Source organism: Passer domesticus, chromosome 2, assembly GCF_036417665.1.
Source record: "Passer domesticus isolate bPasDom1 chromosome 2, bPasDom1.hap1, whole genome shotgun sequence".
NCBI lineage: Eukaryota > Metazoa > Chordata > Aves > Passeriformes > Passeridae > Passer > Passer domesticus.
In genome coordinates this window covers 46,594,171-46,666,259 of record NC_087475.1, presented here as the reverse complement: position 1 = coordinate 46,666,259, position 72,089 = coordinate 46,594,171, and the positions used below count along the sequence as shown (strand labels likewise).

At 33.9% G+C, this 72,089-nt stretch overlaps 1 long non-coding RNA gene across 1 annotated transcript; it reads right to left on the bottom strand.

The window, feature by feature from the left end:
• Window positions 1-30,529: 30,529 nt before the first annotated feature.
• Window positions 30,530-43,179, bottom strand: LOC135295379 (uncharacterized). The gene is made up of 4 exons (XR_010357448.1): window positions 43,045-43,179; window positions 39,383-39,575; window positions 31,258-31,316; window positions 30,530-30,665 (listed from the first exon to the last, which is right to left on the bottom strand). It is a non-coding gene; the product is annotated as an uncharacterized LOC135295379 (long non-coding RNA).
• Window positions 43,180-72,089: the final 28,910 nt, after the last annotated feature.

Here is a 72,089-nt window from a genome sequence, read left to right as displayed (position 1 = left end):
CTAAAATAAAGAAAAGAGAAAAAGAAAAATAAATGTTTCTTTATTTGGATAGACTAACCAAAGGGATGGTACTTTACACTATGGTAAAGCTGAGGATAGGTGAAGTTTATTGGCTAAAAATATAAGCAAATTAAATACTTAATCCAGAAACAAGACTCAGAAACATCAAAAAAGGAAGGACACATGCAGCAGATCTAGTTAAGCAGCAAGAGATCTGAATCATATAACCTCTATCTCAAGCAAATATTTAAATTTTGCATAAAGGGAGTAAGCACAAAAGAGAGGACACCAGTTCATTTTTGAACAGTACTTCTTTGGTGAACGCAGGTGCTCTTCAAGTTTTCTTTTGGATCAGAACCCACAGACAAGTTTGGTAGTGAAATACCAAGAAACAGTGCATGATCCAGTCACAGTCACGTTAGCATTCTAACAAGCAACAATTAAGACTGCAATGGGCTTTACTGTAAATATGTAAGCTGCTGGATAATTTATGAACTATCATTATTAGAATAATAATCTTAGATAACAATACAAATACGTTTTAGCTTTAGGTAAGCTTTACAAATACGTGCTTATGCTGTACTCTCTGAGCTCATAAATCAAGCCCCATATTACAGCCTCTATAAATCTACTCTGTTGGGAGTGATGATAAAACTTGACACTTACAATAAATACCTTAACAAGTATCTAAGTGAGGTAGAGGCACAGACCTTCCTAGAGCTCCTCGTTCAGCACATACTGATTTTTTTTAACATATATGAAGACATATGTTATGAAATGACTAATCTAATATCCTTATTTTTTACCATATCTGCTTTCATATTGAAACATCTGAGTTTACTGGTTTTCTTGTCCTCCTGGAAATATGAAAATAGAAAACTATATGTGGAATCTAAAACTCTTTATCGTAAACCAGAGATATCAAATATATTCATTCATGCTCATGTGTTGGTGCACATATAATTGATACTGATTTTATTTATTTGAAAAGGTTAGGAGTAAAACAGAAAAAAATCTGATATGACAAATGAGAATTGAGGAAGATTAATTAGAAAAAAGGAAAAGTGTAAGGACATAAGGGAAGTACATGCCTAGACTAAAAATGAGTTAAAAAGAGAAGGAAAAGCATTCAAACAAAAGAAATAAAGGAACAAACAACTGTGAATTTTGTCTAACTAGCTGGCATGGAATTTTGCATTATTTTCTTCGCAACAATTTTTTTGGTCTGCAGTTCATTCCTCATTTACTGTGGTTTCCCATAATAATAATGGATAACATGCATAAAGTGGAGTGTCAGCAACTTACTTATTAGAGAAAAAGAACTTTAAGTGTCTGATTCAATATCACATGCAAGAAAAAAAACAAAGTACAAATATATCCAGGAAAAATAGTTTATATGAATGTAGGAGAAGTTTCTGTAACAATAAAGAATATCTGGTTTGCACTGGAGAGTTTGCAGGTTTCATCCCAGATGGAAATAAAAAGGCACAAAAGCATACTAACTTTCTTTTAATAATAAGATAAAAAGAGAAAAGGAAATATGGATAATGAGTAACCCTTACCTTCCTTCAGTTATTGGGAACCTCAATTTCATGCAGCTTTCAAGAGATGATGGACAGACAAAGTACACTATACAGAATTGTCATCCATGGAGTGGTTCAGACTCCATTTCAAATCATGATGATTCTTTATTTAGTGCAAAAATAAAGCCCAACTTCTTGTCTTGCCACACAGGAGTGTTGTGTCTGTCCACCAGAAGCACGGCTCACCTGAAGAAAGTGTGGAGTTAGCAATGATGGCACCCGGCTGTGAGTATTAGTATGAAACAAAGATCAGCATATCACACCTAAACAGAATTTCAATAGTTTTATGTGGATAATTGCTTCCCTGATGAAAGGTTGTCAAGCATGTTGACATCTCAAGCATGCTTACAATTATATACATACACATCTACATGTACAAATTCAACTTCTAGTCTGCTTAGCTGGAGAAAAATTTTAGCTCACAGATATTCCCATGATACACTGAAAATTGTCAGAATTCAATTTTCAGCCATATGCTTGAGACAGACTATTTTTGTAATCACTTTGCCTGTGTGTTTTTGTACAGATATGTAACTTTGCTCTCAATGAAGCTGACATCTTTTCTTATTTCCTTTTTTTTATTAACAATTTTCAGGAAAATGCTTCTTCTGTGCATCAGGAATCTCAGTTAAATCTTAAAATTGGTATACAGATTTATAGTGGTAATCATACTTTTGAAATACTGAGTCGGTTGCTTGCCCTTGAAGACAATCACAGTGTGTAATTATTTTCATGATATATCAAACATTTGCTTGAATATAGCAACATTTTTTGCTCACAGTTCACTGAGAGTGAAGGTACTATACAATATCATTGCATAATAGATGGAAAATGTCCTTTCCAGACCAAATGTATTCATACACAGTTTATATCAATTTACTCATGTGCCAAGATTGCTTTTAGTTTGGATAGCTATCTTCCATCATTTGTAGATGTATAGATTGTAGTTATATCTCATAAACAGTCAAAGATCTATTAGCCTCTCATCTCATTTTTCTAGCAATCCTTGCATCCATTTATTCCAATATAAGTTCATAAATCTTAGAGTGAGCTACCAGAAACATCTGCTGTATTTTAGACAATGTCATGTGAGTGACTTTTACAATGCCATTGTAGCTATGATTTTTTCTACATTACCTATAGTTATTAATGTTGTTAATAAGTAACTTAATTTTGCTCTGGGGACAATAATTCTAATTCTCATTTTGCTATAAGACGTGGCAATTTTAAGCATCTCTATTCCAGTCAATAGCACAGTGCTGGTATAAAAGAAGACTTGGCACCAATGACTTCAACGTACTCCTGTCTGTGTTAGTTTAATATTTAACTTCCAGGAAGAGAAATACCACAAAGACCAAGAGAAATTAGAAACTCAGATTAATAAAATAACAAAGAACTGGTGAAGAATTGTCAAATTTGCTCATTTTGCAAGGAAAAAAGGATGGATTTGTATTTCAAATGATGAAGACATCAAACAGATAAAGTAAGAAACATTTTTCTCTTGCTATAGGCTTCCTTGAAACTTCTCTAATCTCATAGAATACATGTGGAGGGACCTTCAAGAAAATTCTTCTGTCATTTTAAAAAGAAAGATGGAGAGAGAAGAGGATTTCCTAGTCACTTGCAGCTTTATGTCCAATACAGAATGGAGGCAATGACAAAGAGGATTACATTCTGTCAACTCCATCAATAAACTCAAGAATGCTGTTCACACCATGATCCCACAATATTTATGCCATATGTGTCCATGACATGACTATTCAACTGAACCAGTTAACTTGATTTTGCATGTCCAGAAATGGGCTTCTGTTAAGATATCTGGGCCAAACCTGTAAATCTACTCATGCTGACTCTATGGTTATACCAGATTTATCCTGTCTCTAGAGGATGGGTGATGCATTATTCTTTAGAAAATGCCATCTGGCAAAAAGTTCACCTGCTAAAAGAAACCAGTTTCAACAGTCATGGATTTTTAATTTTATTTTTTATGAGACCAATATTTTTCAGCTGTGTTTTATTTTCTTGTGGAAACAGGAGTCCTAAAATTGTAGTTTCTCTTTTACTAAAACATGGACTAAAACATCTGTTGTTATTGACAGGTGTTCCATGCATAATATTCCCATGAAAGCAAAGATGCAGTTTCCGAGTCTCTCACCTAGCAACAAACACCACCATCCTGCAGGACTTCTGTTTCTCTGAAATTTGTATGTTAGTGGGAGGGTAGCAAAGGTAGTGGCTTTTGCCCACACCTGCCAATCTGCCACGTGTTTTTCCTATTTCATCATTTTTATTAAAAACCACTTTTTTTCTGCCCCTCATGAACCTATGAAGCAAACCATCCTTGAGGGGAAAATGTCCTCCGAACCCAGGTGCCTTAAAATTGTAATGCCATGAAGCAACAACGTGAAATGCATATAACTGTAAGAAATTTTCTATTGCTTTCCTTCTCACATACACAAAAGATTTTCTTGCTTTTGTATCATGATTTAACACATTTTCCAAGTCCATTTTCTTGTGTATCTTTGAGATTGATATGGTTTCTAAAAGGTGTCTTGTCCCTTTGTCTCAGGAGGTGTGTCCCCCGATGGCTGCAGTTAGCTGAAGTTTGCTCAAGTAGAGACACATTCTGATTGTAGGAACTATGTCCTACAACCCATAATATTCTTTGCTAATGCCCTGGGCTTCCCTGTTCTCTGGGGACTAGTAGTTCACTGCTATGTTATGGTAATTACTGAAATGTTAACATATATAAGAAAATATGAAACAAGCATAATTTAAAGTCAAGGGAAGTTTAACAACAAGGGCTCCAGGCTTATAATAATTGACAAAGGATTTTACCTGAGATTAAAATGACAATAACAAAAAATTCCATCTTAAGGCATGCAGAACAACTAAAAGCATTTACAGCAGTATATGTATAAGCTTCAGTTGATTTTAGTGATATGTAGGAGGAACAGGAAGAATCTTTGACTGTCTGTCAACATGTAATAAATCACTTTTTAATATTACATTATTATATTGCATAGATTATTATGATGATATTACATTATATTATATAATTATACTGGAATTATAATAAAATAATGTTACAATTACATATAGTGAAAAATACCATATTATAATATGATATACAGTATAATCAGCATGTAACTAAAGCATTTGAAAATAAGTGTTTCTATATTAAATTCCTAATGATTTTTCTAAAACTATTGTTTATAATATATAGTATTAATATATGTAATATAATTAGCTAATAAAAAACATAAACATACTGGCTTATACTATATTGTACCACATAGCATCTTATTTATTTATCCTTTGAGATTTAATAATTTAATGTTTTATTTCTTAAAGGAATGCGTGTTATTACCCTATTTATAGCAATACACTTTGTATTTATGGCTATCAGACACACAGTACATAATACTTTTTCAGCTATCTGAAATAAACTTCTGATTTAAATTTCTCTTTTGAGAAGAACTTCCAGAACTGCAGTGGTCTTCAGAAGGTATTTCAAAAAATAGGAAAAAGAAACCATAATGTTTAATGCTTAACAGGCAAAATATAGTGAGCATTTCTGTGCAATAAAATGCTTTTGTGATAGAATGTCGAACATACACAACACAATATAGATATATTTATTTTGAAACGCTTTCTTGTGAATATACTTTAAAGTGGATAAATACTACTGTAATGTGAACAATTCTGCTCCTTTCTCTTTCTTTAATCTGGAGAATATGAACATCAGTCACTCACTGAGAGTCTCTAAAAGGCTTCCAAGATTTCCAACCATGTTGAATGGCTCCTAAAATACTAGGAGAATATTTTATTTACAGGTATGGTCTAAGTTAAAGGATAAGCGGAAAATATTTGGGTGGCTACATTTAAAGATGTGTTAAAAGGATGTTTCATGCTTGTAGACCTCCATGTCAAGAGTCTTTTAACGTCAGCAGGAAATATAAACTGCTCTATGGATTCATAAGAATGTGGCCATACTCAGCCTAAATGGGAAAGGAAAACAGCTGTGAGCACACATAATGTTCCAGATCTCATGCCTTAACACTTCCTTCATGGTAGTGATGAACTACAGACCTAACTGTTAAATCCATAGCTAGCTATCCTCCTCATGTTTATGAGAATAAAGCAGAAGTTTCAAATATTATATTATAATGGTCACTCTTGAGTGATAATACATGTAAAGTCATTCCCCTAGAAGCACTTATTTAATATTCCTCTTTACCTAAGGAGGATAAGTTTCTCTGTCACTTCTAATCCATCTTATACATTATTATGAATCAATAATAAAAAAACACTGATAAAGTTATCTTTTTTTTAATTCTGTTCATTTTGGCATTGAGACGTCAGAGAACAATATCTACAGTCCTTTGGTTGGTTGTAGATATTACTACATAAGCTTATAAATTGCTTAAGATGAATTTGAAATATAGTATAAAAAAATCAGGTGTATCCTCATTTGAATTCTATACTGGTTTCTCTGATAACTCTGTACAATGAAATAATAGTACTGATAAGTGTTTCCACACTTCCCAAACCTATTTTTGAAATTTAATAACCAATATGCTGCTTGCTGTTCCTCAAATATTTTATTTGATTACATTTGAGATAATGAGACTCTTTCTCTAAGAGGTTGTACCCATTAAGCTTTAAGTATTTTTTTGGTTGTTATCTTCCTGATGCCTGGCAAAAAAAAGGAAAATAATTGGAATAAGTAATGTCTTACATCAACTTGTGTTTTAATGGCTCTCATTTAGAAAAGATAAAACAACAAAAACAACCAACCAACAACAACAAACATTTAAGATTCCAGTGAACACTCTATTTTCCACTTGGTTTCCCAACAATTTACTTTATAGACCTTGCTTCTATGGTGTTTAAGTGAACAGCACATTTTTACTAATCTAAATTAAAAACAGTAACTGCATGAAATGAAATTGGACTACATGTTGCATTATTAGCATAGTTCATTATATGAATGCAAGTGAAATGTTATGTATGAGATTAAGAACAAATATAAATTTAAAACATGAATGCAAGCATAGGAATAAGTTGCTATTTAATGAAATCTGCATAAAGAGAGCACAGCTTCACTATCCACAGAATAACATACAAAAGTCACGTAATATCATTAAGGACAAAATATTTGACTGTAAAATGTTTAATTCCATGTTGGTGAGAATCCTGCATCACATATTAGTGTGATGAATGACTTAAGAAAAAAAATAAATCCAAACTGGTACTTCATTTTTCAATTTAATTCTTACCTCTTCTGCATGTGTTGCAAATTCTTTGTTTCTGAAACTACAAACAGTTTCTGTGTAATTAATAGTGCTTTCAAGTATTCAAACTCTAAACTATATATAATAATTTAATACAACTTGATATTAAGAATAATTGTTAATTATTAATTGTTAATTTCTAAATTTAATCAGAATGGTAAACTGATAAAAACATATAAAAAGAAGGCTGAGGTACTCAAGGACTTTCCCATTTCAAGCCACTGGTTATCTCTGTCTTCTCAGCTCTCAAGTGGGTGGACTGCAAGGCAGGGAGTGGGGGAGCAAAGTCTGTCCCAGTGTAACAGAAGATCAGGCTTGAGACCAGCTGTGGAACCTGACCTTTCACAAGTCTGTGGAACTTGATGAGATGCATCCAAGCAGGAATTGGCTGATCTAGTTGCTGCTCATGAGATTTCAAAAGTCATGGCACTGATATGCCACTTCACTCTTTATTGCACATAATTTTCTATATTAGTTTTACTGCCTTAAGTAATTGGGCTTTTATTTGGAAGATTTCTGACAACAACACAGTCACTCTAATATTTTAAAAAGCCAGATCACAGCATATGAGAAACAGCTGATAATCACAAACAGATGACATTTATTGAGCTACTTTGATAATCTAGCAGTAAAAAACCTGCCTTTCTAAACAAAAAATACAAAGTTTTATTTATGGGAACAAAATGTACACTAGAATAAATCTAATTTTACTATTACTTAAAACAATAAGTAGTTAAATAGTGTATGAAGTGGTAATTACAAATATCTCTCTTTTGCAAAGGTATCACTTACAGCTGGTATGTTTCTTTAACTGTTCTTAAAGTTACACCAACAATTTTATTTTTCATTGACTGCCAAAATGAATGACATATGGCAATGAAATGCAGGATGATGCTGTAATTTTAAATCTACTATAGCCAAGGTTCTGTCAGTGCTTATATCAGACCTATCTTTAATTACTTAAACCGGTCAATTTTAGGCTTATAGGGTTAACTAGTTATACAAATAAAAATATATAATTATTCTAATTTTGCAAATTTTTGTAAATTCTACCCAACTCCAACTGAAGAAAAACCCAACAAACAAAACAAACCTACAACCAACCAACCAAAACAAAACATAAATGTAATATTTATGTCTATACAATTAAGAATTTGTCTTCAGTGTTATTACATATGCATAGCTTAAGGAAACAATGCAATATGCATTTGGGACTGGAGAGGAAGCATGGGAGCATAACTAAGGAAATGTTTTACATGATGAAAGAGACTGAAAATACATGCAATGTTTCCTTATCTGGCAGAAGCAGACTGAAGTTGCTGTTGAAAATTATTCAATCCGTCAGGGAACATGTGGTGTGTGGGTATAAAAGTACTCTAAAACTGATCTTCCTTTTGTCATTTCCTTGGATTTAAGTTATTGCAAAATGAATGGCACTTCTACACACTGCAACACCCTTCAAATAAGGATTTTGCTTGCATATTTTCTGTAAAGGCCTAATTTAATGCCCACACAATTCAGTAAATAATTACCTCTATATGGAATACACGTCCTTTCAGCACATTTTCTTTTTAAAACTGATTAAATAACACATAGGCAGTTTATCACTAGTAATTTTTCTACTATCAGTGTTACATTCTTCTGTAGCAGAACACAATAGGTGTTATTCTGTGGAGGAAGCGGAAAGTCTGAAACATTCCATGATATTTCAGGAGTGCACTGAAAGAGAATATCACTCTTTTAGGCCTGGTGGTTCTCTTGTATCCCCATGACCAAAAAAGTAAAATATTCTTTTCCTAATTGCAGTTACGGTGTCAACCTGACATAGACTTGGTTTTGGCAACAACCTCATTGCCCTCATACCACTGTCATAATATTGCACTGCCAATGCAAGATTTCCTTTACTGAAGCTCTTTAGCTGATCTCTTTTTCCTGTGCCAGTTACAACTCAAAAGGTTGTGAAATTAAGAATATAGAATTACTAATAAATAGGATCTGTAATTGGCCCTATTTTGTGCAAGTATATTCAGTATATTTGGTGCTGTTATTAATGTTGAAAAATGAGCCTGAAATGGGGCATGTGAGCTTCAGTATATAAAGAAATAGTTGTTTTTTGTTTTTTTTTTTCCCCCTGAGAAATTAAAACTCATTTAAAGAATAAGACCAGAAAAATCACTATGAAAAGTGTAATCCTTTGTGCTGGGTTTGACCTTGACTGGCTGCCAAGCCCTCTATCTTGCCACTCTCTCACTTCCCCTCCTCAACAGGATAGGAAGAGAAGAGAAGATCAGCTGAAAAAGCTTGTGAGTTGAGATGAAGACAAGATCAGTCATCAGCTACATTCATATTAAAATAAAAAGGCTACACTTGGTTTAAATTAATTTAAATTTTTTGCCCATGAAAAATGGAGTAAGATGATGAGAAACAATAAGACCTTAAACAAATAACATCCCCCCATCACTCTGTTCTTCCCATTATGAAAATCGCTCCTGATTTCTCTGCCTGCTCTTCCTGACAGCACACAGGGATGGGGAGTGGGGGTTGTGCTCAGCCAGTTGTTTAAGATGTTTTTTCCCCCTCATGCTCTTCAGCTCCAGCATGGAGTGCCACCTGTGAAGACAGTTCTCCATACTTCACCAGTGAGAGTCCTTCCTATGGGCAGCAGCTCTTCACAAACTGACCCAGCATGGGCCCTTTCCATGGAAGGTAGGGGTTTAGGAACAGACTGATTCAGTCTGTGCTCCCCACAGGTTCACAGGACCTGATGGAAAACAGGCTCTCTGCAACACAGCTCCAGCCAGCTCCAGCATGGCATCTCCATGGGTTGCAGCTTCCTGAAGGACATCTTCAGCTACTGAAGCATGGAATACTTCCCAGGCTGCAGTCTGTGTGTTGACTATTAACCACAGCAAAAATCTTCCTAACCTAAATACATATAAATGTATATGAAAGGATTTTCCACACTCCTCCAATATTCCCACGATATTAGAATACATTAAACAACATGAAAATTAGTAACATCAGAGATTCTTTTATTTCAACCTGTAGTGCAAACTTTGTTGAATAAGCATAAGAAAATAATTTCTTGTGAAGTTTACTTAAACAGTATAGCTTACCAATGGGAATTTCTAAGTGCATTTATTGCTTACATTTTGTAATTAGTTCATCAAATACTTCAATGTTTTTTTGAATCTGTAAGAAGATATGTTTAATCATTCTTGATTATATTATACACTTCCAGACATCAGCTGTCTGTTGAAATGAATGCACTGAATACATCAATAGAGACAATGAAAAGGTTCCCTGGAACATCTGGCATCTAGCTCCATGCACAAGAAAGCCTAAGAAATGTGATATGCCATATGTGAAGCAAAGATATGAAGAGATAAGAATGACTTGGTATAAACATACCTTTAAAAGTAAAACGCACATGACCAGAAGATATGAAGAAAATCAGTGAAGTGAGGAGGTTGTAATATTCAAGTCCTTGTATCTATAAAATTATGTACTAGTGTAACATCTTTAATAGAATCAAGGAAAAATTCCAAAAGAAGTAGTTTATATATTCATATAGTCATACATTTATTGTACATATCAAAGCTCTTTATTTGTGAAGTTATTTTCTTTTTCTTCCCAAGAAGGAAAGCTTTATCCACAGTGTGCTTCACACTGAAATACAGTAAAATTCTTTCCTTGGATTTTCAGATCTCTAAGCATTCAAACATAGTTCATTTCTTTCAATTTTTTTTTGTTCTCAGCTTTCTAAAATCTTCTTTTTCTTGTTCTATTGGGTTCCCCCTAATTTCCTATCCCTATTCTTTTTAACTCCACAACAGTGTCTAATAGAAAGAAATTACAGGAAGCACTATGCAAATCTTGATTTTATTTGAAATGCCTCCATCAGTTTAACACTGTTGTAGCTCAAAACACGATGTTTTAACCTGATGAGCTTTTCAATCTCTCAGTTGGGATCTTTCCATAAGTTTGCAAAATTCATGTCAGCACCTCAAAATCTTGCCTATTTAAACTGACGCTGACAAAACTGTAAAAGTAAAAACTATAAGTTTTTTCCAGAGTTTGTTTCTTAGACTTTCCTCTGACTTAGAAATTTCCCTGAATCTGAAACAGCTCATCTTGGCTGTCAAACAGAGTGAAGCAGAATTAATAACATGTAATGGAGAAAGAAATAGAGGTCTCATGAATAAAATATACAAAACTTACATATCAATGTTGACAGTGAAGCATGTACACAGTAATTCAATATTGTTTTGGATTGCCCTACCTTTTTCTATAATATGCCATCATTTTTTCCATAAGAGAACATCTAAAAATACATTTTCAAAGAAGATTGAAAATTTCTTATTTAATATGAGCAGAATTGGTAACTGAAATAAGAAAACAAGTATTGTGTATGTATTTCAGAGAGGAGTTTGGTAATCATTTTGATCTCAATACAAATAATTTTATTAATATATAAAAAAGTGTAGCTGACAGGAAATGTTAGACTCATTAAAGAAAGAAAAATCAAATAACTCCAAATAAATCAAATAACCATTCATACATTCGTTTATTTTCAAAGTTATTATACTTTTTAAAAAAATGCAAAATTCATACCTTTATTTAGAATATATAAGTCCTTACATTGTTAATTATTGTGCACATGAAACTAAGTGAAATAAAGAGCTATTTTCCAAGACATTAAGAATAACAGATACAGGTTTTGTCTCTTTTTTGCAATATAAGAAACTCCTCTTTCTGGAGCTCTGAAACTGTATAATCTTTAATTCTAATTAAGTGAAGGGGAAAGAAAAGAACATTACTTATAAATTAACAAAAATTGCTTGTCAGATGGACAATTACTGTACTATCCTGTTCTTCCTAAGAAATGAGAAACAGTTCCAGCAGTAGGAATATTTCTTCTCTTCTCTAATTTTAGACCTCCTCTAAAATTAAGAAACTAGAAATTTTGTGAAAGAACTCTTGGCTGGATGATTACACTGAGACTTATAGTATTGGTTCACTGAAAATGCTGTATCTCAGATCACCTTCTTATCATCCTGTGTGAAAGCATGGTTTTGCTGACACAAATAGCTCATGAGATTTTCTGGACATCTGCCTTTGCTAGTGAATGGTGTTACTTCTTGTTCTTAAATCACAATTTTCTGTGCTGACAGTTTGGTATAGACTGAGTAGCTATTTCAAGAACTAGTCCTTAATCCAAGAGAATCCTGGGGCTTTGCACAGGATAACAAAACTATTTTATGCAATTCTTTCAACAATCAAAGTTAACAAGGAAAAAACTGCTACCTGCTTGTAATCTGACATGTAATTAGGAACTTTGTAAAATGAAAAAAGAAATGGAAATTAAACATCCCACCTGCCATGTCATGCTAATCTTTAAGCAAGGTTTCAGGAGACTGCAGCTCCTTACAGTACTGATAAAATTAAAATTACTTACTTATGCTATTTCCCAAGCCAAAATTAGGAGTTTTCTTTTTTACTTTTTGAGGGGAAAGAGATGTCTGCCTATTTGTAAGCAGCTGTCTAGTATAGCACTAAAATGTCATAAAAAGAAAAATTGGAATTATAATATTTATAAACCTACATTTCAAGCTTCATTGTTACTGTCACTGACCTATCTGAATTTGTTCATTAAAAGGACCAGAACGAAATGCGAAGAGATTTTGTAGAAAAACAGCATTTTCTAGTAAATACTTCTTTTAGCATATGCATCTGGCTATTATATATCTATCACTGATTTATGTAAAGTTGCTAACTATTAAAATATCGATGAGGAAGTGAGGGGTAAAATAAAATAAAAAAGTAAAACTTGAAACAATTATGAGTAATTTTTCTATTACTTTAGTCTCTACTTGAAGATACTTTATATTCTCTTATTACAGAGCTTTCAACAGAGCATCTTGTCTTTTTGCTGGAAGTATTAATTTCTTTATTGTAATCATAAATTAAAATGTATTAAATGAGATGCATTTTATTTTACTCATCCAGAATTTACCTTATAAAAAATTGCTGTAGGTTCAGATGTCCTTCTCTGCTTATGCTAATAATCTGAAGAAAAGAAATAAAGGAGGAATTAACTGAAACTGAATAACAGGGTCCCTCCTTGGAGTTTTGTTTGTTTGTTTGTCTTGCTAGCTTCATTATCAGAGGATATTGGATACTGTTCAATGCACAAGTTACTTATAAGAAGAGAAATAGCTTGGTATCTTAACAAGTTTATCATCCCCCCACACAAAAGAAATGCAAAAAATTATACAAAATTAAATTGAAAGTGAATCTTACTGAAGTTTGCTCATAATTTTAATTTTATGGAACATTCACTGTTACTTAATTTTGCCTTGTTAATTTTAACATATTAATGTGTGTCAGTTTATGTGTATCTATGTGTTCGCATGTATATGGTTATATAAATAGAAAGACTACTCCATGCCAAAACAATGTAAAGAGTTTTTCAAATAGCCTGTAATGCTGAAGATAAGGTGATTTTTTGGCATATGAAAAATAAAAAAGTCAGAATTGGAAGAATTTAATTAAATAAGAGTGTACTATTACTAGCAGCCTAACAGAGAACTGAAGGAAATAAATACAAATCATAAGAAATATAGAGGGCCTGGAGCAATAAACCCAGACAACTGATAAACTGAAAATGGAACAAATTTTGTTAATATACAATGCCGCAAGAACAATAAGTGAAAGGGTTTGTTGATTTATTTTATTCCCAATGTTGGTTTTAAATTAAAATCCTGTGGAATAACATGTAATAAAGCATGTGTGGGACAGAAAAAACTAAAATAAAACAAACACAAATGTGGTAGATCTAAAATAAATTGTGTAATTTCAGATGAGGAATACATATGACATGGACATTTTTCATTGTTCAGAAGTAATCTTAATTAGTATATTTTCATTCAATCTGTTCAATGCATGAAAAAAAAAACAGTATTCAAAAATTTTGTATCATTTATGTATCTGTTTTGATTACATTTGATGTATTAAGACACTATTATTCCAGACTGACTTCTAATTTCTTCCTTTTCCTTTTATTTAAAGGAGTAGTTTTTTCTTCTCAAAGTCAAATAATGAAAAGTGTAATTGCAACAATTATAAGTGGAAAAATATTACATTATCTATTGTTGAAAATAGGTGGGACAATTTAGAAAGGATAATTTAAGTACAAAGAGTGCAACAAAAAAGAAAAAAAAAGAAAATAGAGGAAAATAAATAAAATAACCTTTTTTTTTTTCTTTGTAAACTGCTCTAATGTTCTTGCCACATCTATCTTCTACGCACCTAGTGGATTAAAGAAGTAAAGAAGTAATGAAGCAAAGAAGAGGAAAAACTTCCAGCTCCAGAGAAGCACCTTCATTACTTTACTTTAATGGAAGATTAGATAGCTTGAAGACAGAAATATATTGGGTTATAATCTTGCAAATATATTTTATCAATGCTGTAATTAATAATGACATTGTAAAATTGCACAAAGTGTTGCAAATGGTAAAATAAAACATAGTTGGTTCTGCCCTGGAATACTGGAACATATTCCCTACTTCATTTCCTTTACCAATATTTCTCTTCAGTTTATAAATATAACTCTACTCAATTCAGTTAAACCTTATTAATTTGTTATTTACTGGCTCCCTGCTTTTAATTCAAAACTTGTGTTTTGCTATCTGAGCACCAACCTCACTGTAGAAAATCAGTTAAGAAACATTGTGTTTCAGCTGCTCTTGAGGTCTTAAATAATAACTGTGAAACAATTCTGAATAGATAATTGAAATGACATATTGCTCAAATCATGCCAACATTATAAACATCTATTTAGCATATCAGCCCTGTTTCTAAGCTTCAAAAGATTTTTTTTCTTCTTTCAAGGAGACCTCAATGACTTTTTCACAATGGAACAATACAAACTAATACTCATAAAAAGTAAGAAAATAAAAAATATCTCTCTATGCCTTCCAAGAGCACAAACAGTATAAGGATGTGATTTATAAAGCATCATTTCCACTTAATATAGTTGTGCCTGTTCCTTGATAAAAAAATAGTGTTAATCGTTCAGACTTTTCAGTTTTTTCATGTGACAATGGAATGATGGTGAAAGAATAGCAAGTTGTGGTGTGTAGCGCTACTTCAAAGTCTAAGAGGAAGCATGGTTCAATTTTGGGCTTGCCTGGTTGTCCAGGTTAACATTTTAAACAGCGTTTCAAAGAGTTTTTAAACTGTTACCAACTCTTCTGGTAAGATGACTCCTTAGACTTCCTGAGAAATGTAACTGCTCTGTGGTTACTTGAGGTACTTTTGCTTTTCCCCAGTTGATTATAGGTACTGTTTTCAGTTATTTAATTTACAAATTATTTTTGAATTCATAGAAATAACTTCTTGAAATATATTTTTAAGTAGTTCTGCTAACTTAATGGCTATAGCTCTTTTTAAGTATCAGAAACTTGCTGATAATTAAAGTGTATGGTAGTTATTTAATGGTATGCACATACCTTAAAAAGTTGCAATACAAAAAACTCAATCTTTTTTTTCAAACAGGTCAGACTTCATTTCATTCTGTGTTCACTCTGACAAAGAGTACAGTAACTTATTTCAATAAGAGCTCTTCAATTTTCCTTCTGAAACCGCATGCAGTGCTACATACTGGATCTAATCCTCTACAGTTTCTTTTCCTTATTTTTAATTACATTATTGAGGAGTAATAAGTACTTCCTCTCTTTTGGCTCTCACAATTTGATAAGCCTGATAGCACTCCACTGAGCACACCATTACATTTAATGCAATGTATCTTGCCAAAGGTAACATCCTTTAGGGTCTGGGTCTAATCTTTGAGTTTGGCCAGGGTCATCCTAAAACACATTGCACAGGATTGTGTCCAGATATTTCTTGAATATCTCCAGTGGGGGGAAACTCCCCAACTCTGGGAAGTCTGTTCTAGTGCATGATCACCCACAGAGTAAAGAAATTCTTCCTTGCTTCCTTATTGCTGTAAAATTGGTGAGCCATGCTATGAAACCAGCAGCAAGTAGCAATCAGGCAGATTTTTTCAGCATGTGATAGCTTGAAAGATCGGGGAAATGCAACTTTTGCAACAAGGAGTAAGAGATTCTCTCCAGGACAGTAAGAACAAGAAAGACTAGCCTCAATCCCTGTGCATGTCTCTAATAGAAAAGCCAAGAGAGCAAGGTGGAAACTCAGCTAAGTTACAAACACAACCATAATTATATAGCCTTGTCATAATTCAGCCAGAATTTGTCAGGATGTTTGCTCCCAGGTGGGAACAAACCAGGTGGGATTTTGGACAAGGACATATCCAGTTTTTATATATGTTTGTGTATATGTATATGTATATGTATATGTATATGTATATGTATATGTATATGTATATGTATATGTATATGTGTACATATATATATATACATATATATAAAAATGCATGCCTCTTTCCAGGGGTAAAGAGTGAGGGGAGATAAGAGTCTTGGCATTGACTGTGCTCTGTAATTTACCTCAGGATCTCTAGGTGGTCCCTGGTTCATTTTAGCTACTAATATAGACATAGTTTATAATAAGCAACTACTGGAGAAGGTTCTGTAGAGGATTATAAAGACTATTAGGGGACAGAAGGATCTCTTGTGGTGTAAGGCTGAGGAAGCTGGGCCTTTTTAGCCTAATAAAGAGACAGTTAAGAGGGGATTTTATCAATGTCTACAAATATTTTGAGGGTGTGTGTCAAGAGGACCAGGACAGGTTACAGGTTCTTTTCAGTGACAAGACAATGGGCAATAGGCACAAACTGAAACAGAGGAAGGTCCCTGTGAATAAGAGGAAAAACTGTACTGTGAGGGTGACAGAGCACTGGAACAGGCTGCCCAGACAGGTGGTGTAGTCTCCTTCTCTGGAAATAGTCAAAACCCTCCTAGATCCAATCCCATACAAATTGCTCTAAGTGAGTATGCTTCAGTAGGGGGGTTGGCCTAGATGAGTTCAGGAGGTTCCTTCCAGCCCTCAGCATTCTGTGACTAAAACAAAGTGGGAAAAAGAGTGGTTAGAGCTTCTGTGAGGTTGGGAGAACTTCTGTGAGATTTTCTGGATCAGAGAGGAACTGGAGAAATTGTAAACTTAAATCTTGGAGCAAAAGTGACACAAAACCCCCTGGAGAAAAAGATGTGGAGCTGAGAAAGGAAGGAAGATTTATTTATAAAGATAGGATTAATTAGATTCCCAAGAATAAAATGTTTTTTTTTAGTCTTCTGTACTGTGAATACTGAAAGTTGTAAAGGACCAGCCAGAACTTTCTGCATGCAAAGAAGTTTGTCTTAAGTGATTTAATTTCAAGTCATGGTTGATTCCAAAGTTTTAAAAAATGAAACATCTCATATACCGCAGAAGTTCTTAAATTATCCATTAAATACAAAAGGCTTTACAAAAGGTTTCATACTAGCCAATAATTTCATTTTTCTAATTGTAAGATTAGATTTATTATCCATGATATAATATTTATTTTACTTCTGAGGAGACATCATGTTTTGAGAAATAATTTGGTTTGGTGAAAAATTTCTGAATTTAGTTTGGTAGCATATTGTGGAAAAGATAGTATTAACTCTTATAGAAAAAGGAACTGTCACATTCACCTTAAATAATGATTTTTCTTGAAGAGGACAATATTATACCTGATCTAGTGAAAGGTATTCCTGCCTGCGGCAGAGGGGTTGGACCTGGTGATCTTTAAAGTCTTTTCCATCTCAAATTATTCTAAGATGCTATGGTTCTGTAATGTTGTTAACCCACGCAATGAACAAAACTAACAAGATTAGGTAACCATTTTCTGCAGTGAATCAACTCATAATTGTCCCTCTCAGACTCTAAGAATTCACAGTAGATGTCCTTTCTTTACATCTCTTCAAAAAAATCAGTACAGTCTAATAATATTTTGAACAGTTCAAGATCTGTTTTATCTGAAGAGGACATAGATGCTCATTGAGAAAGTACAGCTTGAAACAAAAAAGCTCAAGACTGTATATAGTTCATTTGTCCTACTTAATAACTCTTGTCTTTGGCTGCGAGACCCTACTGTATCATGCTGCACATTCCTTTAGAAGTTCTCAGGGTGATGCACATCCATTTCTCTTTCATATAAAGCATATATTGTGGGGCGTGGGGCTTTGTAGTCCTCTGTAGGGTAATTCTTTGTTTTCTCTGCAGACTTTTCCAGTGCAATAGATGGTATAGTTCCCATTTGTTTTTGCACGGTTTGCTACATGTGTAATGACTGTCACTTTTTTGTGTTTTTTAAATAAGTTTGTGAACCAGAAGTGAAAACCATCTGCTTATCTCGCCTTTGAGTTGTGACTAAGTAAGGCAAAATAAAAGGTTGTTCTCTTTTTCTGGAGTATCTAGGGAAACTCTGTTGCTAAGTGGGGCACGTACACAACAAGGCATAAAAAGTAGGGAGCCTGAAATGTTAATAAAGACAGGAAGAAAGACTCCTTTTTAATGAAAAATTGGAAACCAATCTTGAACAAGGGTTGAAAGCATCCAAAAGGACACCATAGTGTGTTACAATCAAGAAATTAATTGATAATGGATGATAATTGATAATAATTTTGTGCAAAAAAAGGTTTGCTTTCGAATTTCTCTGACTCAACTGATTTGTTTCCTTATTTCAGAAAAATCATTTCATTTTTTATTCTGATAGAAAAGTGGAAAGGCATTCTGCAGTTTTAATCAATATTGTTTCAACTAATTTTTTACCAACCTTGTTCTACTCCTATACAACCACCCTGTTCCATCAGGAAGAACAGATTAAAGAAATGGATCCTGCTAAACTAGGAGACTTGCCTTTTTTTTTTTTTTTTTTTTCTTTTTTTTTTTTCTTTTTTTTTTTTTCTTTTTGGCCACATCTCTGCATAACCCACCATTTGGCCCATCAAGGGCCCTTTGCCTTTGCTCAGTGCCTACCTGTTGTTCCTTATTTTTATGTTTTTCATCTACTAACAGCTTCCCGTTCACCCTTTCTCCCAAGTGTTGACTCCCATAACAATTTGTGTTCTCTCCAGATTCCGGTAGAGATATTTTACACTAAAACCTACAGGAAGAGTAGGCAGAAGAAAACAGGTCAACTCACCCATTTCCTGCTCTGCAGGGAAGAGCTACTGGCTTCAGCAGTAGTAAATACAGACATTCATTCTCTTAGAACCATTCCTGAGCCCTTGCCCACCAAAGGAAAAAGCAGTGACCACCACAGCAGCGACCGACAGCTCCATGACTCCAGAGCTGACCATCACTGCTGTGCCTACTTCATGGGACCATTCCAACTACTCTTTCTGAAGGTTTTACAGAACAGAGGGTGGAATGGGCAGCACTTCTTGTATCAGTCATAACACCAGCTGCAGATGTGCCCTGTAAATAAACCTAAGCACAAAAAGTAAGGATGAATAATTACTACTTATTTTACAGTGTTTTACCATTGTGAGACTCAAGAAGACTGAAAAAGGAATGAGTTGGGATTCAGTCTGACACTCCCTAGATAGCTGGTGTGGCATGCATTGCTATTTCTAAAAATATTTAATCTAGGTATTTTTTTAAAATAAATAAGTTTTTCATTAAAAACTTAAAATAGTATGGTATTTGATCATTTTCACACAAATAAGAGTAAAATATTGAATGGAGGCATGACATTAAGATGGAATTTATATTCTTAAAAATGCTCTAAGTTTAAAGCACTGAAACAAACTGTTAGCCTTTTACTACTGTATTTGACTTATTAAAAAAAATTGAAACATTGAAATGATTATGCAGTAATTCAAGACATCTAGTGGAAGGATAAACAGTTTAGATTTAACTAAATTAAAGGCATTCTCATTGTTAGTATGACTTGCTATCCCACCATTATAAACCAAATCCAGATGATTCTTATCTTTTTTCTACCACAAACATTTTTTTTTCTATGAGAATGCATAGCACAAAATTGTCTGGGAATGTTTGAATTATCATAAATATAAAGCTATTTTTATAGGAAGGGTACTTTAGTTTGAATGTATGTTTGGATGGAAGACAAGAATCTTTAAATGAACTGTGGATTTTTTTTTAAAGATAATGCTGATACTTTCCTCCTCTACTTTGAATAACAAACTTTAACTGAGACAATTTTACATAATGTTCAATAAAATGAAGAGAAAACTACAGATTAAACTTCCACAGGAAATAAAATTCCAGACTTGAATCAATATTAATACAAACCTCAGATTTTCACATTATGGACTGCAGAGTAGCTGTTACAAAACCTTAAACTTCAGCTTGAAAACACAATAATTTAATGCATTTGGATCAAAATACAATGAAGTTACAAAGTAAGAAACACATTTTGAGGCTTGCTGAAGTCAATGGAAAGCAAGGCCAAATTTCAGCTGGCCTTGGATCAGGCCATACATGAAAATATGAATGAAATGAATATGTAGCTTTGTATGTATATTTGAATTTGGATTTCTTTAGGCCTTCTATGTGTAGTTCACAGAAGTATTTGTGTGATTTTTTTTATCTTCAGTCTTATAAATAATTATCTCATAAAATTTAATGAGCACTTTTCACAGATTATTTAAGTAAATATTTCATTTTACTATATACAATTTAAAATACTTAAAAATCACAAGGAAAAAAATAAATAATTTGCTATTGACAGGAGGGATTTTTCATGTTTTTAATTATATTTAACATGCTGTTTCCTGGTATATCTCTTTGTTTCTGTCAAATTACAGAAACAGCAAATTACAAATTACAGCATGGATCACCAGTGTGTTCGTTTGTTGGGAATTTTGCCAACCCATACAATGGGAAGTATTACCTGAAATCAAAATCTGAATTTAAATCTGCAATCCTGTCACAGATTCTTAGTGATGCCACTCTAAATGATGACATCCACTACACACCTGGTAGACTGTCCTGTACAATTACAGTCTTGGTAACTTTAGTAAACCTACTGATAAATAACAGAGATCAAACTAGAAGAAGGAGAATTCTGCAGGTCTTGCATCTTAAAGACTAAGGCTGGCTCAGGGGTAGTGAAACACATCTCAAGATTAAATTTTTCTTTCTGACTGAAAGTATAAAGAAAATCTTTTACCTGCCTCTGTTTTCCATGCACTGTGATGAATTTTGGAAAAGAGCCAAGAGGATGTAGGTGACATGGTGCTAAGTTTTGTGATGATGAACCTTTAGGAGCCTGGATTCCAGACCCCTGGGCCATGCACCTGCTCTTCTTGCACATGTAAATCTCAAACAAATCGTGTGCACAGTGTGAGAAGTTACTTGGTGTTAACTACACAAGAAGTTTGAGGAGAAAAATGAAAGAAGAGCATATTCTGCACCTATTACATCTACTTAGGAACACCACTTGTGCATTTTACACCTGTCCTGAAGACATTCTCTGATATCCTTTCTGTCACAAAGAAAAACAAAAATGTGTTTCCATCTGGGTTATTCTTCATCCTTATTAAACAGTAATTAGGAGATAAAGCATGTGCCTAAATTCATTTTCCTCTCAGCACATACACCTGCCCAGAATAAAATAAAAATTAAACAGCTGTAGGCAGTCATAGCAGTTTCTGTTCTTATTTTGCAGCTGTGTATTTCTCTTTTATTTTTTTGTCCATTGAAATGCGAGGTTTAGACTAGCTCAACAACTGATAGTGTGACTCTATAGGCAAAATTTGTTTGCACTTGTTAGGAACTGTAGTTTGCATGCACTGAATAAAATTTCTGTGAATTAGCATTAAATATGTATTAACTAAAGCTTACAAATAATTCTTAGAAAGGCAAATAAAACCTATTACATTCTGTCCTTTACTTACTAAGTAAGAAATATGAATTTTAGACATGAACAGACTTAATATCTACTTATGTAGCCCTGTAGCTGAGCAACTATAGTACTGCAACTGCTGCTATAAAGAAGGCTTTGTCCAAAATCTCCAGTGCCTCAGAACAGAGGTTTTCTGATTTTGCAGAACTCCTGTATCTACACTTGTCTTGACTTCTCTGGAGCTTTATTTATCTGACTTAGATGCAACAGCAGCAGTTCTCAAATATTCAAGTGATTATTACTTAATTTGTTTTGTATTTAGCTTACTTTGGTATGACATTATGACATCACACCTATTATTCAATAATTTTGGTAGATGTCTGTAACTAGTAAATGCCAAACCCAAATGGGTATGTGTAGAATAAACTGTAAGCCTAGAAAAAAATCTCAGTATAGAGAACAGTATAGACAGTATAGACAGCATCATAAGAAAGACCTTGAAGGTGTGTAGATGTAGATGTGATGATGACAGATGCTACACGTCTGTGAGCAGATCACCAATGATCAATTATTAGTAATTAAAAGGATAAAATAAGGGGCAAAAAGCAAACTGTGTTTAGGGGTTATAAATATGGATGTTATATGGAAATGAATAAGTAAGGAATGAAAAAAGCTAAAAACAGTTCAGAAAATAAATAAAATTAGACCTTAGAAAAAGGAGGAATGAACTTAAACTTATTGTTTTCTCTGTGGCAGAACTGGGGTGCTGATGACCCTTTCAAACTCACACTCCACACTTCCTCCTTAGTGAATATTGGCTTGACCCTAAGACCCAAAAAGTCAAAAAAAAAAAGGGGTTATGCTGAAGAAAAGGTGAGGATGTTAGGAGAGATTATGTGTACATGAGTCTTCATGTGTCTTTATAACAACTCAAAACTTATAAGTGAAGTTTTTTTCTAGATAATTTAGACTCTAAGGGTTAGTACTATTAGGACTGGACTGACACCTGTTCAGCTAGACAAATGTAACTTGAGGCTTAAATTGTTTTTTATATGTCCGTGTCTACATTGAGCTGCTCTTGAGGACCAGCTTTAAGGCCATCCCACATAACTTTCCTATTTAATCATATTTAATTAAATTCTTATTTATTATTTTCTCCTATTTAAACACTGCATCCAGAAAGACATCTAAAAAGTAGTTCACTTCTAAATCAATTTGGGAAATCAAAAAGTCACAGCAGAAGAAGTACAAAAGAGAGGCAACCTCATGCCTAGTTGAAATAATTGAAGTCATTACAGTGTTTTTAGTGACTGAATCTGGGAAGTGAAGATTTTCCCACTTTATCCAAAATAATTTCATCTAATAAAACAGAAGAGTTAACGCTATCCGCCTAGATAAGCTTCTCTCCTTAACGATATATTTGAGAAGAAGTAACCTAACAAAGAGAGACTTTGTAAGGAGATTTAATCTAGCTAAGTATGATTTCACATTTACCTGCTATGCCGTCTTCTGCCATTTGTATCCAGTTAGTAAATACTGAATTCATCAGCTATATGAGAAACCTATGCTGTGCTTCAATTTTTTTCTTGGATCTGACTCTAGTTCTGTCTGCCTAATGTAAAAGCACAGTTCCATTTGTCAAAAACAGATGTGAAAGTAATTTTAGAGTGACAGCAAAAGGAGGGGGATTAATGAGTTTGTCATTATAGGGAACATATGTGAAACAGTTACAAAGCCATTTCACATTCATAATTTTGTGACTTGAACCAGACTAATTCTTCAAGAAGTTTCTACAATAATTTCTTTTTGTGTAGTACTTTTTGTGGCACATTTTTAGTTGGATATTTTTTTATCATTATATTACAAATTTGCACTTTTTTGGTGGAAGACCCACAGTAATTTGTAAGGCTGATATTTAATTATGATCACTCAAGGTATATTTGACAGTGTTGATAATAGAACAGTTGCACCCTGAATATTTCATTGAGGATTATTGTTGAAGCATGGAACTGACCCTGTTCTTTCTTACCAAATAGAATGCTATTTTGAGAGTTTAGAAGGCAGAATTCACTATAATAATGTGAAAAAATAAATAATAAAAAATACAATTATATCAATCTCTCACCTTGACCAAAGTTCAATTTTTCACTGTTAAAGGATTTACTTCATTTGTTTCTTCTTTTATTGACCTTTTTCCACTTATCTATATTTTTAACTTAGAAAGAAAATTACATAAGAAATTATAGAAATGAGCAAGAATATAGTTTTCCAGGTGCTGGAATTGAGTTCTATTTTCTCCTATGAAAATGAATGTATTCTAGATGAATGCTTCCCTGTAAACCTGTAGAACTAATTCATAAAAAGCAGTTGAAATGTGATGAAACATGTGATGAGGCCAGAAGTAGAAGAGAATTTAGGATGTAAAGACAGATGGTACATGGCCAAAGTTACCTGGTTAGTCTAAGATCTCCTGAAGCCTTTTAAGCCTGCTCATCTCAGTAAAACATTCCAATTCTAAATTAACAACAAAATTAATTAATGCCATTTGACATATTTTTTACACATAGGAATTTCTCAGAGAGCAAACAGTGAAGTGAAAAAAAGTAAAATATGATGATCCGTTATGTTCTACCAGCAATGCTGAGGAAAGGAATGTTCTAGTCTTGTACAAATGACCCACATTTTGCACTGGATTTCTAGAGAGAAAATATGATGAGAGAAAATGACTCCCTTGTGACCAAGACTCTCTGACTTGTGAAAAGAGGCAAAGAGGTTCATAACTGAAGTAATGCTGGTAGCACTAGTATAGTACTAACACCTTGAGAACATTAGATTACTATTTTCTGTGAAAAGGAACAGAGAAGGAAATAAACACAAATAATTTCTTATGTCAGAAGAAATATATTTTATAAAATAAATAATATGCTATCTTGAAATATTACAATTAAACTTGATTATCACAAGCATGGGTCTGTCATTGTCGTGACATGAAATGTCAAGTTTATAATCCTAATCTGTTATTGGATTGTTTGTTTTTTTTTAGTCAGAATGCTGAAGTACAAAATTACCTTATTCATAACTCTGAGATGCAAGAATTAAAGTGACTGTAGTATAAGTCTTTTTTGAAGACAGGAAATTACATATTCTGTTGTCACATTGATTTAAATAACTTCATGTAAGGAGGTGCAGAATAAGGATAGAAAAGGGAATGGAATCTAGAAAATTTTGAGCTAGTTTGGTTTCTGCCTTTATATAAATTTCTCCTTCAAACTCTTTAACCACATCAGCTTAAAAAAACCCAATTGGACTTAAGGTAGAGATAGAAAAAATTGGTGCTTTATATTTGTCCCCATAACTGCCAAGTATTAATATAAAAATTTTCCACTAAGCATTGGAGGAAAACTTCACATTCTTTAAAGATGTATCAGAAAGATAAAAACTTGTGACTCTTAATATAATTTGTCAGTGTGCCTGGATTTTTCTTTTTCAAATGGAAATGTAAAGGAAGATTCATGATCAGCTTTTGAAAAATATTTCTGCAAAAAGGAAAAGGTCAAAAGCAGTCATCATGGAGACTAAATGAGGGAGCAGATAGGTATTTTATTTCCATTATGTAAGTGGTATTTTATTTATTGTAATGGTATTTTATTTATATTAAGGGTATTTTATTTATATTAGGGTCAGCAAAATCTTTATAAGTACAAGCTATACTACTCATCCAGAGTGAGATTTTGAATGAATCTCCCAATTATCCCTGTTACTTTTTTTCAGTTTGCATCATGGAATGATACCCAGGTGCTCAAACAGAATTCCTTTTAGATGAAGCTGCAAAATGTAAGTCACGGCTATACCAAAACATAGTTCATGAAAAAGAGATTACATAGTTTGAAGGAAAAAAAAATCTGTGAAATACATCTAGTGTGAACACCAGTGCCTCAGCACCAGCTGTTCCATTCTACAGATCACTGCTACTGGCCCTCATGGTATGCTAGTGTAGGCATTACCTACACTACAACACAAATCAGGGAATTTCAGCTTAGAATGAAATCTCAGAGTGTTTTTATAGAACGTGTCGGTAGGTAGATGCATTTTCCATACAACTCAACTAGAAAATGTTGCTTTTCTTTCCTCAATTTTAAATCAAAACAAACTATTCACATTTAGAGTTTCCTCCATTTTCTTTCTTTTTTCTGCCAAATAATTTTCCATCTTGTTCCTAATGGCATGACTATATTTCTCTTGTTTTCTTTTCTAATGCAAGTATACACAACAGCATAAGAAGTACAAGTCAGCATTTCAGTCCAAAACCTGCGTTAGAGGCCTGAAATAACAAAGCAAGGTCCCAAAAGGTGATATAATTTGGAAGTACCTTCCATAATTAAGGCTTCTGGGAAGCATTCACAAGGCAGCCAGCTAAAGTTCCCTTTACAGTGCATAGACCATGCTACTTTGTACCAATTTTTGTTATTGACATCACAAATTTATCCAAATCAAACAAATTCTTTTATTCTCAGATCTTTAGAGGGAGAGATGCAGTGTGAACCAGAGCATATTAAAATATATATATTTTAAATATATTTGCATTCTATTCAATGTCTCTGTTTTACTTCTCACCTTGATGAATCACAATTGTCCTACATCTACTTTATTGGTCTAAGTTTAATATAGTCTTCAGTGTTAGGTAAGACAAAAGAGTGCTCAGAAAAAAATCTTCCCCCACTATGTTTATTCCAAACAGCTGTGATTCAGTGTTGGTTGGTTGGTTTGCATCAAGACAGACCCTTAAAGCTCATTCTTTGTTCTGAAGAAAACCCATCATGAGGTAAAAAAAAGAGAATAATAAATGAATAGCCTTTAGTTTGCAAAATTTAAAATGTTCTGTTTCCCAGAAGTTCATGGGAGGTGTAAATACATGATTCACTGAAGATCAAAGTAACCAGTTATGTACAATTCTGGATGTTCAGAGCAAAAATATTTGTACTGAGTTCATAAACTATGGCCTAAAGCACCAAAAAGTTAGGGAGTGTTTCATTTTCTCATGAAGCAATGGTTTCTTCAGAGAATGAGCTAATTTAATACAGTTTTTATGAAGTTCTGCAAATTTAGAGGTTAAGGATCATAATTTCTTTGCTGTGAAAAACATGCATTTCTCTCTAAGAAATATAGGTCAAATTTGAGATATTAACTGTCATTTTCCAAATAACAGGAAAAAATGCAATAATCAAAAGATCAGGAGTGAAAAAGAAAAATGAAATGAAGTGTTCTCAAAATTTACCTTTTTTGCCTTCATCCTGAGTTTCTGGTTAATAAACCTTGTATAAATTTACAAAAAAAATCACTTATTTTTGCAGTAAATTTTGCTGCAGTGTCTTACTGAAAGTTTCTAATGAACACCATTTTCACGTAATTCCACCATTTTGGTAAAGTGGCAACAGTAGAAGGTGTGTATTATACAGAAGAAGAGTTCTATATGCATTCAATATAGATCTGATATAACTCACTGTTTTTTTTGAGTGGTTTTTAGCTAATGGCTTTATACTTATACAGAGATACATGCTCCAAGTATATTTCTGTTTTTTTACTATGACAGCTGAACCCAATGGAAGATCTTCCCTGATCTGAAAAGACTTTGGTCATTCTCTCACTCAGAATGTAGACATGCTTGATTTTTCCTGGTGCAACACCCATTTCAGGAAACTCAGAATGGGAAAAACGCAAACAGCACTCCTTCAGTGAAGAAAACAAGCTGGAAAGAAGCTACATTTATGTATGTGCATATGGTAATTGATTTCACTTTTTATCTGCCAGTTATTATTTCATTTAATGTATCATACTTTTCCTTATCTATTAATATTAATAGTTTGTTTATTATTTTGAAAACAAAAGAAAACAAAGCAAAATGAAACAGAGCTGGCAATCCCCAAAATATGGCTAGGAAGAAAAAGTATTCATTTTCAGCTTTACATCTTTAAATAAGTAATTTAATTCATGTTGATACTGCTGTCCTTGAGTTGTGAAAAGTGTATAAGGGGTACTGTATTGAAAAAAAAAATCTATTTTCATGACAAAGTGGGATTACGAAGCTAAAAATATATTTAAAAAAAAAAAAAAAGTGCATCAATAATTTCACAAGTGCTCCTCTACTGCAAAATATATCTTAAAACCGTGCTTTCCCCTTTTCAAATTCTTCCTGGCACATGTTAAATCCCTTGCTGTGTGGTTGTTTTGGACAAAATGTTTCTCTTGCCAGGAATGACTTGAAAGAAGTGGTTTTGCTCTTAAGTATTTGAAGAAATAAGGATAAGAAGCTCAAGTTTTGCCAAACAGGAACTTCAAAGTTTGGCCTACAGATGGTTATACATGCGTGCAATACTTGCACTTCATATGTTGCAACTTCATTTCACTTCCTCCTCCATCTTTTCAAGTGTTTTTTGAAATGCCTGCAACAAAAGAAGTGTGGTGTACGGGTGGGAGACATTTGAAAGACAGTCCTTTTAAATAAGCTTTGAATGTCAAAGGAGATGTGCTTATGGTGTGACAGATGACAGTGCTTGTTCATGGAAGATTTAATTTTAAGGAATAGAGCTGGCCTGAAAACTTGAGACAGGACATTTTTGGCTTAGATTTTCTTCTAGCACCAGGATTAACTGATTCAAGACTTCTGTGGTTATAATAGCTTTTCTTTTCATGAATGTTAGAATAAGAATTCAGATAAATTAGATTTTAATTTTGAAAAGTACAAAATACTTTGAGAGGGTTTAAGAGAGCTCTTATGGCCATAGTTTTTATAAGTAATAAGAAAATTAATAGTTACATTTAAAAAAAAACATGAGCCACAGCAAGGAAAATATATTTTTTAATATTCATGGCATATGGTTGTATATCATAGATTCATATAATAGAAGGGTTTGAGTTGGAAAGGACTTTAAATACCTAAAATAGTATGCAAGATGTCAATAAAATAAGTACAATAGTCATATCCACATGTACCTATTCATATATATGGACCCTGAAAATTTTCTGAAATACCAAGATGAGGTATAAAACTTTAGCAGTCTTAGATAAGTCAATGCATTATTTTAAATTAAGTTCCTGCAGTAGCTGTGGCTAAATTTTTAGGAGAGATATTGTGAGTCCTATTATTTAAATTACAATTATATCTACGGAAAGATTTCCATCAGAAAATCTAAGACAAAATTTCATTCCATTTTATTTTAGAGAATGAGATAATAAAATATAAGTGGCATTCTGTTTCTGAAGCTATTTGTACATTGAATATTAAAATAATTTGCTTTGTTTGATTTTTTCCCCCCTTGGGGCTTTCTGAATGTCATGCTGAGCTATATGTTCACATGGATCATAACAGACTGTCATTCCTCTTAAGCCTGAGTATAAATTCTTGCAAATAGTACATATGGGAATATACAAACAACCATTAAAAAAAAAAAAAAAAAAAAAAAGTGGAAAAAAAAAATGGAATCTATTTATACTGAGAAACACTGTTTTTAGGGGAAAAAAACCCAAACATGTGCCTGAAGTCCTGCCAGTATTATTTTGAAGGATGGAAATAAACATGTATGCTCTATTTCAAGGCACATTGCACAGATTTAAGAAAACAATACTTTTGGAAAATAGAATGTAACTTAATTTCCTCTTCAATATCCTGTCCTCCCTTATTTCAGAATTCTTGGTGAAATTTTTTGCTCCAAACTTTACAGTCCAATCTTAATTTAAATACATTTTTTGGCATAAAATATGCTGTTCTTCAGCTTGGAAAGACTGACTTTTCTGTATTTCACTTGCCTTAATTATGTAATTACGACTTAATTATGTTTAATGAAATTAAAAAATTAAAATGCAAGTTTAACTTTGCATGTTCTAGGTTCACATGCTTTTTTTTATTCTAGTGAAAATTAAAATAGCTCTAATTCTTTCACCCTGTTGTGTCTTTTCCTCCTACATAATGATACTTTATACATTTTTTTTTCACAATTCTCAGACTTCATAAATGTTTTTTCTTCTGAAGTCAAAGAAGCCACATTGATTTATGTATCATGCCTTCCTAAGTAGATAGGTTTTATGAAATAATTGTTAATACCATCAATAAATATAGCAATAAAGAACAGCTTTTTTTTTTTTTTTGCTAATTTCCCAATAACTTTGTACCTTCTTTTCACTTCTTATCAACCACAACAGGAAAAGCTGTTAGCAAAATTATCTATCTGTAATGTGTTCATTAGTTATGGGAGAACAGGTAATCAGTGCTTACCATATTGATTTAGAATATATTTTAACTTTATTTTAAAGTGAGAAAAGTAAGTACTTTCTCTTATTTCCAAAGGAAAAAAATATACCTATTTCAGAACTCACTATAGAAGACTGTGTTTTTGTTAATACTGGAAAAGCAGTATATGGCCAAAATTAATTAGAGAATTAACTTATTAGCAATCCATGGATTTTCAAATATGTCTTATTCCATGATTTTGGTGAAATATTATGACAAATCAGTATAATCAATATGATAAATTTCAAATTGAGATATTCAGATTATGCTGGTTATTAAGTATTGCTATTTTCTGGGAAAGAGACATTCTTCTACTGGAATCTACCCTGTATGTGTTCCATGTGAGCATAGGCTGCATGTGGATGAGAACAGGAGAGAAACCTGGTTGCCAAAACATAGACTATATTATTAGGAGAATATTATTTACATATTTTAACTACGGAATGAGCATAAATAATGAAGATAATGCAATAAGGCAATGTTTTACTCTGCTAGAATGATATTTCATTGGAAGCAACGTCAGTGAGTGATTTTTTATTGTGTGCATTTTTGTATGGATCGGTGGCTTCATCCTGGATAGTCTTGATAGGCTTGATAGCTGGACACCTTGATGGTCTGATCAGTCTTTCTCTGATGTTGCTTGGTTGTGTGCGAGTAATGCTTCTGGCACATCTCCTGTGATCCTCCTGTCTCATACACAGATCAGAAAGCAGATTTAGTAGCAAATGGGCAATATATGTGTTAAGTAGAGCCAGAGCAGAAGCAGAATTTGAAGATTCAGGTGTTTGACAAGTGATATTAGTGGGAACTAAGGCTTACTGGACAGAAATGATAATGCAATAAATAGACTTTTCTAATTAGAATGGTATGGTGGATATATGAAACTATCTAATATATTTGCTCTTCAAACAGAACACATAATAGTTACTGCTTCTGTGCCAGTGCTCAACATGGGTTCTCCTATTCTGCTAAAATAACATTCCTGATTTAATCCAAATGTAGATGAGATATTTCATTTCCATGTAATCATTAAATTAAAAAATAGAGAAAATATGGCAGACATGAACAATAAAAGTATAAAATTAAGAACTAGAAATCAGTAGAAATAGAAATGGAAATAGAAAGTGTTGAGAGAAGAGGACTTCAGATGGAAAAAGAGAAACAAGAAAATTGTTAACTTATTTATTTAAAGTCTAATAATATCAGTGAAAGGAACTTTACAAACATGAGAATTATGACTGGTGAAGGAAGATATCATGTAATTTAATGAACAAGTACCTCACAGAATTGTCTGCTTCAGAGGTCTGCCCAGAAAAAGCGATCAGTGCAATAGTAATCTGCAACAAAAACCAGGGTGACATACAGCAGGAGACCTTGCAAACAAAGGGAAACAGCTTATCATCTGTATTACAGAATGAAGTGGAAAGAATTCGGGAATGAAACAGAATTTGTTATCTGGCGACCTAAGTAGATTATGGAAATATACAAGAGTTTCTATAAGGTACCATAAACGATTTGGGAGGCTGTGGAAGACGTGTTCTTGGCTATTTAGTGGAGTCAAAGAGAAATTCACAGACCAAGGAGGTTTGAGTTAGAGTAAATACGGGAACATAGAGGGAAAAAAGGCATAAAAAGTGTTGGTCAGTTACAAACAGGTATATATATATATATATATATACTAATATATACCAATCTATATACTATATCTATATCTATGTCTATATACTATATCTATACTATACCTATATATACTAATATATACCAATCTATACTCATGGTCATTCTTTGCACCTGATCATTACAGCCTCTAATATTTTCTCATTAAAATCCATCCCTAACTCTTTCTCAAGACAAATAAATCTATTCCATATGCATGGGCTTGTATAGGGATTTGACTGCCAGTCAGGGGAGCATGGGTTATATATACTTTCCCCTAATGAACTCCCATCCTGATCAGAGCAGGGAACAGGAAAAGGCCACAAGTATTGTCTGTGTCCTTGAGAGTTCTGAGTGTCTATGCTGAGCTGTGTGTCTGCCTGTGAATGTGTGTATACATGTAGTATATGCATGAGTTTGCCTGCTTCCTGGCAATATGTGCTCAGCCTCTCTGCTGGTTGTACTTATGGACGGAGAATTGTGACTGCCTTATCTTGTTCAGACTACTGAATTAGGCAGCTCCAAGCTGAAATGAGGTTAAACAGTTAAAAAGCAAAACTGGGGCGGGGGGCAAATAATTTGAAGTAAAAAATTGTGAGAGAGAGAGAGCAGTCTGTAAGTGACAAGGCTGAGTGATGGGAAGAGAAAAACAGGGACAGCAGTTGCAGTTTGTGTTGCAGCACCAAAAACTTAGCATGATATATATGTGAAGATTTTTTTTTCATTACACAATACACCAGGAAATATAGACATTTCACCTATTTTTTAAAATATAATAAAGCAACCTTTTACACCTACTCAACTTCCCAGCACAAGTATCAGTAGGAGGGAGAATTAATATGCTATTTATTTAAATGGTATTAGATATGTTTAGACTAGTCAGTAGGAATAGAGAATTATAGAACTAATCACTATAAAATAATCCAAGTATCAGTGCAGTGACAAATGTAGTGAGTATAAGCTATAAGTTACCAAGTGTGCAGAAACAAATTTATATAACATTATAAGCAATGATCTGGATATTAAACAACAGTGCTTATAAAGTTAGCAGGATGTTGTCTTTCTGAGGAAAAGTATATAATTAGAAAAACAAGGATGCATAAGACATAAGTATGGTGTGCTTTGTGTTATGTGCTCAATGCAATCTACCAACATTATTTTTTCTTGTAAACCAACAGAAAGTTAAAAGCAAACCAAAACAATTTAAAAAAAAAAAAAAAAAAAACAAAAAAACAAGCCAACACTGCTTCCTACTGAGTACATATAAAAACTCTCAATGAAACAAAATTATGTAAGCCTTGTTTTGGTTTTGCATAGTCAATTAGAACATTTTTACATACACTCTACAAATGTTTTGTCCTATACTAGTGTGAAATCACGTCACTTTTGAGCATAGGACTGGAAATTCCTAATTATGGTCAAAAAATATTTTTGCTAGGGAAGATCTTGCATCTTCTTACTCTGCATCCTCATTAGGATTGCTCTCCTAATCAAGTGAAGAAAGTCCTCCTCAACCTCAGGAGGCTTGCTATTAACTTATGTTTTCAATTTATTTGCTTTACTGAATCTGTATCATCCTTAATGAGGGTGCTGACACACATTATCCAGCTCTGGTGCACAATTTCCCTTCTTGACTATCGTGTTACACAGCAAATGAGTGCCACATTTTGATTAGCCAAAATTAATGGTGATAAAAAAGTACCTTATTGTACTATTTCATTCTATTTTCCCCTGTGTGAGTAGTAATGAAGCATGTGCATGCTGTCTCTGAAATTCAAGCTCTAGGGAGCAGCATTTTACTCTAGGAATAGGTTTGTGTTGTTAGTTACCAGAGTAATCTAGGGCAGAATTTAGAGAGACTGTATGCATCTTGTGCTCTAGAACTTTTTCTTTCCATACCTCACTTGGCTCTGAGCAAGGTTTTTGATAAGGGAAATATTTCCCTTACGGGAGGTCATAGTAGACAGTGAGCTATTTGCTGAACAAAATTGACACCTAAAAATAGTTGCCTTCACTAAAATAATGAGGTTTTATGCATTATGCTGGAATTTAGAACCATCTCTCTCTACACAATCAGAAATACCAAAATTTTCAGATTAAGTCATGAACAACTCTATTCCAAATTACCTGACAAAGGAAAATAGACAAAACTCATATGAGATCATGAGACTGGATCATGAAATCCTTCTTACTTCCATAAAATTGTTGACCTTCAAAGAGCAGCTTATTGACCTTAGATTATCTTGACAACTTCACACAGATTTTTACTGTTTCAATTGTTAGTATCAGAGCTTTTCAGATCTTTTGAGTCCTAACTTCAAGGAAAAAGAAAGACTAAATCATAGTTAAAAATGACACTGAGGCTGAGAGACAAGGGTCTTTGTTGGTTGAATATTTCAGGTGGCACAATGTCACTATGCATTAGTTTCATGATAATGTGACCTACATGATCTGAACCGTACTATATCCTCATTTTTCATTTACTTATGAAAAGGAAAAGATTAAACTAAAATTGGGTGCTGGAAAAATATTAGAAGCATTAATATGTGATTTTTTTTTTTTGAGTCACTTGTTTCTTTTCATTAAATCTTCATGTGTGTTAGTGGAAAGTCTTTTTTTTTTTTTCCTCAAAGTGCAACTAGTTGTGATTGAGCTTTAGAATTTTGGTAATCAGCTAAATAAGGAAAGTGTAAGGGAAATTTCATGTTTTAAGATTCAAATAATAACTTGACTTCAATTGCTTTTCAAAGGCCTTGAGATTTAAAATTCCTTAAAATATCATGTTTATTTCTTATGATAATTCTAAATCAGTAAGCATAATTTACAAGCTCTAGAAATAGACAGCTCTCCATGGGATTGTTCTTTCTAAACCTTAATTATTTAAATTGACTAATAGCACATAGTTTGTCATGGTTTTTCAAAAACTGCCTGCAACTTGCTGAATATTATTTCTGTGGTTTTCTGTAGTTTGCCAGACTGGAGCCTGTAAAACTCAAACAGGAAGTATATAATGATTTTTCATATTAATATTCATATCTGTCTGTCAGTATGGCATTTTGCCTATTCAGAAGACATAAGATGACCATTTATAGGACATTACCCCTATCCAGATAGGACAGACTGAAATAGGCTTCAACAATCAGCTTCTCTGCCAAGAGATCCTCCTGTTTGCATCTATTGCCAATCTGGAGATACATGCTTCATGAGATGGGCAAATATCTGTACATATTCTGCCTACATTTTCAGCTTGTTTTTCTACCCTATGTCACTATTTCTTCTCTCTCTTCTTTTTTTAAATCTGATTTAATATTTTGATTTTTTTTTTCCATGCAAAGGACACATGGCTTATTCACTGATATCCATATAATATCCTTGAGCAGTCTCTTAGTGATTTATTCTGTAAATAAATATATTTTATAAATTTTTTATAAATTTTATTGATCCCTCTTTTATTAATTGCTGCACATATTTGGAAATTCTCAAAGTACTAAAATCTTCAAATTAATCTTTATGTTAGTTTATTTGTCTTGGAGTATATCTGCAAATGTTTCGATTACATCATCAAGAGTTTAAACCTTCTGTTAATGCAAGACATGCATGTCTATGAAAACCACAAAAAAACAGCTTTAAAAAAAAGGTGTTTCATGCTTTGGTGTCTCTTGGAAGCTATATAAATCATAACAGGAATATTTGTGCAAAAAACCCACTATACCAGGTCAGAAGAAAAGACAGAATTACTTGGCAGCTGGACTTCCCATTGGGCCATTATAGAAATATACAGTAAAAATTGTCAAAATGCAGAATTTAAAAGTTTCGTTCTGTTTCTCTGAGCCAAACACTCTCAAATGAGCTATGAGTCACTCCAATGTAAGTACTCTATCAAACACACAGGAGTAAATAGATATATCATCTGAGTATCTGGTGGGCATTAGAGGCAATGGACCATAGGATGGGGCTGCCACTTACTGGAAAAACTGCCAGCTGCCTGTGCACACATTTGTTTCTGAGGTAACACAGCATTGATTAAAAGAGCTCTTTCAGTCTTAGGAATGCCATGTTTTTTGCAGATCCAAAGATCTCTTGCCAATTTTGTGCATATTACCAATGTAAAATTAAACATCATGTTACACAGCCTCAGTGGCATTTTAGACAAAAAAGTAGAAGGATAAGCTTGTAAAACAAAGTCACCTACTTCTAAGAACTCCAAGAAGAAAACATGATAGCTCATACAACTGCTTAGTCCTCTTGCCTGCAGTAAACTTCTGTATTCAATACTGAGTATCTAATCTATGTGAAAATATAACCTATTTTTTAATATTTCCACTTTTTTATCAGTGTGAAATATATATTTGGACATCTTAAAGTAAAATATAATGATTTAAGGGGAAAATAATCATTATTGGAGGTGTGGGACCTGCTATATCTAAAGTCTACATGTACACAATGTCTCCTTTAAATATATCTGTCTCGAACCAATTCTGTCATCAGTCCAAAAGTCACTCAGCTTTGAAGTGAAAGAACAGAACATTCGTTTGCACCAGATTTCATCAGGAATTCATTATTTTAGCACATGTGCATAGAGTAAACAAATGGTTTTACAAGCCAAAAGAGGAAGATTAAAAAATACACAGACATCAGGAAATTGGTTTTATATTAAAAGGCAAGACCTATTTAAAGATAATGTATAATTAATACCAAAAATTTGTTACTCATTTAGAAGCTCTAATATGACCTAAATTATAAGCACAATTTAATTGCCTTTAAATCCCTGTCTCTGAGGACCAAAAAGATTAGGTGAATATGCTTTTTACATGAAGTTATAAGGTGCTGATTTTGTAAAGTAGCAAATTTATGTTCCTTAGGAAAAAAAATCTCTTCCCAGAAAAAGCAGTTTGTATTTGCTAAGACTTTTAATAAAGCAAATAACAGGATAGGAAAAGAAAAATAATAAAAATTCTATACATGTATAAAATGTTGCTATATTTATATTTCACATGATCTGAATTGATCATATGTAATTCTCATTGTTCCTGGAATTCCAGTAACGTCAAGAGTGTTAAGACTATGTTTTCTATATTTGGATTTCCATATTTTGATTCTTATGTTTCTTCTCCCTTTTGAATTTGAAACAAAACTGTATTTATTGCATCACTCTAGATGTACATATTTTTATGGTATTTTTAAAAAAAATATTTTTTCTACTCATCCTGGCTGCTAAAGTTAATTTTTTATCATTCATTTTATCATTATTCTTACCGATGGTCTTCATTAATTCCTTTGCAAAACTGTACCATGATTCATGGTAGAATTTTTTGTAGTTATTTAGAACAATTTTTCTGGTGGTAGTTCATGAACAAGTAGATATTTCAGAAGTTTCTAGCGCTGTTAGAAGACACGAAAACCCACACTTTTCCAGACCAAAATTAAAAAAAAAAAAAAAAGAAAAGAAAAGAAAGAAGAAAAGTAAATTAGGAAAAAGAAAAGAAGACATGAAATAAGCCTCATAGTGTTTCTGTGATTTTGTTCTGATGGTAATTAAAACAAGGGTGTAACATAGTTTGTGCTAAGAAGAATATGTCAGAGCTGCTGGTTAAATTGTCCCAGTAGGAAATGTGCCTTCTAGGCAAACATTAGAGTCAAATGGGCTAGTATTTTTCTGAGAGCAGTAATAGTCTGGCTATGTGCTGTGGTTGCAAATCACAGATGGTCTGCAGATTTCTGTCTGAATGCAACTGCCAGTAAAGTTTTAATTCTATTTAATAAAGTTAAAAATAGTTTTGCTTAAGAAAATTTAAATAAGCCTTTTATGAATAGATATTTTAAAGGAATGAATTTAAAAACCTGTGTTTTATTCATATTTATTATATATTTATAATGGTGGTATGTATGTGGGTGGATATATCAAAGATTGAATTGCAGCTTGGGTACTGGTCAACGAAGAAGAATATTCAGAGTTTTTTGGGTTTTTTGCCTTCTTTACTAGATTAGTTTTCTTCTTATTAAATCTAGTGTTTAGGTAATTTCAATGTTCAGTCTTGAGAAGTTGCACAAATATGTGGCCAATAGCACTGTCTAAATGAGTAAACTTTTAGTTAGAAAATTGAAATTGGACAGTTAGCTACCCCTCAACTAAAATGAAATTCCAGTTCAAATCTTATCTCTTATCTATTTCATGTTGTTGTACCATCAATGATAATCTGTAACCAAAGGAAGTGTGCTATCCAAATTAGCATATCAGCACTTGACTCTCAGAATCTGTTCCATGCCTGAGGAGTCAGCAGTTTGGAAAAGACTCTTAGTTATTATACAACACAGTTAATATTTCCTTGGGTAAAATGCAGTTCCAGATGGTCGATTTCTAAACTTAGATATGCAAATATAGCTGATTAAATATGGGGGTTATGGGTGTATATATACACATACATATACACATATATGTACATACATATGTATAAACATTCCTCTGGACATTTGAAACTCTTCAATTGTCATTTGCAAAGGCATCTAGTAGTGTTTAGAATACCTTGGTGATAACTGATTTTAGCAGATACTCATGACAACTGAGGCTGTTTGAAATGACATTAAAACAATACATGCACAGCAGCTGAACTGAGACCCTGCTCAGTATATTAGTTGAATACAGAGAGCTTATTCAGATTAATCAGTTAGCTACATATTGCTGTCATTCTAGAATACCCTAGGGTATTTGTCCTGGTGTCCAGCTGCCACCCCAAAAAGCCCATGGCTCTACCATAAATCCTATTATGTCTGCAAGTCCAAAGTGCTATGTCAGATACACCTGAGCATTTGATTTTTATACTTGATGGCATCGTTAAAAAATTGGAGCAAGCCATAGATGTCTGATTTGAGGTAAGTTAAACCACACTGACTTCATGACTAAGGTTAAAAGTTGGTGCTCTGAGGTATCACACAGGGGTATCCCTGTGGGTCATTAGTGGTTCCTCTGAGGCTCTAGTAATCTTACATGTTATTTGTTATAGTGAAAAAATCCATGTCCCATGTCTCTTGGATAACCTACAACTGTCCACCTCATCATCTTTCACTGAGCACCTAATTCTGGATTGTTGAATCCCACATTAAGTATGAGTTGACTGTAATGGGAGGTTTGTCCAACAGGATCTTAGATATTTATTTAAAATAGGGACATATCTATTTAAAATAAGGAGGCCTTGACCTTGCTTCAATTTTTTATATACATATTGCTATAAAGCAATTTGAGGTGCCCCACAGTATTCAAGACACCTGACTAAAGATGGTTGATAATGCTGTATCTGAAGGACTCATGGTCTTTGGAGGAAGCACACAGAGACAAGGTGGGATAGGACCATAGGACCATACAATTATTCAAGGCACATGAGGAGTTCTATATCCCAGGCTGCTGTTAATAGCAGACACAGCTCTGACTGGAATATTCAAGACTTTGTCCAGACAGTTCTTGAAAACCTCTGAGTATGAAGCCTGCACAGTTTCTGCAGGCATCCCCATCCCCTGTGTGGTTGACCTCAAGGTGTAATTGATTTTCCTGATATCCAGTTTAGACCTTACTTGTTTCTATTAACATGTCTCTTGTTCTCCTCTCACACACCTCAAAAGACATTGTGGGGGCTGTTGGGTTTGTTTAATCCCAGCTCTCTCAGTACTTTTCATAGGAAGCATGATCCAGTCCCTTAATGTGCAGGCCTTTGTTTGGATGTCACATAGATTTCTGTCAATATGTCCACCAAACCTGCAAGCAGCGCTCCAGATGTAGCCTCACAGTGGTTGGGGATGGGGGGAGCCATCACCTCCCTCAACTTGCTGTCAAGAGTTTTCATAATGCAGCTGGGATGCTGCTGACATTTGTGACAAGGATACATTGCTGATCCATGTTCGACTTGTTGCCCATCAGGATGCTCAGGTATTTCTCCAAAAAACTGCAACTAGTTCAAAACCATAAGAAAAAACTTCTAAACAAACTTTTGCATGAGGTCCTGCTAAATCACCATATATTTTATTAATAAAACTTTCTTACAGAAAGCTGTTCATAGCATTGAATAGCAATAAATATTACATTTGTGAATAAATAAGTTGATAATGAAAAAAAGTTTAAAATATGCTTGGGATAGCTGGATTCTAGCTGGTCATTATAAAGTGAAACAGACTCTTTCATCTATCTCGGAAATATTGTAGAAATTCACTGGTGACATAAAATGTCTACTGTCTTTCTCATAAAAGAAACAAGTAAAAATTCCACTGTAATCATAGTAGTGACAGTTTACAAATGGGATGGATACTGTAATGAAAACCATCTTCTGTAATGAAAATTATCTGCTCTTCTTGTGATCCAATGTTTCTTGAATAGTGTTGTCTGTCAAGTAACGAAATCTAGATTTCAAGATTCAAAGTAATTTTGTTGAACTTGATATTTTACTGCATGGAAAAGGTATAAATAAATTTGCCTCAAAGCTCTGAGTTAGTCAGGGTTCTGTCACAGTCACTTCTACAAGATGACTGATGCTCAGCTGTACAAGATAGAAAAAAAAGAGTCTAAAATAAATCTAGAAAAGAACAACTGTTATTCTAAGACTAGTTGATGTAGTTGAACAGAGTGTTCACAGAATTTAAACTTCATCACTATATGAAAATTTGGATAAAATCACTGTGGAGAATAATTGTTTGATAACCATTCAACCATTCTTAGCAATGAAAACTTTTTTTTTTCCCTTTTTTTTTTTAGTTAAGAGTAGGGCCATTACATATGGCCCTAAGAGCCATAATGGATGGAAATGTAATCTAATTAATTTGCCACTCTGAAATATCGAATAATATAGTTAAAAATCTAATTTGAAAATGAAACAGAGATACAATCCCCTTACACCAAATCAAATACGGAATGTTTAGGACATTTTCTTATATGGACACTTATCTTCTGTTTAGTGTAGAAGAAGAATAATCTCACTTTGTTTAGAAATACTGAATTGATGGTCATATTGTGAAGTAAAACAAAATATTTAAATTAGTAGCTTGTACTTTAGGATTAAAAAAAATCCTAAAAAATTAGCCCCATGAGGGCTTGTTGTATTGTGGGAGGGGAGTGGAATTTTTTAATATTCAGTACTATAGGTGCCTTTAAATTAAAACAGATGTCAGAATGTATAGTTACAGCTAATTTTAGGTCTTGGTGATTAACCAGGAGATAGGAACAAAATTCATGCTCTGTTGCTGAGATAGACTGTGCTTGTAAGAACAGCAAATAAGTGAAAGATAAAATGTATGTACAGATATTACCTAAAAAGAAATACTGAACTTGTAGTTCTTATGGCTATCTTTGAAAGTCTCCAGCGTGAAATAATGGAAAAGGACTAAATAATCCTAAGGTTCAGTGTTTTTGTGTCTTCAAGTTTAACTTAGTCTTGCATTGAGCTTTCTTTTCCAAACATCAATTGAGGAAGAATAAACTTTAATCAAGAAGGGTGATGACAGTCTAAAAATGTTCTTATCTTTTGGCACTTTAGCAGAATGGATGAGCCTTTATTAACTGTGTCTATATTTTACGAATATGAATACATATTCCTTCCTATGTTTACACAGCTTCCTGTCATCTTGTATAACTTGTTATTAAAACCTAATATTACTAACTTTAAAAGATGATACATGAAAAAAAACCATCTTTATTCTATGAAAATCCTGTTTTTCTAATTTAAACCCACATTCACCTTTCTATGGAAGTATCCCAGCCCATTAACCTTTCTTTGTTTACTTCAGAATTTTTCATGCTTTCAGAAATATTCAAACATTATCTGTTTGGATCATTAAAAACATGTACTAGAACAAATGAAAATAGCCAATAATCTTCTTAAAACAATACCAAAGCTTTTAATTTTACCTGAAATGCCTGAGGGAACAATAACAAAAAAAAAAAAAAAAAGCTGGAACATTGATATTTTTATAACAATTAAGATCTGTAACCAAACTAATTGATGCTCTAGGTAGAAATACCACATTTCAGAGTGTGAGCTGTTTTTTGTTCAGCATGCTTAGATTCAAGGATACAGATTATTTTTTTTTTTAATAAATAGAATAAAAAATCCATGCCAAATGATATAAATTTGTTAAGGTGCCATTAAAACTGGCATTCAATTGTTTCATTGTATGCAGTTTCAAAAATGGCAAGGGTTAAAGAATTCAAGAGTTATCATCATGACAGCCTTTGTATCATTTAATGTTTTAATTCTTCTTTCCTTTATCTTCTGAAAAGAAGCAGCTATTAAACAATAAACAATTATATTCGCCAGATGCTCTTTTTTTAAACAATTGGCTTAGGTTTCTATGGTAGACTGCTCTTTTCATTTGAAGGAAAATTAAAAAGAAAGGTGTCACAAAAGAGGAAATAAGTGAGTGTCACAAGGAATATTATTCAGATAGTTCTGATAAAAAAAATTATTCAATGTGACAATATTATTATCCAGCTTAGAAATCATCAAGGTAAATGGATACTGGCACCTGGATTCTATGGCTACAGATTACAAGTTTTGTATAATCCCAGTGACTTTTTTCAGCTTTTTAACAAGTTTAAATGTTCAATACATAAAGTTCTGCACCTATAATAAAAGAACACCTCACTTTTATCTAAAGGTTAATATAGAGTTGATGATTCATGGTTGCCAGAAGTTGGTGTGTTTTCACTACTGATGATTAATTTATGTATTATATGTGTTTGTTGAAACCCAAAAATATAATGATATAGTGATTGGGGGTTTTTTTGGGGGGGTTGGGGTTTTTTCTTCTTTTTTTTTTCTTCTTGGTCTTTCCTTTTAATCTCCATGCTATCTGCTACCAAAGTTCCTGTGGAATTGTATGTCTGGAAACTGAGGTTCTACTAAAGGTTGTTCTAAAACATTTACAGAAATAGTAGGTTAAAAGTAGGTTCAGCCTATGATTTTTGAGCTATTTTGTTCTCTGGTGCTCCACATATGGTAGATTTTTTTATATACTGAAGAAAGAGAATATCAAAGACTTTTTTTATCTTTCAAAAAAGGCACAAAACCAATAGTGTATCAATATTGAAAATGTTTAAATATAGAAAAGAGTTTTGGTGCTTATATTAAATATGGACCAACAGATTTTACCTACTCACTTCTTCAGGATTTAGCACTTTGAATCCTCCATTTGCTTAAAAAATATTTTATTTTAACTTATCTAAATGAAAACACAGAATTATTTAAAAACTAGATGGAATGTGCTCTTTTGATGTATGTTTTTCTTTATTATCATTTGTAGACAAAGCACTAAATGTCTTTCAGGCGTATTAACTTGGTGGATTTCTGGGGCTAAGAATGCAAAATATAGATTACTACTCTCTAAATATCCACTTCATATATTTTATTATGATAGTAGAACTTTTTTTACCATAGAATTCATAATATTCCCTCTATTGGTGATACTTGTGATTACAGAACACAACAGAAAAGGCGAGGAAGAGGATTACATGCTCTCCCCAGCTTTTCAGTTCACAGACTGAAGAAACACCTTGTGATATTTACAGTCTCTGTGGAGGGTCTGGAAGAGGCTGAATACAGCCTGAAGTGTTGACAGTCAAGAATTTTAGACTCCTAAATAGTTACCTTCTGTGACGTATAATCTGGAGCTTTTCCATAACGACTAACTTCTGGATTATCTCTTCTTTGCAGGTCCAGGTCTGTTCGTTATGAACTACAGACATCTAAAAGTTTCTTTATTATCTTAAATAGGTGGACAAGGATAAAAAATTTGCAAAGATGACAAAAAATAGGAACAAGTACTCAACACTGGCTGACTGGTCCTTTTCAGGAAGTATTTTTCCCCCAGATAATTCTTTCATGTTCTTTCTATTGTCTTCCATTATAACCTATCTCTTCCTGGTCTTCTGCTATGAACAATAATGACAATTCAACTCAGCATGCTGCTACAGAACTTCAATTCCACTGCAATATCACTTCATACAATTTGCAGTATTTTGTGTCATTAGCCAATAGTTTTTTTTTTACTTCCAGTGAAATTAATTTCTGATATTCCACATTTTTGCATTCTGCACACCTACACATATAGCACTGTGCAAATGTTTATAAATCCTGTCTGCTATTTTACTGATACTTCTGCTGCCCATTTGTAGTAATAAGTTTTCCCTTTTATGTGTTACTTATATGTTGTGCCATTGCACAACATATAAGTAAATCCAAATGCAAGGATTTACTAATTGATAACAGGAAAGGGTTTTAAATAACAGTAATCCTTATGTTCATCCATTAACAAGGTTTATCTATTCAGGGGTAGAGTCATTCTGCCTGACTTGATACTTCTTTTAGCTTCTTAAAGAAGGAATCAGTCCTGTTTTTTTCTCTCTAATTTTCACAACGTGAACAACTTCCCTTGTGCAGTGTCTCAAAGAGCAGATTCACCTTCTGGGCATGCCAGTGTCTCTCCACTTCTGTAAGAGGCACTTGACAGAATATAACATTATTCAGATGTATTAGTCAAATGCCTCAAGTTCAGTGGCACAAATGTGGGCATAAATAAATAAATTGAAATCAATCTTCCCCTGTGGGAACAAACACTTTATAGGAAAAAGTAACTAAAAGCAAGTTAGCATCATGCTCAAAATATTGTTTGTGGTCAAGAGGAAGCAAAATACATATAAAAAATAAAACCAAAATCTTGTTGCTTCTCTAATGAAAATCTGAAAAGTCTAGCTCAAAAATCATCATTAGTCTAGGTCCAATCATTAAAGACAAAAAAGTTTTAATTTTTTAAAAAATAATTCTCATAAGAGAATTCAAAATGCAAGATTCAGGTTTTATGACTCCCTCCCTTTCTCATCCTCCCTTGTTATACTGATAAAATCCTTGGTCAGATACTTTTAAAGGAAGCATTCATCTTCTATATACACTTACAGGCAAAACTCTGTCAGCTTCTGAAGTCCTCTGCTGGAATGAATACACTGTTTGAAGCTTTTCCTTTCCTCTTCAGTATCAAATTGTGATGCTTGGGATGTGTTTGTTAATGAGCTTCTACACTTTTTTCTTTCCTCAAAGGTATGCAGTATCATGTTACATCCCAGTATACTATATATGGTGACCTTTATATACATATTAGATACTAGGGTTTTTTGTTCCTTTTAATTACCCCCAAACCCAATTTTGTCTATCTCCAAATCTGCATTTCTGTAAGTTACAGTGAGTTGTTTATAGGTATGGCATCTCCAGTGCCAAGCCTGTGCATCATCTCTTACCACCACCCCATGCCTGACCTCCTCTGCCCCATGCCCTGGGTCTCCACTTCTCAGAGTCTTTGCTACTGTACAAGATGTGAATTTCTCTGTATGATATCACTGTGTTAGAGCTGCAAATACCTCATACTCTGTGATTGGGTTTTTTTAATGCTAGTGTCATGGTTTGACCCTGGCACAATGCCAGGGCCGCCATGAAAGTTCCAAAATGGTTACTGCGAGATGTGACCCAGAAACAGAACAAAGCAGGCTCCAACTTGGGGATGAAGGGAAAAATACAACACTTTATTAATTACAATATCTAAAAAGGAACACACACAAAGCTAAGAATGAAAACCCTCTAAATACATTCCTCCTCCTCCTCCCCTCCATTTCCTCCACAGAATGAAATAACAGCATAGATTTCCAACACGTCACCATCTCTCAGATAATCAACTTTCAGTCCATCATCACCCCTCAAATAATCCACCCTCAAATCCATCAGGGAGAGAGGAGTCCCCCCTTGCACCATAGGCTTCCCCTGGAAACACAATTGAAACCTCTTGTGTTTCCGTGTCACTCGTGGCACCGCCCAGAGAACATCGGCCCTCGTGACTTCTTCCCCCCATGTCCAGTGCTCTCACCACTGCACATGGGCCAGGACTGCTTTTAGGGTTCCCCATTTAAAGATGCTCCACCCACTTCCAGAAGCAGCAGTCTCTCAACTTCGGGACCCCAGTCCCCCCCAAATTTCACCCGCTGGGGCCGAGGGGCCTTATGAACAGAGATCTCCCTCTCCACGGACACAGAGGGCATCTCACACCCTCCTCAGCCATCTCTGTTCATGCCGCTGCTTCACTCTTGACTCCAAGGCATTGCCTCCCCCTAAATACAGTCTCCGGGTCACAGGAAAAACATGGATCTGTCCGTGGCTATACAAGAAAGAGTCCAGCTCAAGGCCACTCCATCATCTCTTCCCACCTAGGATTCTTCTCACCTCTTCCAACTTTCCTCACACTTGCCCATTTCGTCATGCTTCATCTCTCTCTCCTCATTCTAATTCAGGAGGATCAGTATTTGTAAGGTCTCCATTATTCTACAAAGGGGTTAAAATCTTCACCTCTGTCTGCCCAGAAGTCCCACAGCTGCCGGGCACCTTCTCTCGTGGCATCCCTCACTTCTGTCCGGCTGTGCTGCCAGCACAGTCTCTATCACTCTCTCCGGGGGGGGCTGCCCAAACATCCCAGGTCTCCTCCACTCCTGCCTCTTGCAGGGCTCCGGCCTCGCTCCTCACAGGCTGCATGGCCTTCCTCCCCCACCCAGACGCAGCTGGGCAGGGGAGAGGAGGTCAGACTCCACTCACCTCCGGATTCCAAAGAGGAAATTCTCTGGGAATGCTCTGCTTTTAACCCCTGTGTGTTCTCAGAGGCATATCCAAATCCCCAGTGGCCACCACAGGTGCCAATTTCAAATCTGGCCACTGATTGGTTTGACCACGACTTTTCCAGAAACTCACTTCCTGGTCAAACCATGACAGCTAGTCTGTATAAAACTGTTGTAGCACAGAGCTAGAGATAAGGAAAATTCAGACAGAGCATGCCTGGCAAGTGAAGTACCAAAGTTACGGCCCGTTACTGGCAATAGCAATACTGTAAGACTGGACTATGCAATTACATTATGACCTAATATGCAAAAGGAAATAAGATCAAAAACTAGAAGGCAGATAGGAACTGCATGTTTTTTGCACTGGAAAAGCTTCTAGCACATTTATTGTCTCCAGCAGAATAACAAGCCTCGAATGGGCACATGGGATTTCGACACATTGCCTGAGAAGAGCTACATTCCATAAATTAGCATGGGAAGCAATCAGTAGGATGAGCAGGGAGCTGTCTATATCTGTGTGAGAGAGAGTGGAACTCATGTGAACTCATAACAATTTCAGTGATATCAGGAGGTTCAAATTAAATGCAAAAGAAAATCTTTCTAATATTATATATAATATTAAATGTGTATTTTATATAATAATCCAAATGTAAAGAATGTGTGATTGATATGAGTAAATATATGAAACATATGTACTGTTATAAACAGATAATTATTTTATATCATTTAAGGTTTATGTTTCATATATTTACTCATATCAATCACATTCTTGTATTTGGATTATTATTTTAAGAAGCCTATACTTTGTGTGAGAGATATTTTTTTTTAAACTTTGGAACAAGGGGAGTTGGAGAAATTACTTTCATTTACATGTTTAGAAAATGCTGAAAAATTTACAGATTATGCAATAATTTCTCTTTTCATGAAACACATGTACTTCAAAATTTGTTTGATCCACAAACCATACAAGCAGCTAAATTTCAAAAAATACTAAGCATAGACCCCAGAATGCTAAAGGCCTTGTCTGTTTCCCATATTTGGTGGAAGGGTATGTCACTGTGTATTTTTAAACTCCCACCAAATGGCCTTAATTTATCCTCACGGGAGGTATAGAGAACATCATGTTCTGCTTCGATTAATGACTGAATCTGGCAACAGGCCAGGACATCACATGAATATTAAATAAATTATAGTACCATGCAGTGCAGTATGTGTGTGCTCTGTCACATAGCATGAAAGTGGTCATGAAGTGTGCAACTCTGTATGCTTTACACCATCTTCATTTATGTGGACACAATTTTTTTTAATATCCATTCTAACTCCAGTTGGGCTCAGATTCCTGTCCTGCAATGCATTCCATAGAAATACTGTACTATTTACTGCTAGGTTTAATTTTTATTTTGGCAAAATTATCAAGATGAGTTTCCTTTTCTTTGGCTGGTATTTATTAGTTTTTATATAGAGTGAAGGAGTCATTTGACTTCACTCAGTAGACACAAATGAGATGGTTAAAACAGACCCCAGTGCATCTCACAGTTAAAAGTATTTCTCATTTTAAAATATACTTTACAAGAATAGATTTTCCTTTGGCCTTTTTCCAGGTGTATGGCTTGCAGATAACAGAAGAAATATCTAAGTGTGCAAGTGGGAGTTAATTGCAGTAGGGAATGGTTTTGAACCAGATTCAAAATGTTTAATATTTAACAGAAAAGGCTGGCTGATGTTTAAAACAGGTGATTATGTTCTTTGCATTTCAATTAAAGACATGTGTTCCTATCTTAATATAAAAAACTTCAAATATCCAGAGCCTTTTGCATGTAAAGGCAGGCACCACCACCTGTAAATGAGATTTTTGGGTTTTAATTATTTTTATTACTTGGCACAAATTTTAAGGAGGTGTATTTAATTTATTATTGGATGAATTTATGGTCCCATTCAAATACAGTGCACTTTGTTTCTAGAAGGATTAACAGTTCTGTGAAATACAGGGGGGGTATCCATAAAGCTATACACGGCACATATGTTATAGATAAATAAGCAGTGCTCACTTTGTAGTGCAATGTTCAGCTTATGAGAAGTAAAATTGTAGGCACAATCACTTCTGTGGATGTAATTGTTATGAAAATGTCTGATAAGAGGTTTTTGAGATGTGGTGTAGGGAGCATGTGAGGGTGGTCCATGGAAAACTGATTGAATCCATCACATTAACATTATTATTTACACCTGAAAATCCTGCAGATCATTATAAAATAATAACTTAATAATTTTTAAAGAAAATATTTTCTTTCTTTTTTTTTTTTTCCCAAGACATTGCTTATCCACTCATTGGTGTAAGCCTTTTATTAAGATAGAGAAAAAAAACCAAAATATGATCTTTTAGGAGAAATGAAAACTTTTATTTTAGCATAGACATCTTTGGATGCAGTGAAGACTGTCTTATCTGTGTAAAGATCACACCTACTGGAGGAGAGATAGACCAAAATTAAAAATACCCAAAATATTACTGCTATGTATTGATTTTCATGCACATCACAAACATTCTGTTATTTCCCAGATATACTGTTAGATAGAATTGTGTTAATTTGAAAGAAAATGGAAGGAGAAATAGAAAAGAAGCTGAACAAATATGGAAGGATCATCAAGGGCACAAGAGCAAAGTAATTATTTCTAGTTACAGTACTTGACAAGCTTTACACTGTGGACAGGTTGTTCCCTGTTTATTTACCAAAAGTAAATCTGTAGCTAAGGTGATATAAATATCATGTAGTACATTATATTTATGTCATGTACTACAGCTCAGATTTGAGCTCTCTGAATTGCGAAAATTGCAAACAACAGAGGCAGAACAGTTCTGGGGCTCTTAGACAAATCATTTGGCTGCCTACCTTTTATTTATAACTGGCCGTAAAATGCCCCTGATGGAACTGAGTTAAAACGAAAAGTAAAATTAAAAAAAAAGGCCTGTTGTTTTTGTTGTTGTTGTTGTTCTTATATTTAAAATAACAAAATAAGTTAAAAGAAAACAAAGGTAGGTGTATTGCCGGTGTGATTCCTTTTGATAATCTTAAAAATGATAAACATAAAAATATTTAAATTAAAAAAATGGAAAACCTAAAAAGTAGAAATGAAAGCCATTTGTTTTTTCCTTAATACCTGAAAATCAGATTTTATTTTGTTTTACCTATAATGCAACTAAAAAAAAATAGTTTTTAAGGAAATAAATAAATCCAGTAATGCCATGGACATAGTTCATATTCATGCTCAGAGCACACTTCTTCTTTTTGTTTATTTAACATGGTACACCACTGATATAGCACTGTTAGAGCCAGAAGCACAATTATATCAGCATCTTAGAAAAAGCAGCAATATTTCTTTGACTTGTTTACCTTTCAGGAATATCCTCTACATGCCATGCATGGTAAATATTCAGATGCACTTCGCAGGAAACAACCATGTCACAGTTCCCTTGTTTTCAGAATTATTCTGAGAAGACATTGAAAGGAGGAAAGGAGAGTGTTTCAACACTCTAAGGTGAAAAAGGTGTAGTTTGTTTCGGGTTTTGTGGGTTTTGTTTTTACTTTTGGTTTTTTTGGGGTTTTTTTGTTGGTTTTTGTGGTTGTTGTTTTTTTTTTGTTTGTTTGTTTGTTTTTTGTGGTGCTGTTGTTTTGGGGGGGTTTGGTTTGGTTTTTTTTTTTTTTTTCACTCGACTCTGGAACTGTTACTTTCTATCATCTGGGTGGCTTCTGCTGTGGGAAAGTTGCATGTGGCATATGGACCTCAAAATGCTTTAGGCTGGAGTGCTGAAATCTGGAGATACAGATAGAACATCTCATATTACCACCACAACCCAATAAAATTATTTTCCCCTGACTATTTGAGACTGCTGGATTCCAACATCTGCAAGTCACAGAGGCAAAAGAAAATATGAAGTATCATTAGTAAAGAGAAAAAAAATTGTTTGTTTCGCCTTTGATTTTTACTAAGAATCAGTGAGATAAAAAATTAGAAGTTACAAAATTTTTTTCTGTGACTTTTATAAATCGCACATCTAATTTGACCCCAGTTCTAGCTACTTCTTTTTTTTACTATAAATGTTGTTTTCATTTATTATAGAGGGTTTTGTGTGTCGGGTTTTTATTTTTTTAGTATTTTCAGCTTCTTAAATTCAGCATTATATTCAGAGGGAGTACAATTGAAATTGAAAGAATGAACCCTTCAAATAGTAATTTAATAAATTTTTATTAGCATTCATTGTCTTGTCTCAATTTAAAAAAATATTTACAACAGATATTCAGCATCACTACTTCATTCTAGTAATATGCATATCAATTATTTTGCATTATGTAGTCCTCAGATTAGTTGAAGTTAGGGACAAATTGGTTTTTTGCCACAACTAAAATAAGTGGCATTCTTGAGGTTAACATCTTTCTTCAAGTATTAATTTTTTTGAGTTATTGGTAGTGATCTATGTTGCACCCTTGAACATAATCTTGTTATTCTGCAGAGAATCTGCTCTAAGAAGCTAAATTGCTTCACTTCAGTATTGGTTGATCAGATGCTCACTTCTTTAAAGTAATATTTGAAAAATTAGTCCTATTGACAAGGCCCATGTCTATTACAATCACTAGACTCATGCTGCATTCAGGGGCTTTAAGTTTTAGATAAAAGAAATTGCTTCTTTCGAATTAGATCAGGTCCCATCACTGTCAACACAGAATACCAGCAGGCTGTAGGGATGGTGGGATTTTCTTGCAGCTGCAAAGTACACTGACCTTGCTCCTCAGTATGGAACTCTAGTTAACATAATTAAACTTAATATTTATAAAAAATTATTTAATTTTTTATGAGAAAAAAAGAAGTCATAGTGAGAGGCTGATTGGAAGAATCAGTTTGGTGGAATGATTTCTGAAAGTCTAATGATAGCAGAGAATCTAGTTCAAATTCAGGTATGGATGATTGATAACAAGCAATAATTGAAGTAAATTGAAGCATTAGCTCATATAGGTGTATGCATAAATTCTAAGTATCTGTGTAAGTACTGAACGCTTTAATTTTAGAAAATAACTTTAAAGTCGTAAGAGTAGCCACTTCAAAATATAGTTCGAGCTCATTAAATATTTTATATGCACTTTTAGTAGTAGTAGTAGTAGTAGTAGTAGTAGTTGAGCAGTAGTAGTGACAGTATTGCATTCAGAGTTAAGGCGACATAAAGAAAACAAATGTGGAAATTAGCTGCCTAAGCATAGTCAACCGGTTCTGTTTGATCTTGTCATATGCCATGAAAGATTGAAGATATGCACATGTGCTCCACAGACATGAGAGAATCTTACAGGACATCCATGTCATTGTGGAGCATGACAGAAGGCTTGGAAGGAAATCAGGAGCATTTCATATATCTGGATACATATTTGAAAAGTCAAACACTGCCTGGCTGCAGGTCACCAGAAACTGGCCTACAGTAGTGTGGGTCTGCAACACACACTGCTGTGGCTTAGCTAATGGTTTTTATTTGAAGTAACAAAGAAGTTTTTGAGTGTAATTCAGCTGTAGAAGACCTACATGTAGCAGGACACTAAATGGGTAGTGATTGGTATATATAAATAAAAGTAGATAATGCAGTTGTAAGTGTCTGAGGTCTTGCAGGTTTTTTTATCCCACCACACCTTCTATAGTTTGAGTTAGTTGTGACAATAAAAGGAGTGCCATGCCATAGCATGACACATACAACCAGTGTGCCACAATATGGTGCATGGTGCTCAGAGCCCTTAAAATGGGATTGTCTGCTGAGTTTTCTATTGAAAAAAAAACCCAAGCAAATCCAGTCAAAGAGACAAACCAAAAAATAATAAACCCCCTCAGAACTAAAATGTATGCAATGCACTGCCGGGTGAGCATTCATAGGTCACACATGTTCTGAGCATCTTTCAAAAAAGACATATTGATGGCAAATTCTAGCTTCTCATTGATGTAATAATTCTACTGCAAAAATACATTAACTGCAGAACTGATTTCCAATAAGATTTTTTTTTCTCATGTCTGCTAGGACATTAGTGTTCTTAGATCACTTAGATAATTCTCTAAGACTTCTTAAGTAAATATTTAGTATAGGACAAGATAGAAATATTGATATAGGTATATGCATAAGTAAGCTTCTTTTTCTTTGGATCTAAGTGTAATAAAACCCTTTGTTCAGGTTTACTGTTCTTAATTTCTGACTAAAAATATCTTGACATTGTTCTGGTTCTTTTTTTCACTGATGCTCTAAAAAACCCCCAAAATTATTAAAGACACTTCTTTACCCCAACTTCCCAGAATGGCTAGGGAGCGATATTTCTTTTGTGTTCTAAAAGTCAACCAAAAATAGTAAACAATTGTTCTTTAGTCAAACAATGTTATTAATATGCAAAGGATTCTTCAGGCATTTGCAATTTCATCCACAGAGACTCTATTTTACCTTCAAAGCATGTAAATCTTTGTATTTCTTAAAAAAAAAAAAAGTAAAAGAACAAATGAAAAAAGGTTTGACTCATTCAAAACCTGAAAAGGACTTGTAACAAACCTCAGAAATGGAAAAAAAAAACCAAAAATTCCTGTATGAAAAAAGTAAAAGAAAACAAAATCCTCTTAAAGGAAAAGCTCTTCTCAGGGTCTTTCTCCCTCTAAATAATCCATCTGATCTGCAGTTCGTGGCTCCACAGCGTGCAGTCTGGTAAGCCAGAAGTTATTTTCAGGAGTTACCTGGTAATGACATAGTGGCCATTAATCAATATTTATAGTTAAAAGTATCTAGCTAACCAACAAATCTGTTGCAAATAGGTAATAGTTAAAATTATAATTTTATTTAAGTTTACTCAGTGTTCTATTAATTAAGACTATTAAATATTCAAGTAAAATAAAGGACATTATAACAAATAGAAAACGCTTAACTAGCAGACTTATAAAAGTTTGACATTTTTCTTGCAATTATAGGGAAATTTTCATGCACAAGACTGGATTGTTTACTTTTATACTTCTTTTCCCCTAAAAACAAACAATCTACTTTGTTGTGCATTGCTCGTTTCTCCAGTGTAATCACTTTTATTAAATGAGTTTTGCAAGGCTAAGATCCTTAATTTCTAGATAAAAAAAAAAAGTTATTTATAGGAAATACGGATTTAGGCTTCTGAGAGAAAATGACAACAGGGAACAGAGGAAACCATAAAACACTGCAAATGACCTTTTAAATGGAGTATGACTGAAATAAATATTTCTGTAATTTAAAAACCATTGACATCTCACAAATGTGCAAGCGAGATAAGATAATGTTATGAGGTAATCAGATGAGGTAATCACAAAAGACAAAGAGTGAGTCAAGAAGCAAATTTCCCTCTTGTGCTGTCCTGAAAATTTGCCAGGCTAGGTCTTTGAACTCTGCAAGAGGAACTTCACTATTCTGAGTTTGTTCTGTCTCTGTTACTCAATTAAGTGCAAATCAGTTTAGATTGTGTTCATGAATCTCTTCTACGGTAACAAGGATTGTGAAAGGATTTGTCACTATGCAACATTATAAATGTCCAGTTTATAATGAGGATACATCAAATGATTTATATGGGCTCAAGAAGATCCATCACAAAAGATCTGAGATAATTTTCCATAACTCATTTTAGGATAAGTGATGGTTTGGACCAAATTCAAAATCTTTAAGAAACACTGTGCTTTGACTAGGATGAACACAATAACCTTTCTGTAGATACTTGATGGACCCACAATAGTACTTTTTGTTCAACACTCCTGTTTTCAGTTTGGTATTCCCACAGAAATGTGGGGTAGATGAGGGGGGTTTGTGTCCGGGTCACACATTTTACAATCTTACAATAAAAATTACAGGCAGCTCCATGAAATTCAAAGAGTTCTGTGTTCTGTCTTATTAAATGTTTATCACAGTACTGGTTTCTTTGCATGAAATTAACTTAGAAAATATTTCTTGATTACCCTCATTCTCACTGTGGGAACACAGATTATATCTGACTTGAAATGAAAGAAATCATTTGTTTGCCCTTACTGATGAAAAGTTATCTCTTGAATTTGCATTGCTAGCATGCTCATTTGGCTTCTATTGTATACAGGAAATAATTTCACTTTTTCCTCTGTGAAGCTGGGGTTTTCAAGGCATGCATTAGATTACATGCTGAAACATACAAAAATATTTGACCAAAAGCTGTATGAGTGCAAAAGTAATACCTTTGAATTTTTCAGTTAGTGATAGTTTCATACAAAAGCTGTAACAAAATACTGGACAATCACAGGCAGAAAAAATAGTTATTAAAACTGGAATAATGCTTATGGCTTTCCTGATAACTTCTAGATGGGAAAATTTCATAAATTAAAACCAAAACAAGTAAAGTCTAGGGACTGAGCTGAAGTATCACTGTCCCTTGAAGTGAAGAGTCAGTCACATGAGTTGCTGGGCACAGCTCTGGTGTTGCCTCTCTGGAGCTCAGCAGAAGTGGTGGCTCCCCATGAGGGCCAACTGTCCCAGCAGGTCAGCCAAAGGGCAGCAGGGCAGCCAGGGCACAGGGATGGGTTGAGCCTGGCCCAGGATTGCACCCACAGGTGGCCTGACTCGGCAGAGTCACGGCTGGGTGGGACAGGGCTGTGGGAAGCTGGAGAGCATCTCTGCTGCAGCATCACTGAGGCAGGGGATGATGAATTTGGGACACTGAAATAGAGTCCTGGGACACAGGCAGAGAGTCCTGGGTAAGTCTGAACAAGGAGAGCAATTACAGAATTGAGGGTTATTTGAGGTTGGAGGGGACCACTGGTGGTTATATTGTTCAACTTCCTGCTCCAGCATGGTCACCTCTAGCAGTGTGTCCTGAACCATGTCCAGACAGCTTTTGAAGACCTCCAGGGTCTGTAACCTGTCCCAGTGCTCAGACACTCTAACAGTAAAAAACCCAACAAAATGTTTCTTGATGTTCACAGGATGTCTTCTGTGTTTCAAGATGTGCTGATTTCCTCTGGTCCTGTCCCTATGAACCTCTGAAAAGAGTCTGGCTCCATGTTCTTTGCAGTTGACTTTTCTTTCCTTTCATTCTGAATTCAGAAATGAAAGTTTCATTTTACTTGGAACATCCTAACATTTTAACACTCTTGGATTTTGGAACTAGTGTTTTATTATTATTGAATTTTAGCATTACTTAGCCCAAGGTGATATAACAACTTGAAGTATTTTGATGAACAGGTCTCAATTATAGGCTTTAGTATCTTATACCCTAAGTGTAAGATGTGGATAGATCTAGATTTTTTTTTTTTGTCTCATCTTTCAGATTCGGAAATGAATCAAAATATTTAATTATTCAAGCAGTATCACACTCAGACTCCCTCCAACTCCATTGCCACCTTTGCTTTTCCTTTCCTTTCATATCTCAGATATTGCGAAATTGTGTTACCTCTGCCGGCTGGATATAATTTTTCCTTTTATTAGGGATTTTCGCACAGAGAATTCTTGGTAGAGTCTAGTCATTTTTGTATCATCCACTCATCTGAACTCTTTATTTCTTACTACTTTCATCTTACTGATGTCAGTCTTATGAAAAAGATACTGTCACATTTAAAGCTACCATAATTAGAATGTTCAGATCAGCAAGGGAGATGAAAAACATTTTTTCAAAGTAACACGAAGGAGTTCACATCCCACCAGGGAAAATGGAGAATCTCTCACATTTTATTTGTAACAAGAAAACAGCCATTAAAAAAGAAAAAGAAAAAAGTTTAAGAAAATAATATATTTCATAGCAATGAGTATTAAATGTGAAACTATCAAGTTATTTTTATGCTGCCAAGAAACTTCACTATGTGTTCTCACCTCAGCAGGTAGACTTCTGTATTGGATTCACTTAACAAGGTGTGCAAGAGGGAACAAGAGTGTAGTCTGTGAAGAGAGGCCAGGGGTTTCCCATGTTAGATGCAGCTGGATCCAGCAGACTCACCACATAACACAGCTGAGCCCATCAGTCAAGATAGTGGTGCTTTCTGTGAAACATTTCAGAAGAGGAGAAAATGCTACATAGTAGCTGTGAGAGAGAGGGATGATAAACAAATTTGAAACAATCCTGCGGACACCTCGATCAGAGAAGAAGCATGGGGAAGAGGCACTCTAGGTACTGGAGCAGAGTTTCTCTTGCAGCTCATGCAGAAGGATACACTGAAGCAGGTTTTCCCCATGCAGTCTGTGGGGAGGATCATGTTGGAGCAGATATCCATCCTGCAGTCCATTAAGGACCTCGTGCTGCAGGAGATGGAAATGTCCCCAAGGAAGATGCAGCCCAAGGAGACCCCATGACACAACAGGCCTCTGCAAGGGCCATGCTCATGGACAGGAGCTTGTGCATGGTTCTCTGGCAGGACCTGTGACCCCGTAGAAAACCCACACTAGAGCAATCTATTCCTGAAGGGCTGTAACTCATTGCTAGAACCCAGGTTGGAGCAGGCCTTGAAGAACTGCAGCCTGTGGAAAGGATGCGTCTCAGCAAAAGGACCATCTCCTATGGGAGGAGTCCTACACCAGAGTAGAGGAGAGCATAAAGGGGAAGGAGCAGCAGAGAAAATTGTTTTTACTGCAATCCCCATTCCTCATCCCCCTTGCATCACTCCAGGTGGGGAGGGAGGAGGTTGAAAAAATGTGAATGAAGGAGTAAAATTGAGCCTGAAAGAAAGAGACTGGGGACAGAGGAAAGTGGTTTTATTTCTTTCTTTCTTTTTTTTTTCCTAGCCATCTTACTGTGATTTTAGTTAACAGTGAATAAAATTGGTCTTTCCCAAGTTGAGTCTGTTTTGCTACAAGGCTTTGAGCAATCTGGTCTAGAAGAAGGTGTCCCTGCCCACGGCAAGGATGTTGGAACTAGGTAATCTTCAACTAGGTAATTTTCCTTTCCAATCCAGGCCATTTTATGATTCTGTGATACATATATTATGTTCTATTAGCTGATAGTCTTACAATTGAAAAATATTTAAAGCTAAATTAAGGTTGGTTATTTAACATGTTTATATCAAAATATGAAATACAAGTCTAATGCAGATATAAATGAAGACTAAGGAAAATTATGTCTGATTATGTCTGTGTTTTCTCTCTATGACTTTGGCTACCTCTCAGTTTGGTATTTAATTCCATCTATATTGTTAGGCACAGCATAACACAGTAACCAGAGAAATGAATTGTGAGATCACAGAGGATATAGGATTGTTTTCTAATTGATTTTATATAGGAGATATTTATGTGGACATTGTGAATATGAAATTTTTAGCTGTCATAAGAATTAGCAGGAACATCTGAAGACTCCTTTAAAAAAATATTTTCCATAGTGGGTTAAGTCTTACAAGAAGAGGTTATGGAAATCAGCATGTTTGGATACATCTTGAATATTAAAGGGCACTCTGTTTAGGGGAAAGAACTCAACCTAAATGTGTCACATCTCTTTTGCTTTTTTCTCCTCTTGTTTGTTATTAACAAAGGCATTTTTATGGAAGCAGAGATTTATTTTATAAGAATTCATCTGCTTCTTCTCTTTCTTCCTCCATCTGAAGTCATAATCCTCTGACATCATGAATATTGTCAGAAACCCTCATCTTGATGTCACAGAAGTGGCTCCAAGTAGACACAAAGAAAAGAAGAGGTGCTTCTTTGTAGTTAAAACTTGCTTAATTCTAGCCATATAAAAAAAATAGTAAATCCACAGCATCTCTGAAAAACTTCTCTGGGTTGTCTCACTGGTTTTAACCAGCTTTCTGATTTCCTCCATTTTACCTCAAATCACAGAGAAGTTAGAAAAGATTTTGTATATTAAATAGTAGAAGTTTCTGCACTCATCTAGATTAGATCTTGCTTCAAATATGTTATTGCAAACACTATTTTCCCTATTTTCTGACTAAAACAAAGATAACTTGAGGCTTATTAGAAAAAAGAACAATCATATTTCCTTTTGAGCATCTTATAATGGTGTTTTTCATGAATGTGTTTTTCCCCTCTGTAATTACATATAAAAATATTTCAAATTATAATTTAGCGATAGACATGAAAGGAGAGAAGGAGGAAGGGAGAAAGGAGAGAGAGAGGGAGGGCGAGAGGAAGGAAGGAAGGAAGGAAGGAAGGAAGGAAGGAAGGAAGGAAGGAAGGAAGGAAGGAAGGAAGGAAGGAAGGAAGGAAGGAAGGAAGGAAGGAAGGAAGGAAGGAAGGAAGGAAGGAAGGAAGGAAGGAAGGAAGGAAGGAAGGAAGGAAGGAAGGAAGGAAGGAAGGAAGGAAGGAAGGAAGGAAGGAAGGAAGGAAGGAAGGAAGGAAGGAAGGAAGGAAGGAAGGAAGGAAGGAAGGAAGGTGGGTGAATGGTCCTGAACACCAATAATAAGAATCAGCAGATAATCTGACTTTTTAAAAGTTGGTTTTATTGGTTAAATATAGACAAAAAAAAGAGGCAGATTCTAAATTAAAGATATTATTAGGCTTTCATGTGCTTAATATCATAGGTCAGTCTTGTCAGCTACTGAGGTGTTCTGCCAGTTTTGGCTGGTGTAGAGTTAATTTTCTTTGTTTAAAATTATGACATTATTTAAAATATATATGTTTTAAAACAAAATTAGACATCTAGGCAATAAACTCTATGGTATTGAAGTGAAAAAAATGCCTTTTCATTTTGCAAAAGACTTTTCAGAATTGCATATACAATAAGAAAGAAAAGCTTTTCTAAATGTCATCAGTGGTCCAGATCTGACGGCAAAATTTTACCTCATGTTGCAGTACCCAAGTCGAGCAGAAAGACCTGAAATGTGAATAAACAATGAATTCAATTAACAAAATTGTAGATTAAGGACTAAAATACTGCTCTCTTTAATGGAAATAAGGTAATCTTTGCATCTGCAGCAGTACAGTGCAGGATATCAGAGCGATCAATTCCATGTAGCGGATTCTGAAGCAGCGTAATTAGCTGTTTTTTGTCATAGCCTTCTGTAGCCTTATTAAACTTTACTTCAAAGACAAGTATGCCTATGCTATCAGTTGTGGGAAACTTAATGTAATTGTTGCCACACAATTCTTTTATCACTGATTATTCATTAGTGCATGCAGCACTGGGTCCACTAATGTTATTTTGTTGCAGTACTTTTCAAGGCATCTGCTGTCCAACTCTGTGAAGTGGGTGCCAGTAGGAAATGCTCTGAGCAAACTAAAACTTAGTAATGAATTCTATATAAATAGGGGAGCTCCTATTTGATACCAATATAACTCTTAATTTACATTATTTGACAAGTTTTTAGTAACATCAGTATTATGGATTAACCTAGCAAGAAGCTAAGCATCGCAAATTTCATCCTCCTTGAAGTGGGATGAGAAGAGAGATCAGAAGGGTGAAAGTGAGAAAAACATGGGCTGAGATAAAGTTTAACAGGTAAAGTAAAAGCTACACATACAAGTAAAATATAACAAGTAATGCATTATCCACTGCCCAGGAGCAGCTGATCAGCCAGCTCTGGGAAGGCAGGGTTGCACCACCTGTAATGGTAACTTGAGAAGATAAAACACCATCTATTAGACCATCCCCACATCCTCTTTTCCCCACTTTATATACTAAGTATGATATCATATGGTATGGAATACCCTTTTGGTCAGTTTGAGTCATCTGTCCTGGCTGTGTCCCCTCCCAGCTTCTTGTGCACCCTCAGCCTCCTCATTGGTGTGGTGAGGTGAGAGGCAGAAAGGTCTTTGGTTCTGTGTAAGCACTGTTCAGCAAAAGCTAAATCTTCCAATAGTATGGGAAAATCCAGAATTCATAACATTCCTAAAATCAGAACATTGCAGTTTCTTGAATATTTAAACACTTATCTGAGGTCTGGATTGGGCCATCCTTATCCTAGTGGAGAGGACTCTCTTTTTCTCAGTCAGATCAGAAAACCTGAGCAAAATACTCTTTGACTGTGAGCAACACATCTGCAGTGTTGAGTGACATGAAGGAAGGATGAAGACCTACTGGCAAAGCTGTCAAACACTCTGTTGAGGGCACTTTTAAGCTACTGCCTTGTAGCTTTATTGATGTACCTTGCTTAGTTAAGAATAACAATAAATGCTATTATGTACCCTCTTCTTTCAAAAAAATCATTTTAGCACTTAATTCCCACTTTTGACTGAATTAAGCTTTCTGTTATTCTCTTGATATGCAAATAAATTCAGAGATTAAATAGTTTCATGAATTATAGGAGGAAAACCCTACATTTTAGTGTGGGTTAAAGGTCCTTTAGCTTTACATTTAATAGTTGGAAGATTCTTGAAGTGTTTTCTGCAAAACAAGGTATCTTTATCCTTTCCAATATACTTCAGCCCTCTTGTTCTATAAAATTTTCCATCATCACTTAAAAAGAGAAGGAAATGGTGTCCTTATATAATATTTTCAAAAATAGCTTTTCAATCAACCATTTAATTGGTTTACTTTATGACTCATTCATATGTTAAATGATAAAAATCTTTGAATTTAATCACTTAGTCTGGTGATAAGGTTAGGGAAAAAAAAATACAAATACCAAACTTTGAATACTAATTCTATCAGCAATGATTCATTAAAAAACAAACCAAACCAAAACAAAATAAAACTCCCAGAAAAAAAAATTTAGCATATTTGCAGTTACTTAAAAAAAATGCAATTTTTAGGAATTTCTGGGGTTTTTTTTAAATTTAGCTAGTGACTTCTCAGTTAACTTCTTGATGTTTGACAGACTTTAATGATGAAAGAAAAAAGTTAATGAAAATAATAAGAAGCAGACAAGGTTTCCAAACAAGAGTTCACTGTTATATCAAAATTGATATCAATAAATAATAAAGGCTGATGGTAGATTTTTAACAAGTAAATGAATATATAAAACTGTTTTGTCATCATTCTCATAAATAATTTTATTAATATAATAAATATGTGAATTTCTGAAACAGTGAGAGATATTAATGATTCAATTCAGGGGCTGTTTTATGAAATCACTGGATTAAGTACTGGTTGTGATCATTTTTAGATCTTTGAGCAAATTCTATTTACTCAAAAACTCAATTTATTGACTATTTCTCTTATAATATCAATTTTAAAATGATAGCATTTCATTCTTGTCTTGTGGAATGCCCTGGATCTAAGACCTTAGGACTCTTAAAATAATGACATTGTTTCACTTATATGTGCTTCCACAGGAAAAAAAAACAACTTCTTCATTAATCTTAGCTAAGACCTAACAAGAAAATTCTAAAGCTATATGCCCTCCTTAATACATTCAGAGCTGATATTTATGAATTTTAATCTGGATTACATTACATTACATTACATTACATTAAAATGAAGGAGTAGAGACATGAATTAGATTTTTGATATAGTTGGATTTTCCTCCTGGTAATTAAACATGCCTTGCAATACTTCAGGTTAATTGCATACTTCAAACCTTAAATTTTCTTAAAATAAACAGCTGAAGGATTTCTCCCAGTGTTCCTCTGTATATGTATTAAAAAAACCCAGCTGCAAATAAGGAAAATTACACCCACAATAGAAGTAAATACAAGGCAAAACATCATGGTTAACAGTCAAACACCATCTATATTTCTAACTACACTAAATTCAGCTGCAAATGCAATAGTATTTGAAACTGTAATGTGGCAGAAATCCATTGGACTGTGTTTTATGCACCTGGTTTTGAGAGGCTTGTAAATTCTTGGCAGCTGTTCATACAGGTTTACTCTGAAGCAGATGATGAACATCTGTGGGCCTGACAGTAACAGCATTTCTGCTGCTGATTCAAATGTGGAAGATGTACCTTCTGTAAATGGAATAGCAAAAAGGGTTACTTCACATATGTGACAGAGTGACAGAAAATTTAAAATAATTTTTGAGGAACTAGAGTTTATTATTTGCTTTTTAAACTTTAGCCTTGAAGGATTCAAATTACTAGGTAATATCCTGACTTACTTATCTCTGAAAAACATCAGTGACATTCAAGCAGCAGACTAATTTTAGTATATGTATATATATTCAAATATATACTTGCATATATAGAATGAGTCAATATGCATAAGAATGATAATTCTTTCTACTGAACCTTTTATTCTGATACATTTTAACAGAAGGTTATTTATTGGATTGTGTATGAGATACATATGCAATTTTCTAGGAACTCTGAATAACTTTGTTAGGATTTCATCCAAAGCCACCCAGAATGAAAACATATTTGCATATAGCAAGTTAAAACAAAAAAACATTGATCTATATACAAAATGATCTAGCTCAAAGTTCACCGAATAACACAAAAATATTAATTTCCAAAATAAAGATACTTTGTATAAAATGCACTTGAATTCACATGAAAATTCTGAGTCTTAGAGATACTTAGAAACCATCTAGGCATGGTTTAACTAGAAAGATTTCTTGGAGAAATAATAATGATATATTTTGACATTTCCATGACATGATAAGTGGTTCTTTAAATTGAATGGGTCCCCAATTGTATTAATTTACTTACACATTATCTTTCTGTCTTAACTAATTAAAAATGTTACTCTACAGAATGCTTTATAAATGTATTTTAGAGTTATTCATATAGTAAAGTATCTATTTATTTTTATATCTATTATGCTGAGCACTTTCCAAAATCACAAGTGAAAAAAGATCCAATACACAGACTGCAATAATTTGGTAGAAGGGGCTTTTTTTCTGCATTGAGCAATGAGAAGGAAAATGGAAGGGCAGAATTAGTGAATGACTGTGACATAATACCGTCTTTTGGCAAAGTGATCTGTCATTCATCTATAACTTTTAATTTTGTTCTTTTCTTCTTAAGATGGTGTATGATTTCTCTAATTTTTCAGATATATTTGTAGACTACCATCATAGTTCATAGTTGTCTGTGATGAGTATTTAAGAGATGTTGGAGAGAAATTTTAGCATTGCCTACCCTTGACATAGATGATGCTTCTATTATAGCCATTCATTATCAGCTGCTTGTGAATTAGTTTTCCTAGCTCTCTCCCATAGCATTAAGTTTTTTTAAAAAAAGTATTATAGCCAAAATGTTCCACAACCATTCTTTCTTTCTGCTTATGTAGAAATTAAATTGTAGAAAATAGAAAGACAGTATTTGGCCATTCATGTGTTTCAAAACTTGCAACCATGGCTTGAATTTTTTAAATATTGCTTAAGATAAGTTGTCATTTACGGTTCCTGTGAGTTGCGTCCTGATTAAGTTGACATATTCTAAGCTGTTAATTATACAGCTCTGTCTGACCTCTCAGATATTCTACAGAGAGTGTGGACTGTAAATGCTTCACCCTACTGGGTAACCAGGTCGTTTCTCTTCTACAAAGCCTTTCTGAGGGGAGAAGTGGCTCTTCTCTGTCTCTCAAAAGACTCATAGACTATGAGGCCTGGAAGCAGACATTTAAAAGTTTAGAATAGGAAGAAAATAAGTGAAATAAGGATGCCAGGAGAAAGAAGGTCTAGAAGAACAAAGGAAAACCCAACCCAAATCAAACTAAACCCAAGCTGGTTGGAATAGGATATAAGTTTGATGAGAGGAATGGACAAGAGAGCCAAAGAAAATTGATTCAGCTGGTCAAAGAAATTATCTTGGACACCAGCGAAAGAAAAGTTTGCTGAAGTCACAACACATAGTAGTCTACAAATCCAAATCCTCATCTATGACAGAACTGTATTGGACTTGACATTTTCCAGTTGCTCAGATCTGAGAAGCATCACCAAACTGAAGAAGACCAAGGAGAATTATTAATTAAAAGGCTAAAACAGATAGGGGTTATCTGCACACTGCTAAAGCTACCACAAAGTCACCATTAGTCAGAGTGGAAACACCTAAATGAAAATTGTCAGGAAGTGTATTACATTTCAAGATTAGCAGACAAGATGATATTTTTATGATGTAGATGAATAAACAAAATTTCAATTGATGTAGAAATTTTTAGTGATGATTAAATGTTGTTTATAAACAGCCAGCAATATATTTGCATTTTATTTGTGAAATTCTATGGAAGTCTATGAATTAATGTAGACTATTGGTTCCGTCATTTATTTTCATGGTGTACTTCAAATTCAGGATTGAGGTAAGTTCTTTGATCTTTTGCTAACTAAAGAAACAGAATAAGTACAACTGTGACCTCACTTTCTTTAGTGTCTGTAATATGGATCAGGAGAGAGAACTGAGTATGAAATCTATAACTGCACTGAGGTAATAGAGAATCAACTCTGACAACTTCTAGTGAAATAAATAAAGAGGAAATTTATATTTTTAGTTAAAAAATTCCATTCTTACAGATTTCTAGGCATGATTATCTTAAAAAGATTGGTACCAGAAGAGGGAAATGTTAATTGAAATGTGTGAAACAGACAAGAAACATGTAGAAACTCAAAAAATGTGTATAAATACACATGAACATACAGACACATGCTCATTAAAAAATTGCTCTTATATTGTGAGCACTGGTTTTCCCCCACTTCTTAAGGTCAGGTATGGAAAGTCTGAAAGATGCTAGGTCTGATAGCAGCTGAATTTTAATAACTGTACTGATATTCTCCTAATGGAAACAATGCTATTTATATGCATGAAACTTCATTAGAAACTGAATACAGAAAATTTAAATACAACAACAGAAGCATCAGCAATTTAGTCTCATATGTATGTGTGGGAAACTCTTGCAATTACTGAACTGGTCATGCTATTGTAATCATTAAGTATATTTACAGCACTTAGCATTCTTATGAATCTGTCATTATTTACCACTGCTTGCCTCATTACACTGTAAAATTACACCGAGCTTAGAATTAAAATATAATTCAGTGTTTACACCCACAGATCTTGAAGAGTTCTGAGAAGTTTTGTCTGACACCAAACTTTTTCAAAGAGAATTTTCATAACTAACTAAAAAGTAAATAGCAAATAAAATGAAGGATGAATGACTTTCAGGAAGCATTTATTCGCTGAAAGGGTGGTTAAACATTGGAACAGGCTGCCCAGGGAAGTGTAGGAGTCACCATCTCTGGAATTGTTTAAGAAGCAGCTGGACATGACAGTTAGTGAAACACTTTAGTTGACATAGTGTTGTTGAGTCAAAGGCTGGACTATGATCCTGGAGCTCTTTTCCAACCTTAAAGATTCTATGACTTTATGATTTAATTTTGTGTAAGGTTTCTCCCTATACTTCCAAAGCTTACTATCCAAAAAAACCTGTGGGGCTTTTTTGAAAGATATAATATGGAAAAAAAATTACTGTATGTATCCATATATAATTCTTCCTCTAATAGTTTTGCTTTATATGCCAGATTAAAATACAGTACTGATGTAGTGCTACCCTTTGGGAATGGTCAAACACTTTGTCTCAAATGATTTGCTGAATTTCATAAAATGAAAATGGGTGACACTGAGAAATGCCTACCATTCCTTTGACATTGTGCTGGTGTTTTCCTCACACTCCTGACAACAATTTCCATCTATCATAAGAGAAGGCATATGAATTCTGAAATTAGGTATTATTCCTTCATTCTACATCCCAAGGTGCTGTATGATGCCAGCATATTTCTGTTCAAGTCAACTTTACTGTAGCATTACATTGGACCATTTTCTGACCAAAGTTAAATACTAAAAAAAAACACTAATGCTTTCAACAATGAATGAAAACTTTTCTAAAAAACTGTAGCTAAAAACAAAACTAGCAAACAGGATACTACAAGTCTTTCTTATAACAGAAAAAACCCTTTGCCATATGGTGCTGCAATAAATGAATAGTAGAACATTAACTAGCTAGGAATAAGAAAGAAAATGAGTATATCAATTTTAAAATAAGCAACTACAAGCTTATTGAATAGAATATTTATTTTTAATTACCAGAACTAGACTTTTTATTAGTATGCCTAGACCCAGAATGAGAAATAACAGAGGAGACATAAGAGTCATTTATTTAAGGATGCGGAAAATTGAATTATTTTTCCAAAATAGGAAACTAATACCTGCTATCTAACTTCTGCAGAATAATCTCAGCAGAAAATGGTTCAAAAGCCTAAAAAAACCTTTCTAGCAGTCTTCATACATTTTCTGTCCACAAATGTAGTGATAATAAACCCTCAGATCAAATGAATGAAAAAAATGAACAAAAAACCTCTAAAACAGAACCAACCAGAAGGAAAATTACTCATATCTTATCGCTTGGCAGACTAACATTATTAAAGCTTTCAATTTTTTCTCACTGCCCATTAGGCTTCACCTTTGAACAATTATTTAGTAAAAATATAGGTATTTCATGTTAAACCTCTGAATTCAGATTTTCTTCATTTACCTTAACTGATGAAGTTAAGTTTTCAAGTTTTGAAAGTTCTTCTGAAGATGCCATCGTCAAGAAACAAGACAGACTGTAGCCATGATATTTTATGAAAAATCCTTTTCTAGGATTTTCTCCTAGTCTAGCTGAGAAGCCTCAGAAAAGAAATGTAAACAATAACTATCTGATGGCTGTGGAATGTGGTTTGGACACATGTTGTTTACCAACAGGTGCATTTGTGATTGGTGCATATTGGTTGTTTCTAATTAATGGCCAATCCCAATCACAGCCAACTGGCTTGGACTCTCTGAAAGTCACAAACCTTTGTATTCATTCCATTCCTGTCCTTTCTAGCCTTCCGATTAATCCTTTGCTCTCCATTATTTTAGTATAGTTTTAATATAAAATTTTAATATAATATATATCATACTATAATAAATCAGCCTTCTGAAACATGGAGCCAAGATTCTCATCCCCTGACACAAAGCATCAACCATAACAGACCTCTAGAATTTGCAACAATACAAGAGTAATTTAAAACTCAAATAATGGAAAATTTGTTAGTCTTACAGTTTTACATAGTACCAGATACATAGACCTTTGTATGTTGGAATTTGCATGGAATTTTTCAAAATTTTCAGGAAAAAGGAAATCATGGCTAATTATTCTCTAATAAAATTTATACAGAGTGATAGGATACATAGTGATAAGGTTTTTGTATATCTATGAAATCTATTCCTACACTTCTTAAACTGGATTCCTACATGAGACACTACAGCCTGCTTGAGCAGTGTATGCACTAGTTACTGAACGGTGAGAAAACTAGACAGATTTTTCCATGCTTAAGCTGCATATTTTTGATAAAGGTTTTCATGTAAAAATATGTCTGTCAAAGTGTTTCTGGTCTTTTTTTTTTTGCTTTCTTTCTTTCTTTCTAAATTGCCTGACATTTCCTCAGTTGGAAGGCAAATTTGCAAAGGATTTGTTTTGGCTTTTTGCCAGTAAAAATGGGACTGAAAAGAGCTGAATGTTGATGTGAAATGCTACTTGTCCACATGTCATGCAGCAAAGTGTTTTTTCAGCTCTCTGCCATGTAGCCCAGAGCTTAAATTTGCAGGAGTTGTATGTGTGATTGCTGTTTATCTCTTCCAAATAATCTCAGAAACCCTGGATTCTATGCGTTTCCGAAATTTGTGACAGAGAGATCATTATTAGAAATCTAGGAATTTACAGGATAAATTTACGTTGAAAAATAACTTTTTTCATGGTCACTTCTGGGTCTTGGTTCCTTGCTCATGAATACTGAATAAATATTAGCTCTTTTTTTGCATCTCTTGCACTTTACTGAATACAAAACAGAACGGCAAGTACAATAAAGGTGATGTGGTTTATACTGGGATACTACAGAGTTTTCACTGCCTCTCCCATTAAAGTATTTTAAATTATCACACAGCGCTTTAGAGCCTTAGCAATTCTCTCTGCATCCCACCTATCAGCACTTTCAAGCTAATAAAATATTAGCCCAGCGGGCTACAAAAATGCCTTTGCATTGTTCCAGGGATTTGAAACAGTAAAGAACAGAAAACAGTAATTCAGATTTACGGCCATGAGACCATTTGTGGAGCACAGAGGTGTTCCATAGACAAACACAATAAAATGTGGATAAAATATGTTTGTTCTAGTCTTGAAGAGATTCAGAACTCTTTAGAGTCTAGAAGAACACAAACCTGGAGTCTCTGAGAGAAACCTGTTTTTCCACCACCATGTCTATTAAGGATTTCAGAGCCATTGCTACTAAGACCTTCAGGTTACAAATTTCAACAAGTTCTGTCCTTGCCCAATGCTGCAAATACTGGGAACAAAATATTGAAACAACTGCAACAACAACAACAGTAAAAACAAAACCAAGCTCATTTTTTTTTTTAGTATTTGTCATGATAATATTTCATTCAGGGTGCAGGTGCCAGAAATCTAATTTATCTCATAGTCTAATTTTAGTAACTTGTCAGAAAACATCTAAATCACAAACTGGATAGAAATCCTATATTAAACTGATTTTATTTTGGTCTGTTCTCTAAATTGACATTAGCTGAATTCCCTTTAAAAAATGCATGTCTAAACATTATTCTCTGAATACAAGCTCTCAATCACTTTCCTTAAAGATTTTCAGTTTGGAAAATATTTTAAAGCACTTAAAAAAATAAAGACAGTATTTTTTACATCAATAGCTAAGAAGATTTGTGGTTTAAAGCATTTGTCCTTTTGACTAGACATTTGATTCCTTTTGTTGTGTGTTATATTATGGATTTCTCATAGACTGAGGCTTAGGTTTACCCAGTATATCTGGCATTGTAGAAAAATGTGTGTTTCTCTTCTCCTAGTCATAGTTCGGGTCACTCCAGCATCTCAAATAGTATCTGACACTTTGTTTTTTTTCCGGTCAAACTCAAAGAGATTAGGAATTAGGTCTACTTTTAATTGCATGAAGCAATCACTAAAGGATGCCTTGCAATAACAAAATTTCAGTCTTGATCAGAGACATTATTGCTTAGAAACTTGTTTGGAATTTGAATCTTTGTTAAATGAATGAGAAACAAATAACCATAGAATTTGTCTGGCACAAAAAAAATGTGCGCTGGGCATACAGTATGGGACAAATAATACACTACAGGAAAGAAGCAAGGAAACTGGAAGTAGAATAATTATGAAACAGCTGGACTACAAAGTGGTAAGTCTGCATTATAATAAAAATCAGTGATGGGAATATGGAATAACAGATGGTAGATACTGTCATATTCTCCTTTTATTTTTTCTTTTCAGTGCAAGTTCACACAAGTTAAACAAAACAGCTGGAACAGGTAGTAAAACTCCATCTTTAATTGATCCAAATAGGATGAATCCACCTATTGTTTATGATTCTATTCACTTACATGCAGTGAACTAGACTTTAACTTTGTGCAAGTTTTAAAAAATGTGTTACACTTCTTTTTTTAAAACTACTGTACATCCCACTCTATTTGCATATACATTTTACACTTAAAGTGTCCTTCATGTACTTTCTGGAAAAAGGAGGATAATAAGCCACTGAAAGATAACAAGAACAAAGGCATGGACAACTGCAAGAAATTTTTATTTCCTTTAACTTTTTTCTTATATTTTAAAATTGCTCTCCACTACTATTGCTGGGGGTTTTTTTAATCTTTTCCTCACAACCAAATCAGTCTGATTTTCAGGAATCTTTTCAGTTGGGAATACATGATGAATTAAGTCACTGTCTATTGCTGCTGTGCAATTTTTTTCCATTTCACATAATCGTTTAGTTTGGATCACCCACTCCAATCACCCTCCCAGCCCTGCCAGCAGGTTCAGCTAGACTAGGTTTCCCAGGACTGTGTTCAGTGAGGCTTTGAATATCTTTGATGCTTGTGGAAGTGTAATTCTGTGTGCCATGAAAACAAAATTCACCCATCTATCAAATGTGTAACGACCCATCTTTGCACAGAAATAATGACTTACAATGTGATAGCAGAACTCCAGAGTGTTGGAGTTTTTATAGTAGTCCAGCAAAAAATAAACTTTCCAGCATACAGGAATTAAGCTTATAATTCTTGTTGGGAATTTTTTTGTAGGTTGCTATTTCTTCTTGAAAAAAAACCCAATATCACTTTCTTTTTCTTTTTTTCTTTTTTTTTTTTTTTTAATTCTGCGGCAAGATTATAGGGCTTTCACTGTCCCTATAATAGCAAAGCCAACCAAATATATGGAACAAAACCAAAACCATATTCCCTTAGATATAATCACTTCTATTGGTTTTTTATTGGCTTGTCTTTTTTTTTTTTTAATGAAAAATATATGTTATCATTAGGAAATATTCAGTAAGAATTTTTTCTATTCATAAACTAACTGGTATTCTTTATTCAGGCAGGGATATAAATCTAATATTTATATATGGAAGTAACCTTTGGAGGAAGCCAGAGAAATATGAACCAGGAAAGACATCTTTCTGTCTAAATTCATACAATAGCCAAAGATGTAATAACTCACATACATGCACCTACTTATTAAGGAAAATGCTTTTATTTTTTCCTGAATAGAACTTACAGAATTTAAAATTGAGGCTGAAAAAGAATGATGCACAGACTTTTTTAGAAGAGGTATTATGCATCATTAACTATAATAATACATATAAATTATTTGTGTATCTCACATGATATTGATGACTTAACAAACTGAAAAATATGTACTAGTCAAAGCAACTTCAACCTGGATGCAATAAAAATCAATTGCAGTTAGAAAAATACAAATCCTCCTCAAAAAAGGGCTAAACAATATGAAAGCCAGCTCATGGATTAGAATAATTTTTTATAACTTATTACCACATCTTTTTTATGATTGTCACTTTCTTTTTTGAAATACATATCGTTGTTTCCTATTCAATGAATAATAGTAACTAGTTTCCATATAGTCAAGAAATATTTTTTTACCATTAACATAGGGTCTATAAGATTACTCAATTTAGAACATCTCTATACATTCTTATTCTTACTCTGAAATCTTCACCCCCAGTTAAGATCTATTTTAGGATATTTAAAAAAATATCAACAGTACTGTGTAATTTACATATGAGGCTGGTGTTTTTCCTGTCAGCATGAAGAGCTGCACGAGTGTCAACATTAAATGTTATTTTCTGTCTCAGCCCAATCACATAAATGAAAGTATTTTTGAATTTTCCATGGTATTTATTATTAATATTTCTTAACTTAAAAATGATCACCAGCAAATCCTTTTAAAAGAGTTTCTATCAATCTGCCTAGGTAATTTCTTAGCCCCAGACAAAAAGATTTACAGATGATGACTTCTACTGGAATTGTACTCAAATTTTGCAGTTAAACATATTTTCTGCAACCTGTTTTAGATTTTCTGTTCAGAGTGAACCAGTACTAAATCACATCCCTCTACAGGTGATGAAAACACTCTTGCTCCTGTTCCATAAAATCTCGGTATAAACTCTTAGATAGTTACCCCATCTAAGAATCATAATTATACAGAAGGCAGGAAAATATTTACCAAATAAAAGCAGTTCCACTTACAAAGAAAATAAACTGTGACAAGAAGGTGTGTTATTTTGTAAACAGCATGTATAACCCAAAGATATGGTAGTGCTGTGATGGAATAACTAGCCCTGAGTGAACTCACATTTTTTTTCTGATTATAAAAATGATAGATTAAATTCTGAAGACAACTGGCTTAACATAATTAAAGAGAATGGCTTGGGGTAAAAGGGACCTTTAAAGACCATCTAGTGTAACCCCTATATGACCTGCCATATAATCAAAATTCACTTTTTGTCTCCACTGTCCTGAACAAGAAAAGCCTGCATAAAACACTTCCATTTCAGTATGTTATTGTATGTATGCATTTATCTGAAAGATTCCCACGATTACTTAATATAAATATTAATATTTGATACTCTAATTCAAATATGGCTAGGGAAGCTGAACACTTTTTTAGTTAGAGAACAGA